This window comes from Cajanus cajan, chromosome 4 (genome assembly GCF_000230855.2).
Source record: "Cajanus cajan strain Asha chromosome 4, NIPB_CcT2T_4, whole genome shotgun sequence".
In the NCBI taxonomy this organism is placed as follows: Eukaryota; Viridiplantae; Streptophyta; class Magnoliopsida; order Fabales; family Fabaceae; genus Cajanus; species Cajanus cajan.
This window is the reverse complement of record NC_138520.1, coordinates 19,516,460-19,588,548: the sequence shown is the minus strand read 5'-3', so window position 1 is coordinate 19,588,548 and position 72,089 is coordinate 19,516,460. Positions and strand designations below refer to the sequence as shown.

General features: G+C 40.3%; 1 protein-coding gene across 1 annotated transcript; it reads left to right on the top strand.

Annotated features, from left to right (window-relative positions):
* The first annotated feature begins 38,420 nt into the window (after positions 1–38,420).
* Positions 38,421–54,914, top strand: LOC145957219 (uncharacterized). Its single transcript, XM_083073439.1, has 4 exons — positions 38,421–41,373; positions 54,077–54,279; positions 54,448–54,632; positions 54,696–54,914. Exons 1-4 carry the CDS (start codon positions 39,281–39,283, stop codon positions 54,912–54,914), a joined length of 2,700 nt encoding a protein of 899 aa, XP_082929565.1. The 5' UTR covers positions 38,421–39,280.
* Positions 54,915–72,089: the final 17,175 nt, after the last annotated feature.

Genomic DNA, 72,089 nt, shown 5'->3' with positions numbered 1-72,089 from the left:
ATAGGCAGTTTTAATAGTCTGGAACAGCCCGTTCCATCTTGAGAACGGTTTGTTCTAGGCTACTAACTCACATTCATTTTGGTAATTTGGAATGGCCCCGTTCCAATTCTGGAGCGGCCCATTCCAAGCTACTAAATCACCCCTATACATTTATAAAATTACCAAAATACCCTCAATAAAATAAAATAAAAATAAAATAAAAACTAGGGTGTTACGATAATTCTAAAAGAGTTAGGGTTGTATTGGATTGTGATTTCAAAAACCAATTATAACATGAATTTTTTTTTGTAGATTTTAATGGATTTTAGAAGACCTTGTAAGAATGTCATGACTTTTAGGATTTTTCTTAAAAGACTTTTAAAACATGGATTCTAATCAAGATTTTGTAATTCAAATTCTAATGGATTTTGACGGATTTATATTATAAGATTTTAAAAGATTTTATGGATTTCACAAGAAAATATGAACTTGTAATACTACAAAATTTAATAAAAGAAATAGAACATTAATAAGAAAAAAATAGTAAAATTAACAGATTTCTTTTAACTTTTGACAAATAATTGTCTCTATCTTTTGATAAATAATTAATTTTAATATCCTCCTAACTAACATTTTTTCACATATCTAAAATTATACTAGCTCTCAATGCATTGACATGTTCTCTTTCATGCACTTGACTTTTGAACAACGTCTAAAATTATGATCTTCATTAACTGGTAGAATTGAAGATGGAGATTCCATCTACTAATTTAATTGAAAATTCATTAGAATGACATTCTTTTTGAAAAAGTTATGTAATACTACATGCTAATACAAGTTCAGTTTGTGTCTTAAATAGAAATAGAAGCCTTTACTTAAAAATTATAAAGCGTGATTTAAAAGTACTAAATTTCCTTATAATTGTAAGACTTGCAATGCATAGTGCATTCTTCTTCTTTCCTTCTTCCTCACCATTTTCATTTTCTCCCCACATTCTATTCTCTTGTTCTAAATTGCTGAGCTCCCTTGTTGTGTTGTTGTTGCTGAAGGTGCTGAGTAGAGTTGTGCATTACTAGTTGGAAGCACGAATCTTCCTCTACTTCATCTTTCTCTTCCCCCAAAGCTCGGATTATTCTTATCCGAGGTAAGGGAAGCTAGAAATGTGGAGTAGAAGTTTATAGTGTTGCATTGTTGAGCTGATTGCAAGTAAAAACATGTAGAATTATCAAGCATGGTTGAGAAATCGAGTTGGAAAGTTAAGTTTTGGAGAAGAGTTGAAAATATGATGGATTTGTGTTGTTTAAGGTTTGCATGTGGTGTTTTGGATGATTACTCAGTTGCATGTTGCATGTTGTGTGGTGTGTTGAAAATTGATGATTTCTTGTGTTGGATCTTCTTGTATTGGTGTTTTTATATGGATTGGGTGCATTTGCATGTCTAGTTTTGGTTAAAATGGTGAAGAACCTAAGTGTTTCTGTCATTGACGGTTGAGCCCTTTGGCAGCCGCGTGCAAGGGGAGCATTCCAAAGAGGCAAAGGGCTGAGCCATTGGGAACGGTTGAGCGCTTGGTGAAATGGAAGAGCCCTTTGGGGGCCGCGTGCTAGGGGAGAATTCCTTGAGGCAAAGCGCTAAGCCCTTTGGAGGTGCTGAGCGCTTTTGTTCTTTCAAAATTGGACTTTGTCGTCTTCATGAACGTTGTATCCTTGGATCTTAGTTTTCCAATGGCATTGGAATCACCCAAAAAGGAGGTCTAGAACTCGATATATCACTGTTTTAGAAAATAGAGGTCAAGCTATCAGCATTGGTTATAGCTGTTGCCATTTTTATAATTTGTAAAAGAGTAAATGATGGAATTTGGACTTGATGGCTTTATAAGAGTTGTAGGAAATTTTCTTATCTTTCATTTGAGATAAGGATGAGAATGATAGGAGTAGTATAACTCCTAATACGCTATTTTATGTGAAGGTTTCCATTTCACAAGGAGTGATTTGGTTAAGTTGATAGTTGTTTTGGGTGTTTAAATTATTAATGTTGTTATATTGAGTAATTTGGCATGATTTATGAGTTTTAAATATGTAATAGGAGATGTATTATGTGAAAAAAATGTTGTGTATTGTTATATATGATAAAATGTTGAAAAATGAGGAATGTTGTAGTATGATGAGAAAACATAGTTGTGAATTGAGAGTTGCACGCTGAACCCTAGTTGTGTAGTTGTGTAGAGACGTTATATGTGTTGAATGAGTTGTTTAGTTGTCAAAATGTGTTGATAAATAGTGTTGATGAGTTGTTGTGTTGATAAACTATGTTGTTAAAGTTGTGAGTTGGTTGTGTTTGTTCAAGTTGAAAGTTGATTGAGATGATGAGTTGAAACTTGTGTTGATTGTGCTGTGATGATGAGTTGTTGATCACTAGGACTAAAGGAGAAGTTTTCGAAGTTGCTCATCCCATTGTGTGGATTGAGATAGTTGTGGTGCTTTAAGAGCCTAGTTTGTTGAAAACCCTCCTTGGGAAGTTGTCCCTTGGGGTGGATGATGTGTTGTTCTCCTCTAAGACTTAGTTGATCTCAAGTGTGGGAAAGATTGAGGCACACGTGTATAAATCAACCACGATATAGGGGCCAGGTCGAGTTATACCAATTATAAGCGACCAATTTGAGTAAAGTACAAAGTTGGGAACTTAGTTCCTAACCAAGTATTAGAGGGTTGTAGTATATGGAGGATAGTTAGTAGGCTAATCTCATAGGTGGCTTATTTAAGCTAGCTAATGTCGTGGTAGGCCTAAACCCAACTTTCCTATCTTGACATAGTACTATACTTCCTTATTTAAGTGGAAAAGTCTGAGAAACCATTATTGTGTTGTGGATTTTTATTCAAATTTGTTGTTTACCTAGAAAGTCTAAAAAGGTCCTGTGTTGTTGGTTCAGTAGGACCTAGCCACTTAAACTGCTCACCTATGTTGTAGGAGATCTCCAAGTTGTAAAGCGTGACAACACATAAGTTGTTGATGAGTTGATTTTGTGTTGATGTAAGTTGTATATATGTTGTTGTGTTGTGAAGCTGTGGTTGAGTTATGTGTTGTTATGTGTTATATGTTGAACCCGTTGAGGATGATGATAGTGTTGTTGTGTTGTAAGTTGCTTATATATATATGTTGATTCTTTTCACTAGCTTACCCTTGCATGTTTCCATGTGGTGTGGACTGCGATGATCATACTATGTATGAGAACATGGCAGAGATAGGCTGTCGTGAGCTGTTTGGAGGGCACTTGGTGGTAGGACCTGTAGTAGACGATCTTTTTGTGTAGGCTACCTTGGAGTAGCATTTTGTTGGGATTGTATATATTTATTTGGCCTGTTGATACTTTATGGTTGGATAGATGTATATATTTTCTTATATATATATATATATTCTCATGATATATTATTTGGTATATATTTAAAGTAGTTTTAGTTGTTGTTCCGTAGTGAGATGGTCCAGGTGGGTCATTACAATAATCATATTTCTTAAGGATGCATGACATAAATTAAAAACTTCATTTTCATTTTGAGGGTCATTACCATCATTTGCAAAATTTTCTTAATATATGATTCAAAATTTTATATTTCAATATTAAATTTTGTTCTCACCTGAGATTGAATCGGTGACGATCTCTCCGATGAGATTGGTGAGCCTCCACTGGTTCGTAGGTTGTCCTCTCCAAGATAGGGGTGGTACCTGCAAAAGAGATTCCGATGATAAATTTAGTACTTGATAGTGTAGATGTCTCGTATATATAGAAGACGTACCTTGATGATTTTAAGGTTTTTACTATCTACCGACACATTGTCAATTTTAGGGTTTTACCTCGTGATTGCGGTGTGGTGACAAGATTGTATTTTTATCTATATGATGACGTGGCCTTTTTGGGCCAATGTGATGTTCCGATGTCTACGTTTTGTGGCCGAGTTGAGGAGCTCAGCAACAATGAGTTTATTGCTTGGTCAGGTTGGTAAACCTTTAACTTAGTCTTGGTCAGGTTGGTAAACCTTTGACCGAGTTTTGCAACTTGGTAAGGGATGAGTTCACAACTTGGCTGGCCAGTAAACTTGCCCCCCAAGCACCAAGTGATGTAAGAGTGAAGGGGCTTTTGAGGAGCTCCCAAATTTGCTACTTAGTCATGTCGATAGACCTTTCGCCGAGTTTGGCAACTTGATAAGGGACGAGTTCACAACTTGGCTAGGCCAGTACACTTCCCCCCCATGCACCGAGTTATGTAAGAGCGAAGGGGCTTCTGAGTGGCTCTTGGATTCGACATGTCGTTTGAGTAGGGTGGTGTCCCTTCATTTTTCAAATGTCACCTTTTAGATGTGACTCTCGAGGAGGCACACATTTTGCTATTTGGGAAATGGCGACTCCTCATTAATGACGGGCTGTGCTCCTTTATGGCCAGCTGTACCTTTTCATTATGAATGCTATTTAATGCAGTGGGAGGGCCCACATTTTACTTTACTCCTTCTATTCATCCCACCGTCACTCTCTCTATTTTACCTTTTGTTTACTTTTGTTGGTGCGTTTTTTACTCCCTAACATTCCTCTTTTTCACCATTTTTGGCGCCTTTGTTAGTTCATCCTACCTTTCCTCCGACATCAAGGTACCAACTTTTTGTACCATTTCTGCTTCTTCTTTGCTTATTTGCTTAAGAGCGTGCGTCATGGAGGGTAGTCGTACTAGGAGAAAGGGAAAGATTAGTAGTGAGGATGAGGGTAACAAAAGGAAACGAGGTGGGAACAATAGGAAGGATTCCCACCCTCTAATATCCATCCCTGGGTATGAGTGGGTGAGGGGAGACGTCGGCAAGTTTGAGAGTAGGTTCTCATCCCCATCGTCAATTGATTCACTTCGTAAGGAGTTGTTCATTTGCCCCTCCTCAGTGGTTGATCTCATCAGGGTCGACCACTGCCAACCTGATGAATGCATGTTCTTGTTAGGCCCCTCCCCATTTTTTACATGTATCGATGCCTCTTCAAGGATCTTGGTGTTTCGGTTCCCTTTACTCCATTTGAGCGTGCCTTTCTCAGCCATATCAATGTTGCCCCAAGCCAACTTCATTCGAACAACTGGGGTTTTCTCCGAGCTTTCCAACTTTTGTGCTTGGTTTTAGGAATAGAGGCTTCACTAGCCAAGTTCATACATTTCTACCAGTTGAAGTTGGGAGACCCTCCTTTAGGTTGGGTGTCTTTGAGTGGCAGTAAGGAAGGAGGATTGTTCCAACTATTATGTCTTTCCTATAAAAACTTTAAGGAGGATTATTTTAAGATCTGCCCTGTCAATGTTGATATGGTGTTTAAGCATCTTTTCCATCTTGATGGGGAGCCGAAGTTCCCTCTTTTCTGGAAGTGAAACCGCATTAGGTTTGTTGGCTCTGTTGGCTTTGTTCTGTCCATCGTGGATGAGGAGGACATAGAGAAGTTGCAATCTCTTCCTCGGCCCTTGGATAGTAGGAGTTTTCTATCCCTTCCTAGTTCAAAGAATAGGGAGAAGAGTTTGGAAAGTGAGTATGACCGATGTGTTTACCTTTACCAAGATGGGTTTAGTGTGTATCTAATAGTGTTGTTTGGTTTGCAGGTATGATGGGTAAGAACAAGTAGCGCCAATTGAAGGCCAAGTTTAATACTACGGCACAGGAGATCCCTGATGCCGAGGAGGAACAAAGTAGCCTTCGACCGCGTCATAAGTAGAAAAAGAAGTCTCTTGAGGTTGAAAAGGAGATGATGGCCGAGGTTGCTACCGAGGTCGCCGTTGAGGATTTTGCCGCTCCTCAGGGGACGTCGGGGGGAACCATCGACCTCACCTCGAGTCCTTCGCTGAGTTCTGCCATGGAAGTGCCTGTGGAGGATAACCAGCAGGAGGCACCTCTCTCAATGCTGCCTGTCGCAACTCAAAAATGAGTTCATGGAGTCGCCACCAATGTTTTACTCAAAACATTGGAAAAAGAAAAGGTTTTTAAAAGTCCAATAAAGGTCTTGATAACCAGAATTGGGTTCGGGGGTCGGTTACGTGTAGGGAAGGTATTAAGCACCCCTACAACGTCCTAAATCGGTACCCTATGATGAAGATAACGTAATAAGAATTAATAATTAAAATATTTAATCCCCTTTATTAATAATTATTTACATGCTTGAAATTTAAATTATAGAATTAATCCTAAAATGTCTACATGATTATTTTTTATTGTAACAATATTTATTATAGAGAAGAAATAAATAAAAAAAGAAGAAAGAGATTAACAGAAATACCTCTTGAATGAGCTCTATTGAATCTTCAAAACAGGAAGATTTTAGGTGCTTTGTGGCAACCTTTCACACTACAATGCCTCACAAAATCCCAAGAAATACAAAAGAGAGGGAGAGAGAGAAAAAGAGAGAAATTTCGTGCTCTAAGGAGTCTGGATGAAATTTTGGAGTCCTTCAGAAATGTGCCCAAGCTGTCTATTTATAGGCTTCAGACAAGGTCCAGAACGGCGCGTTCCGAAATCAGAACGGCCCGTTCTGGATCTGGCCGTTACGTGTTAATACCGTTCCAGAGGCGCGTTTAACACATAAATGCCATTCTGGAACGGCCCATTCCAAATTAAGGATTTAAGCTTTTTTTTGTTATTTGGAACGGCCCGTTCCAATTTTGGAACGACCCGTTCCAAATGTATGTTTTAACCTTTTTAAAGAGCCTGGAACGGCCCATTCCAGTTTAGGGCTTTAGGCTCTTTTTGTAAATTGAAACGGCCCGTTCCAATTTTGGAACAGCCCGTTCTAGGCTACTAAAACTAGCTTTTTTGGGCTTTTAGCCTTCTGATGTCATGTCCTGTTATTTCCATGATTGGGAGCTCCTTTTCTTGATAATAGACGTCCATTTCTTCGTTTGTATGCCCCCCGGACGAAATCTGGTGTCTACACTGCCTATCCAGGAGGTATCGTGTCTTTGTCTTACAAGTTAGTTTTTATTTGTATTAGCCAATGTTGTGTTGTTGAGTTGCTTTTGCGTGGCATGAGATAACTCCAACTCCCGCTGATCTGGTCACTGTTGCCGAGGTTGGCCATGGGGGTTCTTCATCTACTGTTCTCCCAACAAGTTCAGCAATATGAACTCACTGCTAGGGATGGCAATGGGGCTCCATAGGAGCGGGTAATAGTAAACTCGTCCCCTTCCGCGGATGAAAATTGGCCCTATACCCACCCCATATCCATGCGGGTATCCATGAATTTCTTGAATACCCATAGATATCCATGGATATTTATAAATTTTTTAAGCAATTAAAAAAATTATATTAGAAATAATTTTAAGTTTATATTTAATGTCCTTGACATATTAAAAATAAAAAATTCAATGTTAATTTAGAACTTGTATTTAACGTTAATTTTGTTGAAATAATAATAAAAATGCAAGATAATCAATAACTTAATATACATCAATCTCACAAGTGAAAGTCTCATATCAGAAAGCTACAATAATTCAATCTCATTATTCTAAACGAAAGTAAACAACTTAAAATACATAAATCTTATTGTGATGACTAATGTGTGGACTGTGCAGCTATGGAAAGAAAATAAGATGGGAGAGTGTAGTTTTAGGGTTCTGTGGTACAAGGATAATTAGGATATTTAAGAAATATTATTAAACGAGTACCCGCGGGTATGGATATCATCATACATGCCCCCGCCCCGTTTATAAACGGGTAAAAAATTATCCGTCCCCATTATCCGCAGGTACCCAAGTAGCATATTCATTTATTATCCATAGCAGATTTTACCCACAGATACCCGCGGGTGCGAGTATTTTTGCCATCCCTACTCGTTGCATTTATCAGAGGTTTGGCACAAGTCGTCCTCTTGCCAGATTGGACTAGTGAGTATGTCTCCTGAAGTCCCCTCTCTTTGGAATCCGAATTTGACTGTGGAGAGCTTCTATTGGGAGGATCCAACCTTCATTGCAGATAAGGTTGTTATTGAGAAGGTTGGTTAAATTGAGGGGCTCGACTCTGTTGAGGTCTTCCTACAGAGATCCATTGCTATAGTAGATCATTGGAAAATGAAGTGGCAGAGGAATTTGGCTGATCTTGAGAGGGCCAAGAAAGAAAAAGGCGAGATGGATGAGGTGAGGAAGGACTTGGAGAAAACTAAGAAGTCTTTTTTTGCCACTGTCAAGGAAAATGAAGTTTATGCAGCCAAAGTTAGAGATCTGCTCGACAAAGTGAAGGCCACTAAACTGGAGGTTGAGGACTCTAGGGAACAATTTCATCTATACGAGGAGCAGATCAAGGTGCTGGAGGAGAAGCTGAAGGTGGCCTAGGAGAAGTGCCAAAGTGATGAAGAGCTTCTTGCTGCTAATGCCAAGGAAGGTGCTGAGTGTGGCCAAGGAAGGTGCAGAGAAAGAGCTCGTAGACACTCAGTGCCAAATTGTTGTTGAGCATAAGAGAGGTTTCTTCAAGGCAACTCGACAAATGAAGGTGATAGCCCTTGAGGTTGATATTTCCCTGCTCAACATTGACAAAGATGTTCGTGATGGGAAGCTAGTCGATGAGGATGGCCTTTTTGATGGTACAAGCGAGGGTAGCTTGTAGATATACCTCTCTTTATTTATTTTGTGTATTTTGCTGACATTTGTAGCCACTTTATGTTCCTGTTGTTTGTATGTCGGTTTGGACATCATTTATTTTGCGTGTTTTGCATTTGGCTAGTTTGTTGATGTGTTGCTTATACTTACGACTCTTAGTATTCAATATTCAACTAAGGTTTGAATTCAACCTTAGCTAGGAGAATATAATGTCAAGGTTCGGAGTCGACCTTGGCGCTTCAAGGTTTGAATTCAACCTTGGTAATGCAAATTTTATTAGAGGTTCAAACACGACCTTAGTTGTATCAATATAACATCAAGGTTCAGATTCGATCTTGGTACTTCAAGGTTCAGACTCTACCTTGGCAATGCAAATTTTATTCGAAGGTTCAGACTCGACCTTAGCTGAGTGAATCAAGGTTCGAATTCGACCATGGCTAGGAAAACGTAACCTCAAGGTTCAGACTAGACCTTGGTACATCAAGGTTCAGATTTGACCTTGGTAGTGCATATTTTATTTGAAGGTTCAAACTCGACCTCGGTGCATCAAGGTACGGACTAGACCTTGATGACGAAAATGTAACCTTAAGGTTCAGAGTCGACCTCGGTACATTAAGGTTCAAACTTGACCTTGGCGAAGAAAATGCAACCTTAAGGTTCAGACTCGACCTTGTGATGGAAGAAAGTTGAAGAAGATTGTTGTTCTTCAATTCTCCATCGTTCATGTCCTTTCTTCTTGAGGTTAAACTCTTTGAGGATGGCGGAAGCTCCTTGAAGAAATCTCCAATGGAGGAGAAACACCTTAAGAGGTTCGGTTACCTCTTGAAAAAGTGAAGAAGCTTGAGGAACCAAACTTCAAGGTGAATAACTTTTGAGAGAGAACTAAGAGAGAAGTTCTCACAGTTTTGGACTCTTGAAAATGAGAGAGAATTCTGAATTCTAAATCTCATAAATGTCAAAAGTGATTACAAGAGTAGAAATTACAAATATATAGAGGTAGGTAGCTTAAGGAGCAAGCTAACCTTAACCATGGTTCACTAGTAACCATGGTAAGGTTAGTTGACCTTCTAGGTGTGTTTAGAAACTTGTGGAGAAAGCTTCTGACTTAGCTTGCCTGGGAAGCAAGCTAAGGAGAAGCTTGTAGCATAAGCTTCTCAACTCCTTGAGAAGTAGAGAAGCAATTTCCGGCAAAGGAGGAGCTAGGCATGGTGGGCGGCCATATGTCATTTTTCTCACTTTGATTATTTCAAAAATGTTTGATTTGGTTTAGTTAGGTTCATCCAATGATGATGAAACCTAGCTAAATCAAATCTATGAAAAATTCGGAGCAAAAAGTGTCCAATATGTAAAATTTTGCCTAAGCCCAATTCTGCCCCAATTACTAGTCACACTCTCAAGCATTGCTAAATGCCACCCCTCTTTTCCTACTGAAAAAATAGAAAATGAGTGCATCAAAAAAGGAGGTTAAATGGAGTCAAACTCTCCAAGTATCCCACCCTAGAATCAATATACAATGACTAATAAAAGAAACTAAAGTGCCTCACAAATACAATGGCAAAAATAAGCCTATACAAGATGTCGCAACCCGAAAATTTCCGATCTTGCGACCTATGGTTTAGACATCCTTTTATAGATCTCATCAATTAAGGAATGCCCGGACACCAGACTAATCCTTAATTGATGGTTTTGAAAATAGGTTCTATGGAGTCGCCACCAATGTTTTACTCCAAACATTGGAAAAAGAAAAGAATTTTAAAAGGTCCAATGATGGCCTTGATATCCAAAATTGGGTTCGGGGATCGGTTATGTGTAGGGAAGGTATTAGGCACCCCTACAACGCCCTAAATCAGTACCCTATGATGAAGTTAACGTGATAAGAAATAATAAATTAAATATTAGATCCCCTTTTATTAATAACTATTTACATTCTTGAAATTTAAATTATACAATTGCTTTTATTATAAACAATATTTATCAAAGGTAAGAAATAAAAGAGAGAGAAGAAGATTGATTGAAATACCTCTTGAACGAGCTTTATTGAATCTTCAAATATGGAGATTTAGGTGCTTTGTGGCAACCTTTCACACTCCAATAAGCCTCACAAAACTCAAGAAATACAATAAGAGAGAGAGAGAGAGAGAAATTTCTAGCTCTAAGGAGTTTTGGTCAAAATTTTGGAGGTCCTGAGAACTGTGCCCAAGCTGTCTATTTATAGGCATCAGAAAGGGTCCAGAACGCCCCGTTCCAAAATCGGAACGACCCGTTCTAGATCTGGCCATTATGTGTTAATTTTGTAACTGGAACGGCCCGTTCCAATTTTGGAACGGCCCGTTCCAGCCTATTATTTTTAGGCCTTTTGCCTGGTTTGGAATGGCCTGTTCTGATTTTGGAACGGGCCGTTCCAGACTAGGTTTTTAGGCCTTTTTTTGTGGCTTGGAACGGCCCGTTCTGATTTTGGAACAACCTGTTCTGGGCCACTAAAACCAATTTATTTGGGCTTTAGGCCTTCTCATGTCCTATCTTATTGTTTGCATGCTTTGGGAGCTCCTTCCCTTCATAACAGAGGTCCATTTCCTTGTTTGTATGCCCCTGAGCGAAATTGGGTGTCTACAGCTGCCCCTCTTTACTTGTCCTTTGGAATAGTAATGAGTTGTTTTTCCAAAGGCAAGTAAAGACGTAGACATTTTGTCCGAGTCTACTCTTTACCTCTTTGGTGCTTCTGCGTTGTTTCCCTTGGATAGGTGTATGTGCTCGTATCCTCACCCTTTAGAGTAGTTGAGCATTGGTTGCATACTCTATTAGGTAACAAGGTTGACAAACTGTACACCTGATCTTCAGTCTTCGAGTAGAAGCTCCATTGTTTCTCTTGTGATAGTGAGGTGAAAACTCAGATCTTCACTCTTGTTTTGACAATAGATACCTTCACGTTGTTTCCTTCGGGTAGACGGTGTTCCCTATATCCTTGCCCCTTGGAGCAACTGAGTGTTGGCTTGTATGCTTTGTTGGGTGTCAAGGATGGTAAACCGAAACATCTAGGGTTCAAGATCCATGTGAATGCCCCATGTCGCTTGCTGTGTCTGAATCTTCTCCTTTACTTCAATAGTGTAGATGCCCCCCACACCATTTCCTTTGGGTAGACGGTGTTTACCTGTATCCTTGTCCCTAAGAGCAACTAAGTGTTGGCTTATATGCTCTATCGAGTGATAAGGATGGTAAACTTGTACCATCTAGGCTTCTGGCTTTGATGTCAATGCGTCCTACTACTTCTGCTTGCTTCATGGTAGTGTGTTCCTTTATTCGTAACTTGTTGAAGAGAGAGTATATTCTGAGCTCAACCTCTCCAGTCTGGACTGATATTTAGGGCTTCAGCCAGCCCATTCTAAAGGTGGGTAACCCTCTTTGTTGTTATAGTATTTTTGTAGCCTCTGCAGGCTGTATTATTTTCGTAGCCTCTTCAGGCCTTAGTATTTTCATAGCCTCTCTAGGCCGTAGTATTTTCGTAGCCTCTGCATGCCTTAGTATTTTCGTAGCCTCTACAGGCCGTAGTATTTTCATAGCCTCTCCAGGCCGTAGTATTTTCATAGCCTCTCCAGGCCGTAGTATTTTCATAGCCTCTCCAGGCCGTCTACAGGTGCTGATGATGTGATTGCCCCTTGACGAGGATTGTTGGTAAGTGGTGCGCTTGTGCTGGTGGCCAAAGGAGTAGATGGTTGACAGAGATTCTGGTGCTGCCCCTGCCATGTAAGTATTGTGATGCCTCTCCAAGCATAATGCTGAGTCCTTTTGATGATTGATTATTTGATTATTGGTGGATGGTTGTGGAATGAAAGACTACCCCTAGGTGGATGGGCAGGAGATGTTTGTTGTGCCCCTGTGTTGGTGGAAAGATAAGTGGATGGCTGCCATGGATTCCAATGTTGCCCCTGCCACGTGAGTATTGTGATGCCTCTCCAGGCGTCTTCTTGTGGTAGGGTTTTTTTTCTGAATTTTGTTTTTTAGCTTCGGCTTTTTTCATGTTTGAAGCTTGCCTTTTTTGCTATTTTTCTAAATGCTTTGACTTTTTCAACATTTACGAAGCTTGCCTTTTTCTCATGTTGTTTTTGCTTTTTATTGTCATCATTGATGGAGGGATCTATTCCCATGATGTTATTTGCTGAATCTTTATTGATGAGTATTATTTTGGAAGCCACTCCTAGCTTTGGTGAGGAAACCATTCCTGGTGGTCTTGGCATTCTCTTGGATTATTCTTCATTTGGTGAAGAAGTAAGGCGTGATGGCCTCTTCATGCTTATAGGCTTGATTATTCTTCCTCGTCCGGTTCTATCCCGTCTTGCTATTGGTGTGTCTTTCTTTTCTTGGTGGCTATATGAAACCACTTGTATGGAATGCCCTTGTTGGGGCTAGGTTTCTTTTTGACAAGATCTTGGCTCTTAAGGCACTGTCTAGCTGTTGATCTTTTTTACGAGTGTTTCAGCCTCTTGATTCCTCCAACAAGTGATGGATAGACACACACAAAGAATGCAAGAATGCAAAGCAGGAACGGATTAGATTTTCATTTTTTTTAAAATGAACTTATACCCTTTTGTGCACGTTTGTGCCATATGCATCTTATGCAATGATGCTTCTATGTTAATGCTTAAAATGAAAATTTATTTTTACTTTCAAGAAATTAATCTATGCACATTGATCAATGACATGGATTGTTAGCCTTTTAGCCGTGTCAAATTTAGTGTTGCTTTCTTGAACCTGAGGTTTGTGTAGTTCCGCCCTCTCGCTTGTACCGAATATGATATGTTAGCCCTTAGATCAGGTGTACCTAAACTCTGTTCTAGGAAACCTCCATCCTTTCCTTGTGAGTGTTCACTGTGCATATTTCGTGTATCTCTCAAATTTATCTTAATGCCACGTAGGTCAATAGGAATGAGAGGAAGGGGGTATATACATATTTTTTTTGTAAAAGTTTTGTTAGAAAGGATTTTTTTCAAAAATGGTTTATAGAAGAATGGTTGGCCGAGGTAGGCTAGTGGTTTAGGCTGATGAACAAGCACATTCAAAGTGAGGAAATCATTTTCTGCATTAGCTTATTATTTCCTTCACAGTTAAACGATGACTTGGAATTGCATATTAATTAAATGATCTTCTCGAGCCGTCTTTCGGTTTTCAGCTCGGGATGCTACTTTGTCTTAACTTTTGCCTAGGTTACTTGAGATGTGTTCCCTAGCGGACATTTTCTTTTTTCTTTGATCCTCACTTTTGCCTAGACTACCCTTTTTGTTTGTGGGTCTCCTGGCGACCCTTGCCCTAATTTTTGCGCAGCCCCCTTAGTGGGTTTCCTACCAGGCTTTTGTCTTTGCAGCATTTGTATTCCTTCATTAAAGGGGGATGCCCCTTGCATTGATTTCATTTGGAATTTTATCCACAAGTCATGCTGAATTTGATTGATCTTTATGTATTTTTTTATTGCATATTAAGCCATTGTTTCTAATGACGTCCTTATTTCAAATGTACTTGTTCATTTAAGGTTTGTTGACGAGGCTTAGAGTAGATAAAAGGGAGAAGAGAAATGAAGTAGAAAAGTGTATAGCATTAAAATAGAAATTTCAATTTACACGTGCCCATTAAATGTAGCTTGAGGGCCCAGGCATGCCCCAAGTTCGTGATTCGTACACAAAGAAAAAGAAGGAGGTTGCCCCTTAGAGAGGCCTAAGTCATCTAACCGTAGAGCTATTCCTCCACTTGCATGGATGTGGCGCTTTAGAAGATCTCGTGTAGAGGGAGGGCGCTTTAGAAGATCTCGTGTAGAGGGAGGTCCTCTAGCTTCTTCTCTCGTAAAGGTATTTTCAACCCATATCTTGAGCCTTTCCCAAGAAGTAGGAATGGGTAGAAGGGATGATAGAATTTTCCATGGAGTCTTGCTTCTCAAGAGGAACATTCAAGCGGTCTCTCGATTTTCAGCTCAAACAAACATTATCTTTCGATTTTTTTATTTTTTATTTATTTATTTATTTATTTTGCCTAAAATGCCCTTTGCGAGTTTTCATTCTAGTAGCTTCTTAACAAGCAATTCTTCTCTCTTGTTAAAATCATCTTTCAAGAAATGCTTCTCCTCAAGTTCTATTCCGCTTGGATTTCACGGTTGTACGACATAGCATTATCCTTTTAGGGCAAGAGTTAGCATCTTGATGATTGTGAATTTCTTTGTCCTAAACTTTTTATACATGGTCACTTTCCATTACTTCCGACTAACGCACATAGGTTGATTTCTCTTTTTATTCTCATTTATTCTTTTTTTTTTCAAGAAGGATATGTTCTAAATGAATGCAATGCAGAATGAAGAGAAAGTTAAGAATAATAAATATCAGTCTCATTGATTTGTTTATTTGTGAATGCTCAAATAGATTTTGATAGTATTAACATATCAAAGCAAAGGTTAAACCATAGTATTTTTTATTTATAAAATAGATTTGGACTTTGTCGTATATTAGAGCATTCACTTTTCTTAACTTTCTCTACATGTTGCTAATACCTAATCTTAACCTAGAATGCATGCCATTTTTGTTTTTGCCTTGTAGACCCCTAAAATTGTCCGGGTCGGAAATAAGACTCGAAGACTCTCAAAGATCAATGGAAAGTCAGCCAGAAGGACTCCCAGAAGACCATAGGATGACTATCTGTAGGTTTAGAGGTCTTAGAGTAGCTAAAAATAAGAAAGTGAGAGGAGTGGAGCTCAATACGGCCTCTTTGGAGCTCAGTACGGCCCGTATTGCATTTTTGAACTGCAATACGGCCGTACTGAAACCAATACGGCCGTATTGATGTTTTTGAACCTCAATACGGCCGTATTGAATTCAATACGGCCGTATTGAAGTTCAAAACTTCAATACGGCCGTATTGAAGTTCAAAACTTCAATACGGGCCGTATTGACACCAGGGGCCGTACTGCGCCTCACCCCTATAAATAAGACGTCATTTGAACGTCATTTGACACTTTTCCACACTTCTTGGACTCTCTTCTTGAGTATTCTGGGGTTTTTGAGCAGTGTTCTGCCCTAGAATTCTCTCCGAGAGCCGATCCGACGAATTTCTTGAGTTCTAAGCATTTAGCTTGAGAATTCGAACTAGTCGAAGGGAAATCTTTTTGATTTCCATAGTAAAGATTAATTTTTAGGGAAGGAGCGAGCGAGCGTGTAGTGGGAGGGAGCGCCAAAAAGCCTCCTAACATCTGTTTAGATATATAAAAGCACGCTTCAAGAGGTTTTTCTTAAAATCCCTTCTTTTATTGCTTTCTGATTGTCGCATATTTAATTTTGTCATCATGTAGATATTTAATTTATAATCGTTTATAATAAATAGGGGTAATTTAGTAATTTTACACTGTTATTTATGAAATAATCCGTCATAGGGAACCCGAAAGGGGCGTTGTGGGGTGCTAACACCTTCCTCACACGTAACCGACTCCCTTACCCAACTCTGGTTGTAATGGCCGAAGTTGATTTATAAAAATCAATTGCCTTATCCCTTTTTCCAATGTTTTGAGTAAAACATTGGTGGCGACTCCAAGAACCCTACTTTGCAAAAACCACTAATCCATGGAGGGTCCCGCTTGGGATTAACATGGATTGGTGAATCATTTAATAAAATTGGTAGCTCGACATGGTCTCAGTTTGAGAATAAGTCGTTCTATCAATCCATCATTTTCCAAAACATTAAAACGAGTCCGACCATCGTCGCGAATGCCAAGGTCCGTTTCGGCGGGTGGCGACAGATGGCGACTCCACTGGGGAAGCCTCGAGAGTCAGTCCCATTTAGTGATGGATTATTTCTAAAATAATAGTTTAAAATTACTTCATTACCCCTCACTTGTATGATAATATGTTTTATCTATGTGGCTTTTAATAACTGTTGTATGTTTAAATTTTCGCAATTGTTTGAAATAAAAACTGCACACAAACCTTTGCACACAACAGTTCCCTCTATACCCGGGGGCATGAGTGGAAAGCCATAGGGAGTGGATGTTAGTACGGCCGGTTGTCGAATGGGTCTATAGGTGCCCGTAGACCGTTGTCGGAAAGCATCACTCAAGGTGATAACCATGAACTCAAGTCCGACAGTGCGTTGGAACTTTCCATCGACTTACGACGAGAGGAATTGGGTCCCTATAATGGGGGCACCTTGGGGGCCTCAGACCAGTGAGAACAGTTAGAACCTCCTTGAATATGCACTTTTCTGTAGGATACCCCTACCTCGTGATTCGCTCGTGACTGTTCGTGGATGAGTGAATTGTTTGTGCATTGTTTATGTGACATTGTTTGAGCATACATTGCATTCTTTAAACATACAACATTCCTTTTTAAAATAAGAATAAATAGGAATAAGAATCTTCCGTTACATGGTGTTAACATCTACCTTCATCACATTCATATAGGTAGATTCCCTTTTCACCCAAAAAATAAATACAAAAAAAAAATACCCAAAAAAAAAGAAAAAAGGGTTATTTATCCAAACCAAGCAATATCATGCATCATCTTAGGGACATCCTAAAAACATGATAATGCTTAGTCGAATAAACACAATGCATGCATATTCATCGCCATCATCTCATATCATGCATTCTTATCAAAGATCATGGAGGGATCTAGGTTTGCATTTCATACATCCCTCCTAGTAATTCATTAATAAACATTAATAAAAAGAAAGAATTAATCGATGCGTATGTTCAAAGAATGGATCGCACGCCGTTCGTTATTAAATGCAAGCCAACAACCGCGCCAAGCGAACGCACATCAACTCCGTTGTTGGTAATCAAGACGAATAAAGGGGAAGGTCCGGCACCGTTAAGGATCACTGCTCCAAGACCTTTTCCCTACGAATCAAATAAGGCTGTGTCATGGATATACGACATCCATTCTTCTGCCGACGGCGATATCTCTAACATCGCTGGACTTGGGGGCATGACTAGGAGTGGCAGGATCTACACTCCCGAAGATTTTCACGATAAAGCTCCCAAGAATAAAGAAAAAGAAAAAACCGAGGAAAATAAAGAATCCGAGGAGGAGACAGACGAGCTGTTAAGATATATCTGACAGAGCGAGTACTCCATCGTGGATCAACTTCATAGGACACCAGCAAAGATCACTCTGTTGTCATTGATCCTAAGCTCCGAACCGCATCGACAAGCTCTGTTGAAAGTCTTGAACGAGGCATACGTGTCGCACATTATCTCCCAAGACAAATTTGAGGGGATTGTTAGTCACATCACGGCTAGTGATCACTTCTCTTTCACCGATGAAGAAATCCCCGCTGAGGGACCAAACCACAACAAGCCCTTGCACATCTCTGTCAAGTGCAAGGAATACCACATCGCTAAAGTCTTGGTGGATAATGGATCTTCCTTGAATGTGATGCCAAAAAGAACGTTCGATCAAATGGAAATCAAGGGAGTCCAAATGCGCCCGAGCAACATGATCGTCCGAGCTTTCGACGGTTCTAAAAAAGAAGTGGTGGGAAAAATCAATCTTCCAATCCAAATTGGACCCACCATCTTCAATGTCGAATTTCAAGTGATGGACATTACTCCCGCATACAGCTGTCTCCTCGGCCGACCTTGGATTCATGATGCAAGAGCTGTTCCTTCTACGCTCCACCAGAAAGTCAAGTTCATAGTGGGTGACAAGCTGGTGACTGTACAAGCTGAAGATGACATACTCATCAGCAAGCCATCCGCCATACCTTACGTGGATGTAGCAGAGGAAGCTCTAGAGACCGCCTTCCAAGCATTGGAAATCGCCAATGTCGAAACGTTTCCCCGAGAAATGAAGAAGGTAGCCTACATGCTTACCAAGAACGGATACTTGCCCGGACAAGGACTTGGCAAGGACTCCCAAGGGACTCCAGAGCTACCCATTATCAAAGATAATCCGGGAAAATAAGGGTTAGGATACAACCCTAATAAAGATCAAAGGACGAAGAGGAACCAAGATCCTTCTCGACGTTCTTTAAGCCAGATCTTTAGGAAGGCCGGTTCACAAGCGTCAAGGCCGGTCGTCGTCATCAAGTGTTCTTCTCCTTCTGATAGGGATGTATAGACCTGATGACTATTAAAGATTACTCCTCGGGGACAGCCCGACCCCCGAGCCTCGATAGGGCACATGTTTCCATTATGATTATAATAAAATCATTCTTTATTCTTTCTTATTGCTTCTTTTCTTGCTTGCAATAAATTTCTAAACCGCATTACTTTTAACCCTGTTTGAATAAACATGAATGAGGTTAAAATCATCTTAATAACAATAAACCCGCATCATTTTTATGTGGAAGTGTGTATGACAACTTGGAGCACCTTTCCTTGGCCTCGAGAAGTGCCATCATGGATAAAAAGAAATCCTTTAAAATAAAAGAAGCTCGGCAAGAAACCCAAAAAGGGGGCTGCGCAAAAATAAGAGCAAAAGACCCGCTAGGAATCCCACAAAAGGGTGACCTAGGCAAAAATTAGGGTTGCAAAAATAAATAAAAACAAAGGTCCGCTAAAACGCCACAAAAGGGTGTTTTAGGCAAAAATAAGGACAATCAAAAAACAAAAGAAATCCATGATGGTACCATGAGCCGAATTCAAAAAGAAAGGTTCAAGGGAAGCTATCTAAGTTGTCAAAATCACAACGTCAATAAACAAGATTTTATTAACTTCATAAGTGTTTAATCAAAAAAGCCTAAACACATAAGCCTACCTTGGCCAACCATTCTTACAAAAACCATTTTTGAAAAAATAAATCCCCTCTAAAACACAAACTTCAGAACAAAAATATCTTTCCTTTCTTTTCTCTCTTGTCCCAAACGATTTTAGGATAATCTAGTGGAAACATGGAGATATAGTGGTCAATAGGAGGGTTGACACGTCTTCTAAAGGAAGGGGAGGATCACTGGGTTGATGACGCCCATCTCAATATAACACGCATCATTCCTCGGTTACAGAAATCGGCATCGCACAGCCCGTCTGGAGGAATGGCAAAATTCAAACAGAGAAACGCATCGGTTAATTCTTTTGAAAAATGAATCAAATAGAATTAGGTGCATCATACCGCATACATGCATACAGATGATAGGTGTACTGGAAGATCACTTATTCTCTGTTTATTGAAAAAACAAACAAAAAAAAAAAAACAAAAAAACAAAAAAACAAAAAAACAAAAAAAACAAAAAAAACAAAAAATATAAACTTCAGAAAAAACAATGCGCCCGTACCATGTTCAGTACACCCGTACTAAAATCAGGGTTATGAACAAGTTTTCAACTCAATACGGGCGTACCGAAATGAATACGGCAGCATTGGCCATAACGTGCACACCAATACGGGCGTATTGAATTCAATACGGCCCGTATTGGTCCATTCTCATTCATCACAACATCTTCATTCCTCTGCATACTTCATCTGTGAGTGTGTTTGAGATCCCTCCAACAGAAAAAGCAGAAAAATCGACAAAAAAGGCAAAAATACAGAAAAAGCCAAAAATCAACAAAAAAAGGCAAAATACAGAAAACCCAACAAATTGTACAAAATAACTGAGCCTGGAGAGGCTTGTCGAAATAATACTCGTACAGAATAACTGAGCCTGGAGAGGCTTGCCGAAATAATACTCCCTCATTGTACAGAATAACTGAGCCTGGAGAGGCTTGCCGAAATAATACTCGTACAGAATAACTGAGCCTGAAGAGGCTTGCCGAAATAATACTCGTACAGAATAATTGAGCCTGGAGAGGCTTGCCGAAATAATACTCCCTCATCACACAGAATAATTGAGCCTGGAGAGGCTTGCCGAAATAATACTCCCCAGAGATATCTCAGCTTCCACGCTCGGACCAAATTCCCCAGTGAAAGCTATCAAAGCAAGATCAGCAAGATTCCCCAAGGGAGGCTTGATCATCCAAACAGAATATCTAAGTCGAAAGGACTTAAATTTCCTCAGTGGAAGAGAGCTTTCCAACTCAAGCGATGAGTGAAGCTAAGCCTGAAGAGGCTTTCTAAATAATACTCTGGGATACATAAGAACTTCAAATCCCCAGTCGCCTACTAAGAGGCATCCCTAAAAGCAAATAAATCAAAAGATCAATAATCATTCCCCAAGTGGAATCCGGCTCTCAGCCAAACATCAAGCGTCAAGATGATCTGCCTAACAGAAGAGGCTAATCACAATCAATGACAAAATCCCCCAGCGGATAATAGCCTACACAGAGGCAACAAAAATCAGAAAATCAAAAAGAGTCACCCGAATAAGGATAACCGGGATACTCCACCACCGTCGAAAGGACATCAGCCAACCATAAGGCACCGCTCACATCAGAAAGAGCATCTTTGTGTCTGCACCCCCAAGGAATCAGAAATTCCCCAGTGGGCACCAACTACGCAATGGAAAGTTGGGATACAAGAACCTATGAGTAACTGCACATCCCCTAGACGGATCCCTGCGTTATCCAGCCCTCAGCGGCACCAAAATCAAAAACAAATCATCGAAGCAGCATCGTGGACTGTGGAGACAAAACCATCACAGATCCCTGGAGAGGGCAAACTCACATTGCCAACGTCGTCAAGAACACGGAGGCAGACCCTGGGGAGGGTAAACCGCAGACCCTGGAGAGGGCAAACTCAACTGCCTAGGTTGTCAGAAACACCAAAGCAGAGCCTGGAGAGGCGGTACTCAGCTACCCCGAGGTTGTCAAGAACACGGAGGTATGCAACTGCCAGTGTCGTCAAGAACACGCTGGTATAGCCTGGAGAGGCGGGTACTCAGCTACCCCGAGGTTGTCAAGAAGACGGAGGTATGCAACTGCCAGTGTCGTCAAGAACACGCTGGTATAGCCTGGAGAGGCGGGTACTCAGCTACCCCGAGGTTGTCAAGAACACGGAGGTATGCAACTGCCAGTGTCTTCAAGAACATGCTGGTATAGCCTGGAGAGGCGGGTACTCAGCTACCCCGAGGTTGTCAAGAACACGGAGGTATGCAACTGCCAGTGTCGTCAAGAACACGCTGGTATAGCCTGGAGAGGCGGTACTCAGCTACCCCGAGGTTGTCAAGAACACGGAGGTATGCAGCTTCCGGCTCGGGCGGCGAGCGAAGCAAAGCCTGGAGAGGCGGTACTCACAACTTCCAGCTCGGGCGTCGAGTGAAGTTGAGCCTGGAGAGGCGGTACTCACAGCTTCCAGCTTGGGTGGCAAGCGAAGCTAAGCCTGGAGAGGCGGTACTCACGCTACCAAAGTGTTCAGAAGCACGGAGGTATGCAGCTTCCAGCTCGGGCGGCGAGCGAAGCAAGGCCTGGAGAGGCGGTACTCACATTGCCAAAGTGTTCGAAAACACGGAGGTATACAACTTCCAGCTCGGGCGTCGAGTGAAGTTGAGCCTGGAGAGGCGGTACTCACGCTACCGAAGTGACCAAAAGCACGGAGGTATGCAGCTTCCGGCTCGGGCGGCGAGCGAAGCAAAGCCTGGAGAGGCGGTACTCACAACTTCCAGCTCGGGCGTCGAGTGAAGTTGAGCCTGGAGAGGCGGTACTCACAGCTTCCAGCTTGGGCGGCAAGCGAAGCTAAGCCTGGAGAGGCGGTACTCACGCTACCAAAGTGTTCAGAAGCACGGAGGTATGCAGCTTCCAGCTCGGGCGGCGAGCGAAGCAAAGCCTGGAGAGGCGGTACTCACATTGCCAAAGTGTTCGAAAACACGGAGGTATACAACTTCCAGCTCGGGCGTCGAGTGAAGTTGAGCCTGGAGAGGCGGTACTCACGCTATCGAAGTGACCAAAAGCACGGAGGTATGCAGCTTCCGGCTCGGGCGACGAGCGAAGCAAAGCCTGGAGAGGCGGGTACTCAACCTGGAGAGGCTACTCAGCAATTTTCCACCGGAAGACACTACAAGTCGGAAGGATGGCCTTTTCCCCGGACAATTGGGTCAACTCCTTTACTTGTCAACCGGTACACTAAAAAGCCGCTTGACTAAGTAAAGGGGGGGCAGCTGTAGACCCCTAAAATTGTCCGGGTCGGAAATAAGACTCGAAGACTCTCAAAGATCAATGGAAAGTCAGCCAGAAGGAATCCCAGAAGACCATAGGATGACTATCTTTAGGTTTAGAGGTCTTAGAGTAGCTAAAAATAAGAAAGTCAGAGGAGTGGAGCTCAATACGGCCTCTTTGGAGCTCAGTACGGCCCGTATTGCATTTTTGAACTGCAATACGGCCGTACTGAAACCAATACGGCCGTATTGATGTTTTTGAACCTCAATACGGTCGTATTGAATTCAATACGGCCGTATTGAAGTTCAAAACTTCAATACGGGCCGTATTGACACCAGGGGCCGTACTGCGCCTCACCCCTATAAATAAGACGTCATTTGAACGTCATTTGACACTTTTCCACACTTCTTGGACTCTCTTCTTGAGTATTCTGGGGTTTTTGAGCAGTGTTCTGCCCTAGAATTCTCTCCGAGAGCCGATCCGACGAAGTTCTTGAGTTCTAAGCATTTAGCTTGAGAATTCGAACTAGTCGAAGGGAAATCTTTTTGATTTCCATAGTAAAGAATTTTTAGGGAAGGAGCGAGCGAGCGTGTAGTGGGAGGGAGCGCCAAAAAGCCTCCTAACATCAGTTTAGATATATAAAAGCACGCTTCAAGAGGTTTTTCTTAAAATCCCTTCTTTTATTGCTTTCTGATTGTCGCATATTTAATTTTGTCATCATGTAGATATTTAATTTATAATCGTTTATAATAAATAGGGGTAATTTAGTAATTTTACACTGTTATTTATGAAATAATCCATCATAGGGAACCCGAAAGGGGCGTTGTGGGGTGCTAACACCTTCCTCACACGTAACCGACTCCCTTACCCAACTCTGGTTGTAATGGCCGAAGTTGATTTATAAAAATCAATTGCCTTATCCCTTTTTCCAATGTTTTGAGTAAAACATTGGTGGCGACTCCAAGAACCCTACTTTGCGAAAACCACTAATCCATGGAGGGTCCCGCTTGGGATTAACATGGATTGGTGAATCATTTAATAAAATTGGTAGCTCGACAAGGTCTCAGTTTGAGAATAAGTCGTTCTATCAATCCATCATTTTCCAAAACATGAAAACGAGTCCGACCATCGTCGCGAATGCCAAGGTCCGTTTCGGCGGGTGGCGACATGCCTAAACTTTATCATGTTTTGATTAACTATGTTATATGATGCATGATACGAATATACAAATATTTTTTAAAGGTATTATACATATTTTTTTTTTTGGGAAAGGAAACTACTTATATGATGCTATGATATGATGACCTAAGAATGTACAAAAGAGGTATAAATTTCTCTATTTTTTTATGTTTTTATTATCAGTTTGCTTGTTTTAAAAAAATTAATCCACTCTTATTAGAACAAATAATGCAAACAAATGCACACACACATGCTCAATCAACATACACCCGCGAACAGTCATGTTTAAATCCTTGGTCTGTGGTCCCTGCAAGAAAAGTGCATTATATAGGACAGTTCTAATCTCACTGGTCTTAAGGCTCCCAAGGTGCCCCCATTATAGGGCCCAGTATCTCTGTCGCCGTCACCTGGAAAACTCTAAGGTCTATCGTAGTATTTTGGGCTAGAGTAACCAGTTATCACCTTGAGTGCGATTTCTGACAAGGCTCGCAGGCTCCAAGGCCAAACTTGGGCCGGTCGTACGTCAACCACTCCCTATGTTTAATACACTCATGCCCCCGGGTGTAAGGGGAACTATTGTGTGCAAAGGTTTGTATGCAATTTATTTCAAACATATGTAGAATTTAAATAGGAAAACAAATATTAAAGCCAAACAAATAAAGCAAACAAAGTAAAGGGGAAAATATTTAAATTAATATTTTTATTTTATTAAATTCATCAATTAAATGGGCCCGACCCTCCTTAAACGTCCCAGCAGAGTCGCCATCTGTCGCAACCCAAAAATTTCCGATCTTGCGACCTATGGTTGTAGACCCCTAAAATTGTCCGGGTCGGAAATAAAGCTTGAAGACTCTCGAAGACTGAAGGAAGATCAGCCAGAAGGACTCCTGGAAGGCCCTAGGAGGGTTCTCTGTAGGTCTAGAGGTCTTAGAATAGCTCAAAATAAGGAAGTGGAGGGAATGAAGCCCAATACGGCCGTACTGAACTTAATACGGCCGTATTGAAGCTTCAATACGGCCGCAGTGAACTCAATACGGCGTATTGAAGTTTCTGAAACTTCAATACGGCCGTACTGAAATCAATACGGCCGTATTGAAATTTCTGAATTTCAATACGGCCGTATTGAACTCAATACGGCCGTATTGAACTCAATACGGCCGTATTGAAGTTCAAAAATTTCAATACGGCCGTATTGCTTCTGTAGGCCGTATTGCGCCTATTCCCTATAAATATGACGTCAATTGGACGTCATTCCACACTTTTTCAGATAGTTTTAACCCTCTCCTTGAGTATTCTGGGGTTTTTGAGCAGTGTTCTGCCCTAGAAATCACTCGGAGAGTTGATCCGACAAAGTTCTTGAGCCCCGAGCCATTTTGCTTGAGGATCGAACCTAGTCGAAGGGAAATCCTCCGGATTTCCATAGTTAAAAGTTTTTAGGAAGGAGCGAGCGAGCTTGTAGAGCGAGGGAACGCCAAAAAGCTTCCCAGTTTCACTCAATATATAAAAGCACGCTTGTCGCCACCGGCCCGAAACGGGCTTTCGGCATTCGCGAAGGATGGTTGGACTCGTTTAATTGTTTAAAAATATGGATTGCTAGAATGACGTATTCTCAAACTGAGACCTTGTCAAACGAGCAATTTTATTAAATGATTCACCAATCCATATTAATCCCAAGCGGGACCCTCCATGGATTAGTGGTTTTCGCAAAAGGAGGGGTTCGTGGAGTCGCCACCAATGTTTTACTCAAAACATTGGAAAAAGGGATAAGGCAATTGATTTTATAAATCAACTTTGGCCATTACAACCAGAGTTGGGTAAGGGAGTCGGTTACGCGTGGGGAAGGTGTTAGCACCCCACAGCGCCCCTTTCGGGTTCCCTATGACAGATTATTTTCAAAAATAACAGCGTAAAATTACTAAATTACCCCTATTTATTCTAAGCAATTATAAATTAACTATCTACATGATGACAGTTTAAATATGCACACAAAAAGCAGTAACAGGAAGGATTTAAGAAGAAACCTTTTGAAGCGTGCTTTTATATATTGAGTAAAACTGGGAAGCTTTTTGGCGTTCCCTCGCTCTACAAGCTCGCTCGCTCTCTCCTATAAAATTTTGACTATGGAAATCCGGAGGATTTCCCTTCGACTAGGTTCGAATCTCCAAGCTAAGTGCTCGGAATTCCAGAACTTCGTCGGATCGACTCCCAGAGAGATTCCTAGGGCAGAACACTGCTCAAAAACCCCAGAATACTCAAGGAGGGAGTCAAAACTGAGTGTGAAAGTGTGGAATGACGTCCAATTGACGTCATATTTATAGGGAATAGGCGCAATACGGCCTACAGAAGCAATACGGCCGTATTGAAATTTTTGAACTTCAATACGGCCGTATTGAGTTCAATACGGCCGTATTGAAATTCAGAAATTTCAATACGGCCGTATTGAGTTCAATACGGCTGTATTGAAGCTTCAATACGGCCGTATTGATTTCAGTACGGCCGTATTGAAGTTTCAGAAACTTCAATACGCCGTATTGAGTTCACTGCGGCCGTATTGAATCTTTAATACGGCCGTATTAAGTTCAGTACGGCCGTATTGGGCTTCATTCCCTCCACTTCCTTATTTTGAGCTATTCTAAGACCTCTAGACCTACAGAGAACCCTCCTAGGGCCTTCCAGGAGTCCTTCTGGCTGATCTTCCTTCAGTCTTCGAGAGTCTTCAAGCTTTATTTCCGACCCGGACAATTTTAGGGGTCTACAGCTGCCCCCCCTTTACTTAGTCAAACGGTCTTTTTGGTGTATCGATTGACAAGTAAAGGAGTTGACCCAATTGTCCGGGTAATACGCCAACCTTCTGACTTGTAGTGTCTTCCGGTGGAAAATTGTTGAGTAGCCTCTCCAGGTGGGTGCATACCTCGGCGCTTCTGACATCCTCGGTAGCTGAGTTTACCCTTTCCAGGGTCAACTTCACTCGACGCCCGAGCCGGAAGTTGAACACCGACGTGCCTCTGGCGACGTTGGTGATTGAGTACCGTCTCTCCAGACCTAGCCTCACTCGACGCCCGAGCCGGAAGCTAGACACCAATGTGTTAACATCACACTGATGATTAAGTATTGCCTCTCCAGGCCCAACCTCACTCGCCGGCCGAGCCGGAAGTTGGACACCAACGCACCTCTGATGACGCTGATGGTTGAGTACCGTCTCTCCAGACCTAGCCTCACTCGACGCCCGAGCCGGAAGCTAGACACCAATGTGTTAACATCACACTGATGATTAAGTATTGCCTCTCCAGGCCCAACCTCACTCGCCGCCCGAGCCGGAAGTTGGACACCAACGCACCTCTGATGACGCTGATGGTTGAGTACCGTCTCTCCAGACCTAGCCTCACTCGATGCCCGAGCCGGAAGCTAGACACCAGTGTTTTAACATCACTGATGATTGAGTACCGCCTCTCCAGGCTCTGCCGCTTAACATTTGGCAGTTGAGTTTGCCCTCTCCAGGGTCTGCGTCCGTGTCTTCTGATCACTTCGGCAATGCGAGTTTAACCTCTCCAGGGATTTGAGATGATATTTGTCTCCACAGTCCACTATGCTGCTTCGACAGTTTTTTCTGATTTTGTGCCGCTGAGGGCTGGATAACGCAGGGATCCGTCTAGGGGATGTGCAGTCATTCATAGGTTCCTGTGCCCCAACTTGCATTGCATTGTTGGTACCCATGGGGAATTTCTGAATCCTTGGGGTGTGGACACAGATGCTCTCTCTTTGAGTTGAGCGATGCCTTATGTTTGGCTGACGTCCTTTGACGTTGGTGGAGTATCCCGGTTGTCCTTATTCGGGTAACTCTTTTTGATTTTCTGATTTTTTGCTGCCTCTGTGTAGGCTGTTATCCGCTGGGGATTCTGGATGTTGATTTTGATTAGCCTCTTCTGTTAGGCATATCACCTTGATGTTCAATGATTGGCTGAGAGCCAGATTCCACTTGGGGAATGATTATTGATCTTTTTATGATTTTTCCGTTTGAAGGAGTGCCTCTTATGTAGGCGATTGGGGAATGGGGTTCAGTGTTCGGCTGAGTGCCGGATTCCGCTTGGGGAATGGTTATTGATGTTTTTTGATTTTTCTCCTTTTGCAGGGATGCCTCTGAGTAGGCGATTGGGGAATGAGGGATCTTATGTATCCCAGAGTATTATTTAGGAAGCCTCTACAGGCTTAGCCTCACTCGACACTTGAGTTGGAGAGCTATCTTCACTGAGGAAGTTTAAGTCCTTTGACTTGGATATTCTGCTTGGGAGATCGTACTTCCATTGGGGATTTTGACGATCTTGCTTGATAGTTCTTGCTGGGGATTTTGAATCCAAGAGCATGAGTTGAGGTTCCCTCTCGGGAGTATTATTTCTGCGAGCCTCTCCAGGCTCATTTATTCTGCATACTGTGGAGGATGTGGAGTATTATTTTGGTAAGCCTCTCCAGGCTTAGTTATTCGGTTCAAACTGTTTGTTGGATTTTCTATATCCTTGCCTTTTTTCATTTTCGGCTTTTTCTGTATTTTGCCTTTTCTTCTGATTTGGCTTTTTCTGTATTTTGCCTTTTTTATGTTTTTGGCTTTTGCTGTACAGAAATTAAAAGTGCCAAAGAAATTAAATTCAGTTATTATGAGAGAGTATTATTTCGGCAAGCCTCTCCAGGCTCAGTTATTTTGTAGGAGTATTATTTCGGCAAGCCTCTCCAGGCTCAGTTATTCTGAGAGTATTCTTTCGGCAAGCCTCTCCAGGCTCAGTTATTCTGTGAGTATTCTTTCGGCAAGCCTCTCCAGGCTCAGTTATTCTGTATGATGCTGTTGATTTTCTGAATCTTTGTATTTTGCTTGCTGCTGTCATACACAAGCAATTTTCTATTTTTCTATTTTATGTAATTGCCTCATGATAAGGTCTTTGAATGTACAACTAATGTGTGTGTGATGCACAAATGCAATACAATTTTTTATTTTTGTTCATTTATTTAGAAAAGTGAGTGGCTCTCCCTATCCTTTTCTTCTTGGAGGACTTTCTGTCATTGACGCGAGGGAGTATTTTTGTGAGCCTTTATGCAGGAGATTATGGATTTTACAGGAACCCCTCCAATTTTCTTTTATTGACCGATTATTAATGGAATTTCGTACAATTTTATGAAAAACCAATTCAGAGGCATAATCACATGGTCAAGAAAGAAAAGAAACAAATGGATATTTTTATTGATATTCACAAGTGTTTTTACAGAAAGGTTTACAAAGGGATTTTCTGAAGAATGGCTGGCCGAGGTGGGCTATACATTTTTGGCTTAAACAATTATATCTGTGATTGCTGCTCTTCCCGTTTCCCTAGTTGTTTCGGGTGAGATGCCTGAGCCAGGAGTGTAGATACTGCAAGACGCTTGCTTCTAGAAGATTATCACTTGGACCGCCTTTCGGTTTTCGGTTCAAGTGATCGTTGCTTGCTTTACTTTTTGCATCTTATTCTTTTGCCCCTAATTTTTGCCTAGGACATGTCCTAGCGGGGATAATTTTGCCTTTGTTTTGCCTAGTACCCTTGTACTGGCGGGCTTTTTGTTTTGCCCTAACTTTTGCCTAGGATGCCCTTTTTGGGTTTTCATCCTAACGGGCTGATGCAAGCAACGTCTTCAAGCATAATACTTCTTTACCACGTCAGCGTTGACTGGGTATCGAAGTTCTTCTCCGTCCATGTCTGTGAGAATCAATGCTCCTCCGGAGAAGGCTCGCTTCACCACGTATGGTCCTTCGTAATTTGGGGCCCACTTTCCGATTTTGTCCTTTTGAGCTGGTAGCAATTTCTTCATCACCAGCTCTCCCTCATGGTAGATTCGAGGATGGACTTTCTTGTCAAAAGCCTTTTTGATCTTCCTTTGGTAGGCTTGACCATGGCATATGGCGTTCAGTCGTTTTTCTTCGATAAGGTTCAATTGGTCGTGTCGACTTTGAACCCATTCTGCCTCGGAAAGTTTTGCTTCCATGATTACTCTCAGAGACGGTATCTTCTTGATATTCTTATTGGCTGCCTCGACCGCCCCATTCATCTTTGGTCGATATGGGGAAGAGTTATGGTGCTGAATTTTGAACTCTTTGCACAGTTCTTCCACCATCTTATTGTTCAAATTGGATCCATTATCAGTGATGATTTTGTCGGGAATACCGTATCTGCATATGATATTCTTTCTGATGAAGGATGTTACCACCTTTCGGGTCACATGAGCATACGATGCCGCTTCTACCCATTTGGTGAAATAGTCAATGGCCACAAGGATGAACCTATGTCCATTGGATGCCTTTGGCTCGATGGGTCCAATAACATCCATGCCCCATATTGCGAATGGCCATGGTGAAGCCAACACATTGAGTGGCGTTGGTGGGACATGAATGTTGTCGGCGTATGCTTGACACTTGTGGCATTTCCGGACGTATTGGTAACAATCCCTTTCAATGGTCGACCAATAATATCCTGCTCTGAGGATTTTCTTAGCCATTGCAGGCCCGGGAATATGGGTACCGAAAACCCCCTCATGTATTTCTTTGATTACGTTTTGAGCTTCGACTTGGTCTATGCACCTCAACAAGACCGAGTCATAATTCTTTTTGTAGAGGGTTTCTCCAATCAACAGAAATCCCATGGCCCTTCTTCGGATATGCTTTTTATCATTATCGCTGGCCACATCAGGATATTCCCCTTTTGACAGATATTGTTTGATGTCATGGAACCATGGATGATCGTCAACAGCTTCATCTATCAGTAGGCAGAACGCTTGCTTATCGTGCCGCCGGATATTGATGATGGGCATTTCATGCTCCTTATCCAAGGCGAACATCGATGATAGTGTGGCAAGGGCGTCAGCGAACTGATTTTCCTCCCTTGGGATATATTCAAAGACGACATTTTGAAAGAATTGTATCAGGTCTTTGATATGCTCAACATATGGTATCAGCTTAGGATTTCGGACTTCCCATTCACCTCGCAGTTGGTGAATGACTAAAGCCGAATCTCCAAATACTTTGAGCTTTAGGATACCATTGTTGATTGCTGCTTGGATTCCTAACGCGCAAGCCTCGTATTCGGCCATGTTATTTGTACAGTCAAAGTTGAGTCTTGCCGTTAAGGGGATATGCTTTCCTTGTGGGGAGATTAATACTGTTCCAATCCCCTGTCCAAGCATGTTGGAGGCTCCATCGAAATACATGGTCCACGTATCATCCTTAGGATCTTCATGTTGTAAATGCATTATATCCTCATCGGGGAAATCATCCTGAAGGGATTGATAGTCATTGGTCGGCCCGTGTGCTAGGTAATCAGCTAGGGTACTACCCTTGATGGCCTTTTGTGTGACATGTATGATGTCAAATTCTGATAATTGCACTTGCCATCGGGCAATCTTCCCAGTGATTATCGGTTTGTCGAACACGTACTTAATTGGGTCCATTTTGGAAACCAACCAAGTAGTATGCCTAATCATATACTGCCTGAGCCGTTGTGTTGCCCATGCTAACGCACAGCACGTCTTTTCTAGTGGCGTGTAGCGGGTTTCATAATCAAGGAACTTTTTGCTCAGGTAGTAGATGGCTTGTTCTTTCTTCTTTGTTTCATCTTGTTGTCCTAGCACAGCTCCCATGGACTCATCAAGCACCGTTAGATAGAGGATTAATGGTCTTCCCTCGACAGGTGGCACCAACACTGGTGGATTGGCCAAACACTGTTTGATCTTATCGAAAGCTTGTTGACAATTCTCATCCCAAACTTCGGAATGATTCTTGCGCAACAGCTTGAATATTGGTTTGCACGTGTCAGTCAACTGTGCGATGAACCTTGCGACGTAGTTCACCCTGCCGAGGAATCCTCTAATTTCTTTCTCAGTTTTAGGAGGAGGCATTTCCATTATTGCCTTTACTTTATCGGGGTCCACCTCTATGCCTTTTTCACTGACGATGAACCCGAGAAGCTTACCTGACCGAACTCCGAAAGTACACTTAGCCGGGTTTAGCTTAAGCTGATACTTACGAAGCCGATTGAATAATTTTCTCAAATATTGGATGTGGTCCATCTCGTCTTTTGACTTTGCGATCATGTCATCCACGTATACTTCAATTTCTTTGTGGATCATATCGTGGAATAGCGTCACCATCGCTCGTTGGTAGGTGGCACCCGCATTTTTAAGTCCAAAAGGCATCACCCTGTAGCAGAAAGTTCCCCAGGGTGTAATGAAAGAAGTTTTCTCGCGGTCTTCTATATTCATCTTGATTTGATTATACCCCGAGTATCCATCCATAAAGGAATAGAGTGTGTTTGTGGCGGTGTGATCCACAAGTGTATCGATGTGGGGCAAGGGAAAATCGTCCTTTGGACTGGCACGATTCAAATCCCTATAATCAACACACACTCTAACCTTCCCATTCTTTTTGACGACTGGCACAATGTTAGCCAGCCATTCGGGATACTGGGATACAACCAAGAATCCCGCGTCCAATTGTTTTTCTACCTCCTCCTTAATCTTTAAGGACCATTCGGGCTTGATTCGTCGAAGCTTTTGCTTAATGGGTCGAAACCCCTCTTTTAAGGGCAACTTGTGTTCGACAATGTTGGAGTCCAACCCGGGCATATCATGGTACGACCATGCAAATACGTCCTTGTATTCCCTCAATAATTGAATCAATTGTGTTTTTATTCCATCACTGATACGGGTCCCAATGTTGACCTCTTTCAATTCTTGATCCTGCCCCAAATTCACGGTCTCCAATTCTTCTTGATTCGGTTGGAGTAGACGAGCTTCTTGATCTAGCAGTCTTTGCAGATCCGGAGAGATGGTCTCCTCATCACTGTCCAACTCAACCCATTCACCCTCGGCTTTCGGATCCCGGTCAGAGCGAGCAATCACAGACATAATTATTTATTGGTTCTGTTTAGGTTTAGAGTTTATTAATATTAATGAGAGAGAGAGAATAGAACAAAATGAGAGAATAATGTGTGAAAAAATGCCTCTTTATTGATATATGAGTGTAAAACTGTACAAAACCCTTTATTTACATGAAAAGGTCCTCATGATCTCGGGTACTGATCATGAGTCCCTAAAAGAAAAAATGTGGAGGGGCCCTATCATGGCTTGCCCTTCTCTCTACTCCTGCTGCGGTAGAGGATTCTTGCTCACGTCGGGCGCCGTCGAATCGAAAGTGACCCACCCAGCATCGATAAGGTCTTGGACCTTATACTTGAGAGCTCTGCAGTTCTCCGTTGAATGTCCCGGTGCCCCCGAATGGTATAGACATTTGTCTTGTGGATTGTACCAATCGGGGTAAGGTGGATTCACTTTCTTTGGTGGAATGTAAGCTATAAGACGCGCCTCCACTAGCTTCGGCAGGAGATCGCTATAAGTGGTTGGAAGTTTGTCAAACTTCTTCACAGAGTTGTATTGCGATTTGCCTGACTTCGAAGTGGAAGAAGATGGAGAAATGGTTACAGCGTTGACTCCTCCTTCTTTCTTCTTCCCGAAGGCCTTCTTAGCTTCATATGGTTGGGAAGGCTTAGCCAGCTTCCCACTTTTAAGTCCTTGTTCCACCCTTTCTCCAATGGTGATGATGTCCGAGAAGAGTGTCGTTGTGTTCCCTATCATTTTATCGTAATAGGGACCAGTCAACGAGTTGATGAATAAGGACACCGTCTCCTTATCCGACAGCGGGGGCTCTATCTGTGCCGCCAACTCCCTCCAACGTTGGGCGTACGCCTTGAAGGATTCATCATTCTTTTTACTCAAGGCTTGAAGATCTGACCTATCGGGTGTTAGGTCGATGTTATACTTATAGCGCTTGAGAAAGGCGTCGGCCAACTGTCTCCACGTGCACACTTGATTTCCATCCAGCTGCATATACCAATTGAGTGCAGTTTCGGCTAAGCTCTCTTGAAAGCAGTGGATCAAGAGCTTTTCATTTGTGGCATATGCAGCCATCTTGCGACAGTACATGGTGAGATGACTTTTGGGGCAAGTCGATCCCACGTACTTTGGGAAATCCGGCACTTTAAATTTAGGAGGGAATTGAATGTCCCTCACTAAACACATGTCAGCGGCATCTTTGATGTCAAAATCATGCCCCTCCATAGCCCTCAACCGATCCTCTAGGGCGTGGAATTGTTCTTTTGAAACCTCGGGCTCTTTAATCATAATTCCAGCCCCAAGGGGTACAGTGTGTGGAGGATCTTTTTCATGCTCTTCCTCCTCTCCCTCATGATGGGACCCATGTTCACTGTGATGAGATCCATGGACGTTGTGGTGACGCATGAGTTCCATCATTTGCGCCATTTGCTCTTTAAGCTGTGAAAGCTCGGTTGTGAGCTTCTTGTTTTGCTCCTCCAATGCTTCCATTTTCTTGATTCTCTGTGCGCGCGTAAGGACAGAGAGATGACCAGCCACTTTCTAAAATGAATGTTTAGTTAGTTTATTTTATGGAATGAATACACTCTTTAACATGAGCTTGATAAACCTCCATCTTTAAGGCGCTGCCTTTTTAAGACGGAAGTTTACCACCCTTCTTTATCTATGATCTCTCCCCAACGGAGAATCTCTATAGTCATGGGTCTCTTTCACTCATGTCAAGAGGTATTGGTGACCCTAAAATGTATGTTTTTATGAGGATGCATGGTCTCTTATTGGTAATGATGCACATGCCCCTTACTTTTATATTTTCACACATTGGTTTTTCCTCTCATGTCATGACATTTTCATGCATGGGGATTTATTCTTAGACCTTATTACGAGGTTATTTATTAATGCACAAACAATTGCACATAAGCATTTACACAAACAATTCACTCATCCACGAACAGTCACGAACGAATCACGAGGTAGGGGTCTCCTGCAGAAAAGTGCATATTCAAGGAGGATCTAACTGTTCTCACTTGGTCAAAGGCCCCCAAGGTGCCCCCATTATAGGGACCCAATTCCTCTCGTCGTAAGTCGATGGAAAGTTCCAATGCACTGTCGGACTCGAGTTCATGGTTATCACCTTGAGTGATGTTTTTCCGACAACGGTCTCGTAGGCTCCTATAGACCCATTCAACCGGCCGTACTAACATCCACTCCCTATGGATTACCACTCATGCCCCCGGGTATAGAGGGAACTGTTGTGTGCAAAGGTTTGTGTGCAATTTATTTCAAACAATTGCGGAAATTTAAACAAACAACAGTTATTTAAAGCCAAATATATAAAGCATGTTATCATACAAGCAAGGGGTAATGAAGTAATTTTAACTATTATTTGTTAAAAATAATCTGTCACTAAATGGGACTGACTCTCGAAGCTTCCCCAGTGGAGTCGCCATCTGTCGCCACCGGCCCGAAACGGGCTTTCGGCATTCGCGAAGGATGGTTGGACTCGTTTAATTGTTTAAAAATATGGATTGCTAGAATGACGTATTCTCAAACTGAGACCTTGTCAAACGAGCAATTTTATTAAATGATTCACCAATCCATATTAATCCCAAGCGGGACCCTCCATGGATTAGTGGTTTTCGCAAAAGGAGGGGTTCGTGGAGTCGCCACCAATGTTTTACTCAAAACATTGGAAAAAGGGATAAGGCAATTGATTTTATAAATCAACTTTGGCCATTACAACCAGAGTTGGGTAAGGGAGTCGGTTACGCGTGGGGAAGGTGTTAGCACCCCACAGCGCCCCTTTCGGGTTCCCTATGACAGATTATTTTCAAAAATAACAGCGTAAAATTACTAAATTACCCCTATTTATTCTAAGCAATTATAAATTAACTATCTACATGATGACAGTTTAAATATGCACACAAAAAGCAGTAACAGGAAGGATTTAAGAAGAAACCTTTTGAAGCGTGCTTTTATATATTGAGTAAAACTGGGAAGCTTTTTGGCGTTCCCTCGCTCTACAAGCTCGCTCGCTCTCTCCTATAAAATTTTGACTATGGAAATCCGGAGGATTTCCCTTCGACTAGGTTCGAATCTCCAAGCTAAGTGCTCGGAATTCCAGAACTTCGTCGGATCGACTCCCAGAGAGATTCCTAGGGCAGAACACTGCTCAAAAACCCCAGAATACTCAAGGAGGGAGTCAAAACTGAGTGTGAAAGTGTGGAATGACGTCCAATTGACGTCATATTTATAGGGAATAGGCGCAATACGGCCTACAGAAGCAATACGGCCGTATTGAAATTTTTGAACTTCAATACGGCCGTATTGAGTTCAATACGGCCGTATTGAAATTCAGAAATTTCAATACGGCCATATTGAGTTCAATACGGCTGTATTGAAGCTTCAATACGGCCGTATTGATTTCAGTACGGCCGTATTGAAGTTTCTGAAACTTCAATACGCCGTATTGAGTTCACTGCGGCCGTATTGAATCTTTAATACGGCCGTATTAAGTTCAGTACGGCCGTATTGGGCTTCATTCCCTCCACTTCCTTATTTTGAGCTATTCTAAGACCTCTAGACCTACAGAGAACCCTCCTAGGGCCTTCCAGGAGTCCTTCTGGCTGATCTTCCTTCAGTCTTCGAGAGTCTTCAAGCTTTATTTCCGACCCGGACAATTTTAGGGGTCTACAACGCTTCAAGAGGTTTCTTCTTAAATCCTTCCTTTTACTGCTTTCTGTGTGCATATTTAAACTGTCATCATGTAGATAGTTAATTTATAATTGCTTAGAATAAATAGGGGTAATTTAGTAATTTTACGCTGTTATTTTAGAAAATAATCTGTCATAGGGAACCCGAAAGGGGCGCTGTGGGGTGCTAACACCTTCCCCACGCGTAACCGACTCCCTTACCCAACTCTGGTTGTAATGGCCAAAGTTGATTTGTAAAATCAATTGCCTTATCCCTTTTTCCAATGTTTTGAGAAAAACATTGGTGGCGACTCCACGAACCCCTCCTTTTTGCGAAAACCACTAATCCATGGAGGGTCCCGCTTGGGATTAATATGGATTGGTGAATCATTTAATAAAATTGCTCGTTTGACAAGGTCTCAGTTTGAGAATACGTCATTCTAGCAATCCATATTTTTAAACAAATAAACGAGTCCAACCATCCTTCGCGAATGCCGAAAGCCCGTTTCGGGCCGGTGGCGACAGATGGCGACTCCGCTGGGGAAGCTTCGAGAGTCAGTCCCATTTAGTGACAGATTATTTTTAACAAATAATAGTTAAAATTACTTCATTACCCTTTGCTTGTATGATAACATGCTTTATATATTTGGCTTTAAATAACTGTTGTTTGTTTAAATTTCCGCAATTGTTTGAAATAAATTGCACACAAACCTTTGCACACAACAGTTCCCTCTATACCCGGGGGCATGAGTGGTAATCCATAGGGAGTGGATGTTAGTACGGCCGGTTGAATGGGTCTATAGGAGCCTACGAGACCGTTGTCGGAAAAACATCACTCAAGGTGATAACCATGAACTTGAGTCCGACAGTGCGTTGGAGCTTTCCATCGACTTACGACGAGAGGAATTGGGTCCCTATAATGGGGGCACCTTGGGGGCCTTTGACCAAGTGAGAACAGTTAGATCCTCCTTGAATATGCACTTTTCTGCAGGAGACCCCTACCTCGTGATTCGCTCGTGACTGTTCGTGGATGAGTGAATTGTTTGTGTAAATGCTTATGTGCAATTGTTTGTGCATTAATAAATAACCTCGTAATAAGGTCTAAGAATAAATCCCCATGCATGAAAATATCATGACATGAGAGGAAAAACCAATGTGTGAAAATATAAAAGTAAGGAGCATAGGCATCATTATCAATAATACCTCATGCATCCTCATCATTATTTATAGGTTCACTAATACCCTCTCGATGTGAGTGAAAGAGACCCGTGACTATTGAGTTTCTCCGTTGTGGAGAAATCATAGGCTAGGGAGGGTGATAAACTTTCATCTTAAAAAGGCAGCGCCTTAAAGATGAAAGATTATCAAGCTCACATCGAGAGTGTATTCATATCATAAATAAGCTAATTAGAATAAACATTCATTTTAGAAAGTGGCTGGTCATCTCTCTGTCCTCACACGCGCAAAGAAGATCAAGAAAATGGAAGCATTGGAGGAGCAAAACAAAAAGCTCACAACCGAGCTTTCACAACTTAAAGACCAAATGGCGCAAATGATGGAACTCATGCGTCATCACAACATCCATGGATCTCATCACAGTGATCATGGGTCCCATCATGAGGGAGAGGAGGAAGAGCATGAAAAAGATCCTCCACACACTGTACCCCTTGGGGCTGGAATTATGATTAAAGAGCCCGAAGTATCAAAGGAACAATTCCACGCCCTCGAGGATCGGCTAAGGGCTATGGAGGGGCATGATTTTGACATCAAGGATGCCGCCGACATGTGTTTAGTGAGGGACATCCAATTCCCTCCTAAATTTAAAGTGCCGGATTTCCCAAAGTACGTGGGATCGACTTGTCCCAAAAGTCATCTCACCATGTACTGTCGCAATATGGCCGCATATGCCACAAATGAAAAGCTCTTGATCCACTGCTTTCAAGAGAGCTTAGCTGAAACTGCACTCAACTGGTATATGCAGCTAGATGGAAATCTAGTACATACATGGAGGCAGTTGGCCGACGCCTTTCTCAAGCGCTATAAATACAACATCGACCTAACACCCGATAGGTCTGATCTTCAAGCCTTGAGTAAAAAGAACGATGAATCCTTCAAGGCGTACGCCCAACGTTGGAGGGAGTTGGCGGCACAGATAGAGCCCCCGCTGTCGGATAAGGAGACGGTGTGCTTATTCATCAACTCGTTGACTGGTCCCTATTACGATAAAATGATAGGGAACACAACGACACTCTTCTCGGACATCATCACCATTGGAGAAAGGGTGGAACAAGGACTTAAAAGTGGGAAGCTGGCTAAGCCTTCCCAACCATATGAAGCTAAGAAGGCCTTCGGGAAGAAGAAAGAAGGAGGAGTCAACGCTGTAACCATTTCTCCATCTTCTTCCACTTCGAAGTCAGGCAAATCGCAATACAACTCTGTGAAGAAGTTTGACAAACTTCCGACCACTTATAGCGATCTCCTGCCGAAGCTAGTAGAAGCCCAACTTCTAGCCTATATTCCACCAAGAAAGATCGACCCACCTTACCCCGATTGGTACAAGCCTCAAGACAAATGTCTATACCATTCGGGAGCACCAGGGCATTCAACAGAGAACTGTCTAGCTCTCAAACACAAGGTCCAAGGCCTTATTGATGCTGGGTGGGTCACTTTCGATTCGACAGCGCCCGACGTGAGCAAGAACCCTCTGCCAAAGCAGGAGTAGAGAGAAGGGCAAGCCATAATAGGGCCTCTCCTTAATTTTCTTAATTTTCTTTTAGGGACTCATGATCAGTACCCGAGATCATGAGGACCTTTCATGTAAATAAGGGTTTTGTACATCATACATATATCAATAAAAAGGCATTTTTCACACATTATTCTCTCATTTTGTTCTATTCTCTCTCTCTCATTAATATTAATAAACTCTAAACCTAAACAGAACCAATAAATAATTATGTCTGTGATTGCTCGCTCTGACCGGGATCCAAAAGCCGAGGATGAATGGGTTGAGTCGGACAGTGATGAGGAGACCATCTCTCCGGATCTGCAAAGACTGCTAGATCAAGAAGCTCGTCTACTCCAACCGTATCAAGAAGAATTGGAGACCGTAAATTTGGGGCAGGGTCAAGAAATACAAGAGGTCAACATTGGGACCCATATCAGTGATGAAATAAAATCACAATTGATCCAATTATTAAGGGAATACAAGGATGTATTTGCATGGTCGTACCGTGATATGCCCGGTTTGGACTCTAAAATCGTCGAGCACAAGTTGCCATTGAAAGAAGGGTTTCGACCCGTTAAACAAAAGCTTCGACGAATCAAGCCCGAATGGTCTTTAAAGATCAAGGAGGAGGTGGAAAAACAATTAGACGCGGGATTCTTGGTTGTATCCCAATATCCCGAATGGCTGGCTAACATTGTGCCAGTTATCAAAAAGAATGGAAAGGTTAGAGTGTGTGTTGACTATAGGGATCTGAATCGTGCCAGTCCAAAGGACGATTTTCCCTTGCCACATATTGATACACTCGTGGATCACACAGCCACGAACACGCTCTATTCCTTTATGGATGGATACTCGGGATATAACCAAATCAAAATGAATATGGAAGACCGCGAGAAAACTTCTTTCATCACACCCTGGGGCACTTTTTGCTATAGGGTAATGCCTTTTGGACTTAAAAATGCGGGCGCCACCTACCAACGAGCGATGGTGACACTATTCCACGACATGATCCACAAGGAAATTGAAGTATACGTGGATGACATGATCGCAAAGTCGAAAGACGAGATGAACCATATTCAATATTTGAGAAAATTATTCAATCGGCTTCGCAAGTATCAGCTTAAGCTAAATCCGGCTAAGTGTACTTTCGGAGTCCGGTCGGGTAAGCTTCTCGGGTTCATCGTTAGTGAAAAAGGCATAGAGGTGGACCCCGATAAAGTAAAGGCAATAATGGAAATGCCTCCTCCTAAAACCGAGAAGGAGATAAGAGGATTCCTTGGCAGGGTGAACTACGTTGCAAGGTTCATCGCACAGTTGACTGACACGTGCAAGCCAATATTCAAGCTGTTGCGCAAGAATCATTCCGAAACTTGGGATGAGAATTGTCAACGAGCTTTTGACAAGGTCAAACAGTGCTTGGCCAATCCACCAGTATTGGTGCCACCTGTCGAGGGAAGGCCATTAATCCTCTATCTAACAGTGCTTGATGAGTCCATGGGAGCCGTGCTAGGGCAACAGGACGAAACTGGAAAGAAAGAACGAGCCATCTACTACTTGAGCAAGAAATTTCTAGATTATGAAACCCGCTACACGCCATTAGAAAAGACTTGCTGTGCGTTAGCGTGGGCAACACAAAGGCTCAGGCAGTATATGATAAGGCATACTACTTGGTTGGTTTCCAAAATGGATCCAATTAAGTATGTGTTCGACAAGCCAATAATCACTGGGAAGATCGCCCGATGGCAAGTACAATTATCAGAATTTGACATCATACATGTCACACAAAAAGCCATCAAAGGCAGTACCCTAGCTGATTACCTAGCACATGGGCCGACCAATGATTATCAATCCCTTCAGGATGATTTCCCCGATGAGCATATAATGAGTATACAACATGAAGATCCTAAGGACGATACGTGGACCATGTATTTTGATGGAGCCTCCAACATGCTTGGACAAGGGATTGGAACAGTATTAATCTCCCCACAAGGAAAGCATATCCCCTTAACGGCAAGACTCAACTTCGACTGTACAAATAACATGGCCGAATACGAGGCTTGCGCGTTAGGAATCCAAGCAGCAATCAACAATGGTATCCTAAAGCTCAAAGTATTTGGAGATTCGGCTTTAGTCATCCACCAACTGCGAGGTGAATGGGAAGTCCGAAATCCTAAGCTGATACCATATGTTGAGCATATCAAAGACCTGATACAATTCTTTCAAAATGTCGTCTTTGAATATATCCCAAGGGAGGAAAATCAGTTCGCTGACGCCCTTGCTACACTATCATCGATGTTCGCCTTGGATAAGGAGCATGAAATGTCCATCATCAATATCCGGCGGCACGATAAGCAAGCGTTCTGCCTACTGATAGATGAAGATATCGACGATGGTCCATGGTTCCACGATATCAAACAATATCTGAAAAAAGGGGAATATCCTGACATGGTCAACGATAATGACAAAAAGCATATCCGAAGAAGGGCCATGGGATTTCTGCTAATAGGAGAAACCCTCTACAAAAAGAATTATGACTCGGTCTTGTTGAGATGTATAGACCAGGTCGAAGCTCAAAATGTGATCAGAGAAATACATGAGGGGGTTTTCGGTACCCATATCCCCGAGCCTGCAATGACAAAGAAAATCCTTAGGGCGGGATATTATTGGTCGACCATGGAAAAGGATTGTTACCAATACGTTCGGAAATGCCACAAATGTCAAGCATACGCCGACAATATTCATGTTCCACCAACTCCACTAAACGTGTTGGCTTCGCCTTGGCCATTCGCAATGTGGGGCATGGATGTTATTGGACCCATTGAGCCAAAGGCATCTAATGGACATAGGTTCATTCTTGTGGCCATTGACTATTTCACCAAATGGGTAGAAGCGGCATCGTATGCTCATGTGACCCGAAAGGTGGTAACATCCTTCATCAGAAAGAATATCATATGCAGATACGGTATTCCCGACAAAATCATCACTGATAATGGATCCAATCTAAATAACAAGATGGTGGAAGAACTGTGCCAAGAGTTCAAGATCCAACACCACAACTCTTCCCCATACCGACCAAAAATGAATGGGGCAGTCGAGGCAGCCAATAAGAATATCAAGAAGATAGTACAAAAGATGGTTGTCTCATTCAAAGACTGGCATGAGATGCTACCCTTCGCTCTCCATGGTTATAGGACTTCAGCACGTACATCCACAGGAGCTACTCCATTTTCCCTTGTTTATGGAATGGAGGCAGTTCTGCCTGTTGAAGTCAAAATACCTTCTCTGAGAGTAATCATGGAAGCAAAACTTTCCGAGGCAGAATGGGTTCAAAGCCGGTATGACCAGTTGAACCTCATTGAAGAGAAACGGCTGAACGCCATATGCCATGGTCAAGCCTATCAGAGGAAGATCAAAAAGGCTTTTGACAAGAAAGTCCACCCTCGAGTCTACCATGAGGGAGAGTTGGTGATGAAGAAATTGCTACCAGCTCAAAAGGACAAAATCGGAAAGTGGGCCCCGAATTACGAAGGACCGTACGTGGTAAAGCGAGCCTTCTCCGGAGGAGCACTGATCCTCACAAACATGGACGGAGAAGAACTTCAATACCCAGTCAACGCTGACGTGGTAAAGAAGTATTATGCTTGAAGACGTTGCTTGCACAAGCCCGCTAGGATGAAAACCCAAAAAGGGGCATCCTAGGCAAAAATTAGGGCAAAACAAAAAGCCCGCCAGTACAAGGGTACTAGGCAAAACAAAGGCAAAATTATCCCCGCTAGGATACGTCCTAGGCAAAAATTAGGGGCAAAAGAATAAGGTGTAAAAACAAAGCAAGCAACGATCACTTGAATCGAAAACCGAAAGGCGGTACAAGTGATAATCTTCTAGAAGCAAGCGTCTTGCAATATCTACACTCCTGGCTCAGGCATCTCACCCGAAGCAATTAGGGGAACGGGAAGGGCGACAATTACAGATATAATTGTTTAAAGCTAAAATGTATATAGCCTACCCTGGCCAGCCATTCTTCGGAAATTCCTTCTGTACATCTTTCTGTAAAAACATTTGTGAATATTAATAAAATATCCATTCATTTCTTTTCTCTCTTGACCATGTGATTATGCCTTTAAATTGGTATTTCTAAAAATTGTATGAGATTCCTTAATAATCGGTCAATAAAGAAAATTGGAGGGGTTCCTGTAAAATCCATAATCTCCTGCATAAAAGGCTCACAAAAATCCTCCCTCGCGTCTATGACAGAAACTCCTCCAAAAAAGAAGAGGATAGGGAGAGTCATTCACTTTTCTAAATAAAAGAACAAAAATAAAAACTTGCATCGCGTGCATCACACACATTAGTTGCACATTCAAAGACCTTATCATGAGGCAATTACATAAAATAGAAAAATAGAAAATTGCTTGTGTATGACAGCAGCAAGCAAAATACAAAGATTCAGAAAATCAACAGCATCATACAGAATAACTGAGCCTGGAGAGGCTTGCCGAAAGAATACTCTCAAAATAACTGAGCCTGGAGAGGCTTGCCGAAACAATACTCCCACAGAATAATTGAGCCTGGAGAGGCTTGTCGAAATAATACTCCTTCAGAATAATTGAGCTTGGAGAGGCTTGCCGAAATAATACTCCTACAAAATAATTGAGCCTGGAGAGGCTCGCCGAAATAATACTCTTTCAGAATAATTGAGCCTGGAGAGGCTTGCCTAAATAATACTCTCAGAATAATTGAGCCTGGAGAGGCTCGCCGAAATAATACTCCCCAGAGGGAACCTCAGCTCAAGCTCACGGGAAAATCCCCAGCGAGAGCTATTAAAGCAAGATCGACGCAATCCCCAATGGAAGTGCGATCATCCAAACAGTATATACGAGTCAAAGGACTTAAACTTCCTCAATGAAGATAGCTCTCCAGCTCAAGCGTTGAGTGAGGCTAAGCCTGCAGAGGCTTCCTAAATAATACTCTGGGATACATAAGATCCCCAAATCCCCAGTCGCCTACTCAAGAGGCACCCCTACAAAAGGAGAAAAATAAAAAAAATATATATATCAATAAATATTCCCCAAGCGAAATGTGGCATCCAGCCAAGCACCAAACATCAAGATCATTTGCCTAACAGAAGAGGCCAGTCAAGAAATGAATGACAAAATCCCCAGCGGATAAACAGCCTACACAGAGGCTACAAAAATCAGAAAATCCAAAAGAGATACCCGAATAAGGACAACCGGGATACTCCACCCACGTCAAAAGGACGTCAGCCAAACATAAGGCATCGCTCAACTCAGAGAGAGAGCATCTGTGTCTACACCCCAAGGAGTCAAAAATTCCCCATGGGTACCAACAATGCAATGCAAGTTGGGGCACAAGAACCTATGAATGACTGCACATCCCCTAGACGGATCCCTGCGTTATCCAGCCCTCAGCGGCACAAAATCAGAAAAACCGTCGAAGCAGCATCATGGACTGTGGAGACAAAAATCATATCAAATCATTGCCGAAGTGATCAGAAGACACGGAGGCAGGACCTGGAGAGGGTAAACTCAACTGCTGAATGTTAAGAGGCAGGACCTGGAGAGGGTAAACTCACACTGCTGAATGTTAAGAGGCAGGACCTGGAGAGGGTAAACTCACACTGCTGAATGTTAAGAGGCAGGACCTGGAGAGGGTAAACTCACACTGCTGAATGTTAAGAGGCAGGACCTGGAGAGGGTAAACTCACACTGCTGAATGTTAAGAGGCAGGACCTGGAGAGGGTAAACTCACACTGCTGAATGTTAAGAGGCAGGACCTGGAGAGGGTAAACTCACACTGCTGAATGTTAAGAGGCAGGACCTGGAGAGGGTAAACTCACACTGCTGAATGTTAAGAGGCAGGACCTGAAGAGGGTAAACTTAGCTACCGAGGTTGTCAGGAGCGCCGAGGTATGCAACAACCTGGAGAGGTTACTCAACAATTTTCCACCGGAAGACGCTACAAGTCAGAAGGTCGGTGCATCACCCGGACAATTGGGTCAACTCCTTTACTTGTCAGCCGGTACACCAAAAGACCGTTTGACTAAGTAAAGGGGGGGCAGCTGTAGACCCCTAAAATTGTCCGGGTCAGAAATAAAGCTTGAAGACTCTCGAAGACTGAAGGAAGATCAGCCAGAAGGACTCCTGGAAGGCCCTAGGAGGGTTCTCTGTAGGTCTAGAGGTCTTAGAATAGCTCAAAATAAGGAAGTGGAGGGAATGAAGCCCAATACGGCCGTACTGAACTTAATACGGCCGTATTGAAGCTTCAATACGGCCGCAGTGAACTCAATACGGCGTATTGAAGTTTCTGAAACTTCAATACGGCCGTACTGAAATCAATACGGCCGTATTGAAGCTTCAATACAGCCGTATTGAACTCAATACGGCCGTATTGAAATTTCTGAATTTCAATACGGCCGTATTGAACTCAATACGGCCGTATTGAAGTTCAAAAATTTCAATACGGCCGTATTGCTTCTGTAGGCCGTATTGCGCCTATTCCCTATAAATATGACGTCAATTGGACGTCATTCCACACTTTTTCAGATAGTTTTAACCCTCTCCTTGAGTATTCTGGGGTTTTTGAGCAGTGTTCTGCCCTAGAAATCACTCGGAGAGTTGATCCGACAAAGTTCTTGAGCCCCGAGCCATTTTGCTTGAGGATCGAACCTAGTCGAAGGGAAATCCTCCGGATTTCCATAGTTAAAAGTTTTTAGGAAGGAGCGAGCGAGCTTGTAGAGCGAGGGAACGCCAAAAAGCTTCCCAGTTTCACTCAATATATAAAAGCACGCTTCAAGAGGTTTCTTCTTAAATCCTTCCTTTTACTGCTTTCTGTGTGCATATTTAAACTGTCATCATGTAGATAGTTAATTTATAATTGCTTAGAATAAATAGGGGTAATTTAGTAATTTTACGCTGTTATTTTAGAAAATAATCTGTCATAGGGAACCCGAAAGGGGCGCTGTGGGGTGCTAACACCTTCCCCACGCGTAACCGACTCCCTTACCCAACTCTGGTTGTAATGGCCAAAGTTGATTTGTAAAATCAATTGCCTTATCCCTTTTTCCAATGTTTTGAGAAAAACATTGGTGGCGACTCCACGAACCCCTCCTTTTTGCGAAAACCACTAATCCATGGAGGGTCCCGCTTGGGATTAATATGGATTGGTGAATCATTTAATAAAATTGCTCGTTTGACAAGGTCTCAGTTTGAGAATACGTCATTCTAGCAATCCATATTTTTAAACAAATAAACGAGTCCAACCATCCTTCGTGAATGCCGAAAGCCCGTTTCGGGCCGGTGGCGACAATGGTTTAGACATCCTTTTAAAGATCTCATCAATTAAGGAATGTCCGGTCACCAGACTAATCCTTAATTGATAGTTTTGAAAATAGGTTCTATGGAGTCGCCACCAATGTTTTACTCAAAACATTAGAAAAAGAAAAGATTTTTAAAAGGTCCAATGATGGCCTTGATAACCAGAATTGGGTTCGGGGGTCGGTTACGTGTAGGGAAGGTATTAAGCACCCCTACAATGCCCTAAATCGGTACCCTATGATGAGGTTAATGTGATAAGAAATAATAAATTAAATATTAGATCCCCTTTTATTAATAACTATTTACATTCTTAAAATTTAAATTATACAATTGACCCTAAAATGTCTACATGATTGCTTTTATTATAAACAATATTTATCAAAGATAAGAAATAAAAGAGAGAGAAGAAGATTGATTGAAATACCTTTTGAATGAGCTTTATTGAATCTTCAAATATGGAGATTTAGGTGCTTTATGGCAACCTTTTTTTGAGCTTAGGGGAGCCTGAACTTGATGAGATTAAGATTATCTTTGAAGCTTAAGAGAGTTTTGATGATCACAAAATATGTGTCAAAGACAACAACAAACAACAACAACTTAGAAGACAAAAACAAAGTCAAAGAAAGTGATATGTAATAGGAGTTAGAGTATAAATTGTTTTGAATGATTTTATGTGTTGTGTGTGCTGTGTGCATAAGAAAAATCTATATCTAAACTAATTAGAGAGTGTATGATGATGAGTTAAAAGGACTAAAAGGTTATTCTGAGACTTAAAACGAAGTTTTGAGAACTAACTCAAAATAATCGATTATCATTAAATATAATCGATTATCCCATAAACAGGAAAAATGGGATGCCTTACTGCAATAATCGATTATTTGAGAAATAATCGATTATCCCAGAAATGACTCTCTGGAATAATCAATTATCCAGCAAAATAATTGATTATATTGTTCTTGGTTGGTTTCCAGAAAACCTGAAGAACAAAATAATCGATTATTCTTTAAAATAATCGATTATCTGGGTCTGAAACTTTTATAAATAGTTTGAAGTTTTTGAAACTTCAGACATGAGTTAGAACTGAGAATCAAATTTAGAAAAGCGTTTTTGTGGAGTCTTTGTGACCATCTTGGAGAGATTTCTTTGTGAATCCAAGAAGAAAAACGTTTGAAACTTTGAAAGAAGATCATCATCATCATCACATTCTTGAAAGGGGAAGATTAAGATTTGCTTCTGAATTCCAGGTGAATTCGTTCCTTTATTCTTTGAGAATACGTGTAAAATCTTGAGAAGGGTTTCTCAAGTGGTAACGATTCTTGTAGTGGGTTTCTACAAGGGGTGCTTTCTTGGGGTCAAGAAAGTGGTTATCTTTAGTGTTGAAGTATATGCATGTGTGGTATGCTTGTAAACCTTCTTCATTGAGATAGTGGAACAAATCTTGATCAGGTGCTAATTGAGGACTGGATGTAGGTCACATGTGGAGTGGTTGAACCAGTATAAAAGACTTGTGCAATCTTCTTCTACCTTTATCTTTTACTTTTAGTAATATCTTGGTTGAACATTAAAGAAGATAATTCTTGATTAACATGTGTGTGTGAATATTGGTGGTTTAATCTGAATTAAAACATTACATTTGAACCTCATTATTTTGTAATCAAGAAAGCATATAACATTCATTTTTCTATAACAAGTCTTTGAAGAAACTTCATTGAAAATTCAGTCTTAGTAAAGTTTAAGTGAAATAAAGATCCTAAATACTCTGAAATTTTTAAAGGGTCATAGAATCCAATTCACCCCCCCCCCCCTCTTGGATTGTGCCATTCTTTTCTAACAATTGGTATCTAGAGCAAGGTTCTTGAGAGTTATTCAAGATTTCAAAAATGGCCAATAACAACCTACCCTATGGTGAGGGTGTGTCTATTCATAGACCTCCTGTTTTCAATGGTGAAAGCTATGTCTACTGGAAAATTAGGATGAGAATTTTCATTGAAGCTATTGATATTGCTATATGGGATGCAATAGAAAATGGACCCTATATCCCTATGAAAAAAGATGGTGATGAGATCAAAGAAAAAAAATTGGAGTGAGTGGAGTGATGAGGAAAAGAAAAGAGCCCACATGACAAGAGAGCCAAAAACATCATAACATCTGCATTGTCAATTGATGAATTTTTTAGAATTTCACAATGCATATCTGCTAAAGAAATGTGGGATACTTTACAAGTCACTCATGAAGGAACAAGTGATGTAAAGAGATCAAGAAAACATACTCTCATTAGAGAATATGATTTGTTTAGAATGCAAAATGGTGAATCTATTTATGATTTTCAAAAAAGATTTACACACTTGATAAATCACCTTGTTGACCTTGGCAAGAAATTTGAAAAAGAAGAGCTAAATTTAAAAGTGCTGCAATGCTTGGACAGATCATGGCAAGCAAAGGTGACAGCCATAGAAGAATCAAAGGATTTGACCTCCTTGACACTTGCTACTCTCTTTGGGAAGCTAAGAGAGCATGAGCAAAAGCTGCATATATTTGAAGAAAATGAACAGCAGGACAAGAAAGGTAAAGGAGTGTCATTGAAAGCCTTGAAATTTGCCAAAGGAAAAGAGGTGTTTGAAGAATCAAGCTCTGATGATTCCGAAACTGAGAACTTCAATTTGCTGGTGAAGAAGTTCAGAAAATTCATAAAGAGAAAGAAAAATTCCCCCTACAAATTCAATAGAAAGACAAACAAGAAAGAGGAAGCAAGTACATCCTCCTTCAATTGCTTTGAATGTGGAAAACCGGGGCACATGAAAGCTAAGTGTCCAAACCTCTTGAAGAAGCAACAAGAGGAGAAGAAAAGCAAGAGAAATGGAAAAGGGAAGAGAGCCTACATTGCTTGGGAAGATAATGACTCAAGCACAACAAGTGATGATCCGAATGTGAGGAGAACAACTTGTGTTTGATGGATGGAGCTGACCAAGACACAATTGTAAGTGATTCTGACCTTGAATCTAATCCGGACTATGATCAACTCCAAGAAGCTTTTATACAAATTCATGAAGAGGCTGTGAAATTAGATGCCTTGAATTCAAAGCTCAAAAACAAGATGAAATGGTATGAAAATGCTTTAATTAAAGCTGAACAAGAGCTTGAGGATTTGAAACATGAGCATGAAAACCTTCAAACTATTTTCAATTTTAGTGAAGCTCATTGTGAAAACTCCACCTCGTCAAAAGATGTTTGTGAAAATTGCAAGACTTTTGAAAAAGAAAATGCTGATTTAAAATCTACTCTTGCAAAGTTCACTAATGGAAATGAAAATTTAAATATTCTTTTGGGAAAACAAAGAAACACTTTTGATAAGAGTGGACTTGGTTTTAATCAAAGCATGAGCATGCCATTTAAGTCAAAGAAAGAAGATTTTAAGAAAAACCAAAATTTTAGAAAATTTAAAAGCAATTTCTCTAGACAAACAACTTGTTTTTATTTCTGTAAAAGAGGTCATACAATAAGGAACTACTATTCTAGGAAATATGGAGTTCCAAATGGAGAGATGGTTTGGATTGAAAAGAGCCAAAGGCTGAGAACTAACCTACAAGGACCCTTCACATGGGTACCTAAATTTTTTCTCTGAATCTTTGTTGTAGGAATGCTTGAGGGCCAAGAACTTACTATGGTATCTTGATAGTGGCTGCTCAAGGCATATGACTGGGGATCCTTAAAAATTCTCAAGTCTGAAATTGAAGAATGAAGGGTATGTTACCTATGGTGACAACAACAAAGGGAGAATTCTTGGTCATGGCAATGTTCGTAACTCCTCCTCTCAAACATTGATTGAGAATGTATTGCTTGTTGACGGATTGAAACATAATTTGTTGAGTATAAGTCAACTAAGTGACAAAGGCTTTAAAATTGAATTTGATAATACATGTTGCTTGATATGTGATAAAAAGACTAAAGAAATCAAATTCATAGGAAAAAGGATTGACAATATATACATGCTTGACTTAGAACACTCAATAGCAATTTCAAACACTAAGTGCTTAATAACTCAAGAAGAAAACATATGGCTTTGGCATAGGAGAGCTACACATATTCATTTGGATCATTTGAATAAACTGAGTAGGAAAGAATTAGTGGTTGGTTTACCTAAACTCAAGTTTAGTAAGGACAAACTATGTGATGCTTGTCAAAAGGGCAAGCAAGTGAAGGCCAGCTTTAAAAGCAAAAAATCAGATTTCCACAACTAGACCTTTGCAATTAATTCACATGGATTTGTTTGGTCCTTCAAGAACCATGAGCTTAGGTGGAAACTACTATGGTTTAGTGATTGTTGATGACTAGTCAAGATACACATGGGTCATGTTTGTTGCAAACAAAAATGATTCTTTTAATGCTTGTAGAAAATTTGCCAAGCTTGTTCAAAATGAAAAGTGTTCAAACATTACCTCTATAAGAAGTGACCATGGAGGTGAATTTCAAAACATAATATTTCAAAAATTCTGTGAGGAACATGGTATAAACCATAAATTCTCAGCACCTAGGACACCTCAACAAAATGGGGTTGTTGAGAGGAAAAATAGGTCCTTAGAAGAACTAGCTAGGACAATGTTGAATGAAACAAAATTGCCAAAATATTTTTGGGCTGATGCTATTAACACAGCTTGTCATGTGTTAAACAAAGTTCTGATCCGGCCTATATTAAAGAAAACACCCTATAAAATTTACAATGGAAGGAAGCCTAACATTATATTTTAGAGTGTTTGGGTGTAAGTGCTTTGTGCTGAACAATGGGAAAGAGCAACTTGGAAAATTTGATGCAAAGGCTGATGAAGCAATCTTTCTAGGATACTCAACAAATAGCAAAGCTTATAGAATTTATAATAAGAGAACTCTAGTTGTTGAAGAATCTGTCCATGTGGTATTTGATGAGACCAATAAACAAGAGACAAGGCAAACTGAAATTGAAGACTTAAACTGATTTGCTTGATCAACCTCTATTCGAGAGTGAAACTAGTAATAAGCCTAAAGAGAGTGAGTCACATGAAAACACAAAGGAAAAAAGTGAACAATTTCCTAAGGAATGGAAAACTTCTAGGGACTTATCAATGGATAACATAATTGGAAATATTGGTAAGGGAGTCTCAACTAGAAGTGCCATCAAGAATATTTGCAACACTATGGCTTTTGTGTCACAAGTGGAACCTAAGAGCATTGATGAAGCACTAAAAGATGAACATTGGTTAATGGCCATGCAAGAGGAACTAAATCAGTTTGAAAGAAATGAAGTATGGGATTTAGTGCCATTACCAAAAGATTATCCAATTATAGGAACCAAGTAGGTTTTTAGAAATAAGCTTGATGAATTTGGGATAATCCTAAGAAATAAGGCAAGACTAGTGGCTAAGGGGTATAATCAAGAAGAGGGAATTGATTATGATGAGACTTTCGCCCCTGTAGCAAGGATAAAGGCCATTAGATTACTTTTTACTTATTCCTCTATAATGAATTTCAAGCTTTATCAAATGGATGTGAAAAGTGCTTTCCTCAATGGGTTGATACACGAGGAAGTGTATGTTGAGCAACCACCAGGCTTTGTGGATTTTAAAAATCCTAATCATGTGTACAAGCTTAAAAAGGCACTCTATGGCTTGAAGCAAGCTCCAAGATCATGGTATGACAGGTTGAGCAAATTTTTGATTGAGAATGACTATGAAAGAGGGAAGGTGGATAATACATTGTTTGTCAAGAAGTTTAAAAATGATACAATGTATGTACAAATCTATGTGGATGATATTGTATTTGGATCTACAAATACCTCTCTATGCAAAGAATTTGCTAAAACCATGCATGGAGAATTTGAAATGTCAATGATGGGGGAGCTTACATTCTTTTTGGGGTTGCAAATCAAACAAATGAATGATGGAATTTTCATAAGTCAAAGCAAGTATTGTAATGAACTTCTGAAAAAGTTTGGTATGGAAGGGTGTAAGGAGGCTACCACACCAATATCAAACAATTGCAATCTTGACTTAGATGAGAAAGGAATAGTTGTTGATAGTTCAAAGTATAGAGGTATCATTGGATCACTCTTGTACTTGACAGCTAGTAGGCCTGATATAATGTTTGTTGTGTGTCTTTGCGCAAGATTTCAGGCTAATCCTAAAGAATCTCACATGAAGAGTGTAAAGAGAATTCTAAAATATCTTAAAGGTACAACCAATGTAGGTTTGTGGTATCCAAAGGGAGTCTCACTAAGTCTGATAGGTTACTCAGATTCAGACTATGTTGGGTGTAGACTAGATAGAAAAAGCACAAGTGGAACTTGTCACCTACTAGGTAGTGCACTTGTCTCATGGCGTAGCAAAAAGCAAGCTTGTGTTGCTTTAAGTACAGTTGAGGCTGAGTATATAGCTGCTGGAAGTTGTTGTGCTCAAATTCTTTGGATGAAGCAACAATTAAGAGTTTATGGAGTTGAACTAATTAAAATACCTTTGAGATGTGACAACACAAGTGCAATAAATCTGACCAAAAATCCAATTTTGCACTCTAGGACAAAACATATTGAGATAAGACACAACTTTTTGAGAGATCATGTTCAAAGGAATGATTGTGTTGTAGAGTTTGTAGAGACTAGCAAACAATTAGCTGATTTATTTACAAAACCTCTACCAAGGGAAAGATTCAACCAATTAAGAATTGAGTTAGGGATAATCAATGAATCATGTTTGAATTGAGTATGATTTGAGAGTGATAGTTAGAGATGTAGGATACAATGATGTATAGAAGAGAGTATTCAAGTGACAAATTAGACTTGGTGTAATTTGAAAGGTTAAAATTTCTGAGAAGCAAAACTTCTCTGGAATAATCGATTATCTTAAAGTATAATCGATTATTGTAAATAAACCCATGATAATAATCGATTATTTGGGTAATAATCGATTATCTGGTAAGAAGAATCTAAAGAGTCACTGTAATAATCGATTATCTAGGGAAATAATCGATTATCTGAGAAGAGGAATCTGAAAGGCCACTGGAATAATCGATTATCTTGCAAATAATCGATTATCTGGGCAAAGTTAGGAGAAACTACTCTCTGTAATAATCGATTATCTTGAAAATAATCGATTATCCATATCAGATTATGTTTTCCAAGGGATTTTGCTGATGCAAATAATCGATTATTTGCATAAATAATCGATTATCTGGGCGACGTTTAAACTTTCTGAAGCATTTGAACGGTTAAATACGCGCCAAACCCTTAAAACCTCCTATAACTCCCCTACTCAGAAGTTGTCAGGGCAAAACTTCTCAAAAACCTCTCCTTCTCTCATTTTCTCTCTAACCCACAAACCCTAACTCTTTCATTTTCTCTCATTCTTCTTCTTCTTCTTCAATACCCACTCATGGCATCTTCATCAAAGAGACCCAAGAAGCTTGAAGTGAGGGGGAGCAAATGCCCTCTACCCTCAGGGCAACTGATTTCAAAATGGTTCCCGGATGAGAAGACTTAAGAGTATTATTTTGAGTGGTATGCGGGGCGGAGAATTGTTCCTCCTAAGATCCTCAAGCTAGAATTGTTCAAGAATGAAGGCTTTAGTTTTCCAACTCTTCTAGAACACCAAGAACTGGGGAAGTTTTTGGAAATGGAGGGACCATATTACCCTGAGTTGATTAGGTTATTTCTCTATTTTTCCACAAGCAATGAGGGTATCATGCAATCTGTGGTAAAGGGGAAAATAATTAAGCTGGACGGACCGATATTAAAGGCTGTTGCGGGGCTGAGCAGCACGGGATGTGAAAAACCCCAACCCTTCAATTTTGGGGATTTTGAAGAACTGACGACCTTTCGGGACTGTCAGAGAAATCCAGTGAATACCAACTATGAAAAGTTTCTGGCGGGAGGTATGAAAAAGAATTCCCGCTTAATTTCTTTTATCATTGCTTGGATGTTGAAACCTCATTTACATAACCATGCCCAAATGTCAAGAGATGACATTTTACTTATGCATGTGATTAAAAAGAAAATCAAGATTGATTGGGTATCAGTCGTAAATAATTGTATGTGGAAAGCAAGACAGAAGGAAGATGGACCAATTCTGTATGCTCTGTTGTTGTCAAAGATTTTTGAGAATGCGGGTGTGGACTTGACAGGGGAAAGAAAAATAATTTTACCTGCTTCAAACAAGATTGAGAAATCTTCCTTGCACCATATGGGGATGCTTAAACAGGAAGATAAATGGGTGTTTAAAGGAGATGTACCCCCAACCCCTGAGCCAGCAACCGATGAAGACGGTGTTCCATCACATGATGAGGATCAGCCACCACAGGTGGAAGCTGAACCTGGTAGAGAACCAGAAGCTGAGCCAAAACCATTTTCACCCTTTGAGCAAATCATGATAAATAAACTTGATGTGGTGATGGAAATGTCTCGAAGGCATGAATCTTTATTTTCTGGTATTCTTGATAGGTTTGATGATCTTGATCATGTGGTGAAGCTACTCAAGACTCACCTTGGCATACCTGAAGATGAAGATTGATTTATGTTCTATTCTGATGCTTAGTTTTAATCGGGTTTTTAAATTTTGTTTTTGAATTGTCATTTTCAATTTGGTTGTAATAGTTTAAGTCTGGAACAATTTACCTGTTGTGTGCTGTTAAACAATTAAATTCTGGTAAAATTTGAAGTTTATATTGCTGATATGATGGTTTGATTGTGGTACCAAATTGTGATTTGGATGGTTGGTGCATTGATGCTCTGGTTTTGAGCATATGTGTTAATGCTCTGTTTTTAACTTTGATATTGTGATGTGTTTAGTGAGCCAAGTCATGGTTGATTGCTGATTATAATGCTCTGTTTTGAGTATGAATGATTGCTGGTATATTGTTGATATTTTTGGGTTGAAAAATTCTGAGTTGTGATTTGTATCTTGTAATTTTTTATTGATCAAATAATTCTGACTGATATATTATTCACAAACTTTGAATACCTATGATGTGTTATACTTGTTTTGGTATGATTCTGAGTACTTAAGGAATGTGCATATGGCTTGTATTGTGTGAAACATAGCTTGGTTAGTTTTTGATAATGCCAAAGGGGGAGAAAGGGTGTTGTGTGTATATGGTTGTTGTTTTGCAGGTATTGTGCTTGTGTGTGTATGATTTTGCAGGTTTTGTATGTTGAAAGTGAAAGCACAATGGTTGAAGCCTAGCTTGGTTTGTCATCATCAAAAAGAGGGAGATTGTTGAGCTTAGGGGAGCCTGAACTTGATGAAATCAAGATTATCTTTGAAGCTTAAGAGAGTTTTGATGATCACAAAATATGTGTCAAAGAAAACAACAAACAACAACAACTTAGAAGACAAAAACAAAAGTCAAAGAAAGTGCTATGTAATAGGAGTTAGAGTATAAATTGTTTTGAATGATTTTATATGTTGTGTGTGCTGTGTGCATAAGCAAAATCTATATCTAAACTAATTAGAGAGTGTATGATGATGAGTTAAAAGGACTAAAAAGTTATTCTGAGACTTAAAAACGAAGTTTTGAGAACTAACTCAAAATAATCGATTGTCATTAAATATAATCGATTATTCCAGCAACAGGCAAAATGGGATGCCTTGCTGCAATAATCGATTATTTGTGAAATAATCGACTATCCCAGAAATGACTCTCTATAATAATCGATTATCCAGCAAAATAATCGATTATATTGTTCTTGGTTGGTTTCCAGAAAACCTGAAGAACAAAATAATCGATTATTCTTTAAAATAATCGATTATCTGGGTCTGAAACTCTTATAAATAGTTTGAACTTTTTGAAACTTCAGACATGAGTTAGAACTGAGAATCAAATTTAGAAAAGCATTTTTGTGGAGTCTTTGTGACCATCTTGGAGAGATTTCTTTGTGAATCCAAGAAGAAAAACGTTTGAAACTTTGAAAGAAGATCATCATCATCATCACATTCTTGAAAGGGGAAGATTAAGATTTGCTTCTGAATTCCAGGTGAATTCATTCCTTTATTCTTTGTGAATACGTGTAAAATCTTGAGAAGGGTTTCTCAAGTGGTAAGGATTCTTGTAGTGGGTTTCTACAGTGGGTGCTTTCTTGGGGTCAAGAAAGTGGTTATCTTTAGTGTTGAAGTATATGCATGTGTGGTATGCTTGTAAACCTTCTTCATTGAGATAGTGGAACAAATCTTGATCAGGTGCTGATTGAGGACTGGATGTAGGTCACACGTGGAGAGGCTGAACCAGTATAAAAGACTTGTGTAATCTTCTTCTACCTTTATCTTTTACTTTTAGTAATATCTTGGTTGAACATTAAAGAAGATAATTCTTGATTAACATGTGTGTGTGAATATTGGTGGTTTAATCTGAATTAAAGCATTACATTTGAACCTCATTATTTTGTAATCAAGAAAGCATATAGCATTCATTTTTCTATAAGCAAGTCTTTGAAGAAACTTCATTGAAAATTCAGTCTTAGAAAAGTTTAAGTGAAATAAAGATCCTAAATACTCTGAAATTTTTAAAGGGTCATAGAATCCAATTCACCCCCCCCCCTCTTGGATTGTGCCATTCTTTTCTAACAATTGGTATCTAGAGCAAGGTTCTTGAGAGTTATTCAAGATTTCAAAAATGGCCAATAACAACCTACCCTATGGTGAGGGTGTGTCTATTCATAGACCTCCTGTTTTCAATGGTGAAAACGATGTCTACTGAAAAATTAGGATGAGAATTTTCATTGAAGCTATTGATATTGCTGTATGGGATGCAATAGAAAATGGACCCTATATCCCTATGAAAAAAAATGGTGATGAGATAAAAAAAAAACATTGGAGTGAGTGGAGTGATGAGGAAAAGAAAAGAGCCCAACATGACAAGAGAGCCAAAAATCGGAATGGCCTGTTCTAGATCTGGCCATTATGTGTTAATTTCATAACTGGAACGGCCCGTTCTGAAACTGGAACGGCCCGTTCCAGAGATAACATTAACACACAATTTGGTAGACTGGAACGGGTGTTCCAAACAAGAGATTTTAGGCCGTTTTAATATCTCGAAACGGCCCGTTCCAGTTTAGGAATGGCCCGTTCCGGTTAAGGTTTTTTAACCTTTTTTTATGTTTGGAATGGCCCGTTCTGGCTTAGGAACGGCCCGTTCCAGCCTATTATTTTTAGGCCTTTTGCCTGGTTTGGAACGACCCGTTCTGATTTTGGAACGGCCCGTTCCAGACTAGGTTTTTAGGCCTTTTTTTGTGGCTTGGAATGACCCATTTCGATTTTGGAACAACCCGTTCCGGGCCACTAAAACCAATTTATTTGGGCTTTAGGCCTTCTAATGTCGTATCTAGTTATTTGCATGCTTCAGGAGCTCCTTCCCTTCATGCAGAGGTCTATTTCCTTGTTTGTATGGCCCCAGACGAAATTGGGTGTCTACACAAGAGAACTATGCACAAGATTTTTACAACTAGAACTATACCTTCTTTTCATGATAGAGTGGTCCAAATTGAAGAGTACCTTGGGCTTGGAAAGCCCACTAGTCTTCAAGGTGTCCATTGGTCTTCAAGGTGGCCATAGCTCTAGTGATTGGGCCCTTGGCCCATGATCCATCATCTCATTCCTCTTGGTTCATTCAATGTATCACCTCTTGGATTCCTTGGCCATGGCCATAGTCTATCATCCCCTCCCTCTTCAAAAGGATTTGACCTCAAATCTCGAGGGTCTTCTTGATGATCGGCCACACCTACAAATATATAATACAATTCCTTATAGGTGATATTCTCAACAAATAAATGTGAAAGGTATATCCTAGAAGGAACCCTTTCATGGAACCTAAAGAAATCAATGATATTAAACCTTGTAATATAATGAATAGGATCCTCTCCTAAACATAGACTAGATATATTACTAAATCCTAAAAATGTGATAAGACTAAAACTATAGCACACTAAAGACTCAATCCTAAAAACTAGAACATCTTGCCTAAAGTACCTTATGTGGTAACCTAGGCATTTCCTAGAAAACAAAGAAAATACAACTAGAAAATTTCCTAATCAATTTTGGATTATATTATTTGTTGGATAGTTATGAAAATAATTTGTCACAAGGAACCTTGAAGGTTCATATATTATATCCAACAAATAATATATTCCATAAATTGGATGCATTATTGAAACAACTAAGGTAGGAAAAGTCCTACACAAAGGAAAGCTATCTACCTTGGGCACCACCAAGGAAGTAGCATGAGAAGTGGAACTAAGTGAAGTCCACTTCTCCTTCACCAAATCTTGAAGATGAGATTCTTTTTCTTTAAAAATAATGAATTTGTGAATCTCTTCTTCAAGACTAGTGGCAGTGTGAGGGTAAGAGTTGAGGTCTTTATGAATAAAGAGAATATTTTTCATAGGATTTCTAGTGATAAAGCAATTCTCTTTAGTCATAATTCCCTTAGAGGATATTTCTTCCTCTTTACTCTTCCCTACTTTCTGTCTTTTTCTTTTGATTTTCATTTGTGCTTGATCCTCAGCCACTTGTTGAGGTGAGAGCTGATAAAGCACAAATTTTTTTTCCTTATGAATGAAGGTGAATTCATTAGTAAGACCATTATGTATAGTTTTCTTTTCAAATTGCCATGGTCTTCCTAAAAAAATATGACAAGCTTCCATTGGTACTATATCACATAAAGCTTGGTCCTTATACTTCCCAATGGAAAACTTAACCTTCACTTGTTGGTCAACTACTATGTCGTCATCCTTATTAAGCCATTGCAAATGATAAGGTTGAGGATGTGGCATAGTAATTAAACTCAACTTGTTAACCAACCTAGTGCTACAACAATTGCACCATGAAACATTGATGGAAATCTAATCCCCAAGGATCCCTTTGGAAGAGGTAAGACCAAGAAGGGTGAAGGGTGATCCAAGGATGCTCACACTTGAAGACCATTGGGCCTTTAACTAGGTCCATGGTTAGGAGGCTAGAGGAGGCTTCTAGAGAGGAGGTGCTTCTTAGACCTATGCTCAATATGAGTATTGAGTATGATTCCTCTTGTTAGTCTCATAGTCTCTATTGTAAATACATTGTATAGTTTGATTTCTTGTACCTTGTATATAGTAGATACTTGTATAAGTGTAATTTTGCCTTTGTATTTGTGAGGCACTTTATTTCCTTTTTAGTAGCTATTGTATATTGTTTCTAGGGTAGGTTACTTGGGCACTTTGACTCCATTTAACCTAACCTAGAAATACATTCTTTTCTTATTTTTCTAGTAGTAGGATTGGGAGTGGCATTAGCAAGTTAGAGAGTGCCATTAGCAAGCTAGAGAGTGTTACTAGCAATTTAGCCAAAAGGTGGTCCTAGGCTAAAATTTACATATTGGACTCATTTTACTCCTAATTTTTCATAGATTTGATTTAGCTAGGTTCCATTCACATTGGATGAACCTAACTAAACCAAATTATCAATTTCAAAACCGGTTGGAGTAAATTAAGTCCAAAGAGCCGCCCACCTAAATGTGTTCGCACTTGTGTTCACACTTGGCCAAATAGCTTGGTTCTTCTCAAGCTTGGAAGCTTGAAGCACAAGCTTCTCCTTAGCTAGCTTACCAAGCAAGCTAAGTGAGGAGCTTGCTCTCCAAGCCTCTAGACCATGGGTGGTTAGCTAGACCTTACCATGGTTCCTAGTGAACCATGGTTAAGACTAGCTTACTCTCCAAGCTTCCTACTCCTATATTTTCGTTTTTCCCTCTTTGTAAAACACTTTTGGATGTATTGAGATTTCATTTCTGAAATTGAGTTCAGATTTCTCTCTTCTAAAAGTCCCTAAACCTCTTTGATAGCATCCAATTCTCTTATCCCTTCGTAGAAGAGTGTGGTGAGAATTGAAGGGGCTTATCTCTTCATCAAGGAGTGGCGCCTCTTGGGAGAGTTTCTCCACCAAACCGTGGTGGTTCTAAGGTCTCCTCCTCCCTTGGAGACCTTAGCCAAGCTTAGGAAGGATCAAGGAGCCGAAGATCTAGGGAGGAACTTGAAGAGGATTCAAATCAATCCGGATTCTCCAAACAAGTTTCCATCAAACATTATCAACAATGAGAGAACAAACCTTATTTAAAACATTACATCTTGTATGAAAGATTTTCTCTCTTTGTGATAGGGTACCACTAGGTTGATTATGAAGGATTCTCCTAAGCATTAGGAGCTCTCCTTCTAAAGGGTAAACTGGCGTTGGACTTTTGAAGCTTTGTTTCAACCTCACTCTCACTTGAAGAGGAGGTAGTAGTATCTTCTTGACTACTATAAGTGTCATTCCCCCTTAAGATCATGACTTTCTTTGTAGGGCATTGAGAAACAATATGGCCTCTCCCTAGACACTTGAAACATTTTATATCACTAGTATTTGTGCTAGTGAGTGGAGTGATGAGACATTTACCCTTGTCTCTATTTTTCTCTTTATTTTTAGCTAATTCTTTGGAGGGTTCTAAAATAATTTTCTTTTCAAAAGATTTTTCCTCCTCCATGTAGTCTTTCGTATGAGATCTAGAGTGGGAGCTTTCTCTTTTAGAAGATTTTCTTAACATTTGTTGTTCTACCCTTACACAAACTTGGACTAAGTCATTTAAGTCCCTGTAGGGTAGTAGCTCCACTTGGTCTCTAATCTTTAAGTCAAGACCACTTAGGAATCTAGCTACAGTGGTGGCTTCCTCTTCTCTAATACATGAGCTCATCATGTATAGCTCCATTTGTTGCCTATATTGTTCAACAATCATATCTTTTTATTGGAGCCTTTGGAGCTTGTTCATAAGCTCCCTACCATAGTAAAAGGGAATGTGTCTCCTCCTCAATGCACTCCTAAGATCATTCCAATATTGGATAAGAGGATCATTGTGGAGGTGCCTTTCTCTTTCCAAAGAGGTCCACCAATAAATTGCATGCCCTTGAAAGCTAAGGGTTGCAAGTGGTACTTTTCTCTCTTCACTCACCTTGTGGCAAACAAAGAGTTGCTCCACTTTCATCTCCCAATCTAAATACAACTCCACATCATCCTTCCCAAAGAATTGTGGGAGGTCAACTTTGACTTTCCTAGGTTTAATGGTTCTCTTAGGGGTGGGTTGATAGTGATCCCCATTGTTCAAACTCTCATTTGGGGATGTGTATTAGGAGTGTGAGCTCCTACTCCTTCTTTTATGTTTTTTCATGCTTTCTTTGAGTTTTTCCTCTTCTTGTTTAAGAATTCTCAATTCTTCCTCTAGATAAGCAAGTTGGCCTTCTCTTTCAATTTTCTCCTTTTCTTTTTGAATGGCCTCTTGCTTTCTCCATAGTTTAAGTAATTTAAGCTCTTTGGTTATATAAGAAAGACTTTTTGGAGAGCCTTCGCTTTCACTAGGAGAGGATTCTTGAGACATTTTTAGAAAAAAAGGATTTTCACACAAAAATACTTTTTAAAGAAAATAATATTTTTGGAAGTGCTTAGACTTGGCACTTAGAGGTCTAAGAGTACAAATTGAACTTTGGAGAGAGGTGAACTATTAAAGAGCCACTTAATAACCAAGTCTCTTCAAGTAAAAATCTCTATACCCCCTTGTACTTTTGTCTTGCAAAAATCAATTTTCACAAAAGTTCTTTTCAAAAAGAAAAAATAACATTCAAGTGCCTAATGTGTACAATTATCAAGACTTGAAATCATAACTTGCTTGACAACATAAATGGCATGAAAACATAAATTTCTTGAAAACTTAAATGACTGAAAACATAAATTGTTTAAAACATAAATTTCATGAAAACCTAAATTGCAAGAAAACTTAAATGACTGAAAACATAAACTAGACGTTTAAAGCAAGTAAACCTAGGTGAGAGCGTGGAAAGTACCAAAGACTTCCAAGGACCACTCTCACAAGCACTAAACGGTTTTACCTACTTGAAAACACTAAGGAGAGATGGAGATACACCAAAGGCACTCCAAGACACTCCTAATAAAGGCCTTGTACAAAAATGAGAAGTTGAAAATTTTACAAGAAATGAAATGCAAGTTTACACCAAATGAAATGCAAATTTAGACTCAAATGAAATGCAAATTCACACCAAATGAAATGTAAGTTCACACTAAATGAAATTAGTGTCTGCACCTAATTTTAAGAAAAACAAAATTAGCCACTAAATTAGTGACAAATTTAGAGATGGATTTTTCAAGGAAAATTTTGGTAACCAAAATTTCCGTCTCTAAACTAGTCACAAATTTCACAAAATTTTCACAACAATTTTGCTCCTTCTTCCTCCAATTAAGCCACGAAGTTGCAGCCCTCACAATGTGTATCACTCATATTTTAGAAGTAACCTTGATGGTGGTTACTCCTAGGTGTTTAAATTTCCAAGGATCCACTCCAATGAAGAAGCAAACCTCCTAGGTCACCACCAAAAGCCTTCAATGTTGGCTTCCCTTGAGCTTGGCCTTCAACACCTTCCAAGAGGCACTCAACACACCTTAAGATGATGGAATATTAATGCAAAAACTGAAAAGGAACAATTAGGAACAGCTACACCAATTGGTGGAAAGAAATGAGACAAGACTAGAAAGAAGTCCAAAGAGAGACAAGCAACAAATAAGGCACAATTTGAAAAGCTAGCACACAAAGGAAAACCTAATAATGGAACTAGAGTATATTACAAAATAAAATCTAAGATTATAAAGTAAAACAATACTCAAAGTAATTTATATGTGGCTGGACAGAAAAATTGAGAACAAAGCACACACAAAACACCAAAACCGAGAGCTATTTCCTAAAAACTTTTCACTCCTTGGCTTTTTCTTGTACTCTTTTTTAATGAATCTTTTTGTAACTTATTTTACTCTTTTTATTTTCTTTTTGTAAAGGAGTTTAATGCCTCTTTAACATATATGAGTCTCAGTTTTAAGATAATAAAACTGCTGCCAAGAAATTACACAAAACAAAAGATGTTCACATGCAATATTCAACTAGTGCTTCACAATTTTGTACTATTTTTTGGGGTCAAATTTTAAGCACTCTTTCTTTTTTTTTTTTTTTTTGTATTCATTTTGGAACACACACACCTCTGTTTTGCCTCTATTTTTAATGTCTAAAAAGTGTTAAAAGTTTCAGCCACAAACAAGACTCAAAGAAACCTAATAGGAATTAGTGTTTAACAAATTTTGTTGACAAACTTTTTAACAAGACATTTAAGAAACCTAACTCTAGGAAATTTTCTAGAACTAATAGCAAATCATGAACTCAAATATGTAAATCAAAAGCACATATAGGTAGGCACAACAATAATAAGCAAAAACCGAATCAATGTAGACTCTAAAAACAACACAAAAAATTAGGTCAAACAAGCTAGTCTAGGAGTTCAACAACATGTAAGGACTACACATGACTTCTTAGACAAAACAAGTGATTCAAAAACAAAAATAATGCTATATGAAAGTAGTCCAATCACGAAAACATGTTAAGGAATGGAGAGACTCAAGCAAAAATACAAAATGCACAAGTTCAATGCAGACCTAGGCGCACCAACAAAATTGATTAAAGAAGAATTAGGAACAAGCAAACATGAATCAATTAACTCATATAAGACATATAGGATCCGTCAAAATGTATATTATGCTTAGATCCATACAGAAAACACAAATTTAGACATAGAAGAAGGAAGGAACAACACGGATTCAAGAAGAAAAGTTAGAAACACATAACCTCAAGAGCACCAAGGCTCTGATACCAAAAATGATGGAAGAAAGATGAAGAAGAATGTTGTTCTTCAATTCTCCACCGTTCATGACCTTGCTTCTTGAGGTTAAACTCTTTGAGGATGGCGGAAGCTCCTCGAAGAAATCTCCAATGGAGGAGAAACACCTTAAGAGGTTCGGTTACCTCTTGAAGAAGTGAACAAGCTTGAGGAACCAAGCTTCAAGGTGAAGAACTTTTAAGAGAAAACTAAGAGAGAAGTTCTCACCGTTTTGGACTCTTGAAAATGAGAGAGAATTCTGAATTCTAAATCTCATAAATGTCAAAAGTGATTACAAGAGTAGAAATTACAAATATATAGAGGTAGGTAGCTTAAGGAGCAAACTAACCTTAACCATGGTTCACTAGTAACCATGGTAAGGTTAGTTGACCTTCTAGGTGAGTTTAGAAACTTGTGGAGCAAGCTTCTGACTTGGCTTGCTTGGGAAGCAAGCTAAGGAGAAACTTGTAGCACAAGCTTCTCAACTTCTTGAGAAGTAAAGAAGCAATTTCGGCCAAAGGAGGAGCTAGACAAGGTGGGCGGCCATGTGTCATTTTCCTCATTTTGATTATTTCAAAAATGTTTGATTTGCTTTAGTTAGGTTCATCCAATGATGATGAAACCTAGATAAATCAAATCTAGGAAAAATTAGGAGCAAAATGAGTCCAATATGTAAAATTTTTCCTAGGCCCAATTCTAGCCCAAATACTAGTCACGCCCTCAAGCATTGCTAAATGTCACCCCTCTTTTCCTATTGAAAAAATAGAAAATGAGTGTATCAACAAAGGAGGTTAAATGGAGTCAAACTCTCCAAGTAACCCACCCTAGAATCAATATACAATGACTAATAAAAAAAACTAAAGTGTCTCACAAATACAAAGGAAAAAATAAGCCTATACAAGAAAACTATATACAAGATTTTTACAACTAGAACTATGCCTTCTCTTCATGATAGAGTGGTCCAAATTGAAGAGTACCTTGGGCTTGGAAAACCCACTGGTCTTCAATGTGTCCACTGGTCTTCAAGGTGGCCATAGCTCTAGTGATTAGGCCCTTGGCCCATGGTCCATCATCCCATTCCTCTTGGTTCTTTCAATGTATCACCTCTTGGATTCCTTAGCCTTGGCCATAGTCTATCATCTACTCGTTGCATTTATCAGAGGATTGACACAAGTCGTCCTCTTGCCAGATTGGACCACGTGAGTATGTCTCTTGACATCCCCTCTCTTTGGAATCTGAATTTGACTGTGGATAGCTTCTATCGGGAGGATCTAGCCATCATTGTAGATAAGGTTGTTATTGAGAAGGTTGGTTCAATTGAGGGGCTTGACTCTGCTGAGGTCTTCCTACAGAGATCCATTGTTATAGTGGATCATTGGAAAAGGAAGTGGCAAAGGAATTTGGCTGATCCTGAGAGAGCCAAGAAAGAAAAAGCTGAGATGGACGAGGTGAGGAAGGACTTGGAGAAAACCAAGAAGTCTTTTTTTGCCACTGTCAAGGCAAATGAAGTTTATGCAGCCAAAGTCAAAGATCTGCTCGACAAAGTGAAGGCCACTAAACTGGAGGTTGAGGACTATAGGGCCCAAGTTTGTCTGTATGATGAGCAGATCAAGGTGTTGGAGGAGAAGCTAAAGGCGGCCGAGGAGAGGCGCCAAAGTGATGAAGAGCTTCTTGCTGTTAATGCCAAGCAGATTGTTAACTTGAAGATGGATTTGGAGGTGCTGAGTACGACCAAGGAAGGTGTAGAGAAAGAGCTCGTAGACACTCAGTGCCAAATTTTTGTTGAGAATAAGAGAGGTTTCTTTAAGGCATCTGGACAAATGAAGGTGGTAGCCCTTGAGGTTGATATTTCCCTGCTCAACATTGACAAAGATGCTCGTGATGGGAAGCTATTCGATGAGGATGGCCTTTTTGATGGTACAAGCGAGGGGAACTTGTAGATATCCATGTCTTTGTTTATTTTGTGTATTTTGCTGACATTTGTAGCCGCTTTATGTTCTTATTGTTTGTATGTCGGTTTGGACATCATTTACTTTTGGCAAAGTATTTATATTTACGTGTTTTGCATTTAGCTAGTTTGTTGATGTGTTGCTTATACTTAGCCCTTTCTCGACTCTTAGTATTCAGTATTCGACTAAGGTTCGAATTTGACCTTAGCTAGGAGAATATAATGTCAAGGTTCAGACTCGACCTTAGCGCTTCAAGGTTTTAATTCAACCTTGGTAACGCAAATTTTATTAGAGGTTCAAACTCGACCTTAGTTGTATCAATATAACATCAAGGTTCGGATTCGAACTTTGTACTTCAAGGTTCGGACTTGACCTTGGCAACGCAAATTTTATACGAAGGTTCAGACTCGACGTTAGCTGAGTGAATCAAGGTTTGAATTCGACCTTGGCTAGGAAAACGTAACCTCAATGTTCGGACTAGACCTTGGTACATCAAGGTTCAGATTCGACCTTGGTAGTGCATATTTTATTTGAAGGTTTGGACTCGACCTCGATGCATCTAGGTTCAGACTCGACCTTGGTGAAGAAAATGTAACCATAAGGTTCGGACTTGACCTCGATACATCAAGGTTCAAATTCGACCTTGGTGAAGAAAATGTAACCTTAAGGTTCAGACTCGACCTTGTGATGGAAGAAAGATGAAGAAGATTGTTGTTCTTCAATTCTCCACCGTTCATGACCTTGCTTCTTGAGGTTAAACTCTTTGAGGATGGCGGAAGCTCCTTGAAGAAATCTCCAACTGAGGAGAAACACCTTAAGAGGTTCGATTACCTCTTGAAGAAGTGAAGAAGCTTAAGGAACCAAGCTTCAAGGTGAAGAACTTTTAAGAGAAAACTATGAAAGAAGTTCTCACGATTTTGGACTCTTGAAAATGAGAGAGAATTATGAATTCTAAATCTCATAAATGTCAAGAGTGATTACAAGAGTATAAATTACAAATATATAGAGGTAGGTAGCTTCAGGAGCAAGCTAACCTTAACCATGGTTCACTAGTAACCATGGTAAGGTTAGTTGACCTTCTAGGTGAGTTTAGAAACTTGTGGAGCAAGCTTCTGACTTAGCTTGCTTGGGAAGAAAGCTAAGGAGAAGCTTGTAGCACAAGCTTCTCAACTCCTTGAGAAGTAGAGAAGCACTAATTCGGCCAAAGGAGGAGCTAGGCAAGGTGGGTGACCATGTGTCATTTTTCTCACTTTGATTATTTCAAAAATGTTTGATTTGCTTTAGTTAGGTTCATCCAATGATGATGAAACCTACCTAAATCAAATCTATGAAAAATTAGGAGCAAAATGAGCCCAATATGTAAAGTTTTTCCTAGGCCCAATTCTGGCCCAATTACTAGTCACACCCTCAAGCATTGCTAAATTCCACCCCTCTTTTCCTACTGAAAAAATAGAAAATGAGTGTATCAACAAACGAGGTTAAATGGAGTCAATCTCTCCAAGTAACCCACCCTAGAGTCAATATACAATGACTAATAAAAAAAACTAAAGTGTCTCACAAATACAAAGGAAAAAATAAGCCTATACAAGATAACTATGTACAAGATTTTTACAACTAGAATTATGCCTTCTCTTCATGATAGAGTGGTCCAAATTGAAGAGTACCTTGGTCTTGGAAAACCCACTGGTCTTTAAGGTGTCCACTGGTCTTCAATGTGGCCATAGCTCTGGTGATTAGGCCCTTGGCCCATGGTCCATCATCCCATTCCTCTTGGTTCCTTCAATGTATCACCTTTTGGATTCCTTGGCCTTGTCCATAGTGTATCATCTACTCGTTGCATTTATCAGAGGTTTGACCCGAGTCATCCTCTTGCCAAATTGGACCATGTGAGTATGTCTCCTGACGTCCCCTCTCTTTGGAATTCGAATTTGACTGTGGATAGCTTCTATCGGGAGGATCTAGCCTTCATTACAGATAAGGTTGTTATTAAGAAGGTTGGCTTGATTGAGGGGCTTGACTCTCCTAAGGTCTTCCTGCAGAGATCTATTGCTATAGTGGATCATTGGAAAAGGAAGTGGCAGAGGAATTTGGCTGATCTAGAGAGGGCCAAGAAAGAAAAAGCGAAGATGGACGAGGTGAGGAAGGACTTGGAGAAAACCAAGAAGTCTTTTTTTGCCACTGTCAAGGCAAATGAAGTTTATGCAGCCAAAGTCAGAGATCTGCTCAGCAAAGTGAAGGCCACTAAACTGGAGGTTGAGGACTATAGGGCCCAAGTTTGTCTGTACGAGGAGCAAATCAAGGTGTTGGAAGAGAAGCTAAAGGCGGCCGAGGAGAGGCACCAAAGTGATGAAGAGCTTCTTACTGCTAATGCCAAGCAGATTGCTGACTTGAAGATGGATTCCGATGTGCTGAGTGCGGCCAAGGAAGGTGCAGAGAAAGAGCTCGTAGACACTCAGTGCCAAATTGTTGTTGAGCATAAGAGAGGTTTCTTCAAGGAAGCTCGACAAATGAAGGTGATAGCCCCTGAGGTTGATATTTCCCTGCTCAACATTAACAAAGATGCTCGTGATGGGAAGCTAGTCGATGAGGATGGCCTTTTTGATGGTACAAGGAAGGGCGCTTGTAGATATGCCTGTCTTTATTTTTTTGTGTATTTTGATGACATTTGTAGTCGCTTTATGTTCTTGTTGTTTGTATGTCGGTTTGGACATCATTTACTTTTGGCAAAGTATTTATATTTGTGTGTTTTGCATTTGGCTAGTTTGTTGATGTGTTGCTTATACTTAGCCCTTTCTCGACTCTTAGTATTCAGTATTCGACTAAGGTTCGAATTCTACCTTAGCTAGGAGAATATAATGTCAAGGTTCAGACTCGACCTTGGGGCTTCAAGGTTTGATATCGACCTTGGTAACGCAAATTTTGTTAGAGGTTCAAACTCGACCTTAGTTGTATTAATATAACATCAAGGTTCGGATTCGACCTTGGTACTTCAAGGTTCGGACTCAACCTTGGCAACGCAAATTTTAATCGAAGGTTCATACTCGACCTTAGCTGAGTGAATCAAGGTTTGAATTTGACCTTGGCTAGGAAAGCGTAACCTCAATGTTCGGATTCGACCTTGGAAGTTCATATTTTATTTGAAGGTTCAGACTCGACCTCGGTGCATCAAGGTTCGGACTCAACCTTGGCGAAGAAAATGTAACCTTAAGGTTCAGACTCGACCTTGGTACATCAAGGTTCAGACTCGACCTTGGCAACGAAAATGTAACCTTAAGGTTCAGACTCGACCTTGTCAATGCAATTTTTATTTAAAGGTTCTAACTCGACCTTTGTTAGGAAAATAGGATATCAAGGTTCGGACTCGACCTTGGTACATCAAGGCTCGAATTTGGCCTTGGAAGTGCAAATTTTATATGAATATTCGGATTCGACCTTGGCTAAGAGAATGCATCATCAAGGTTCAGACTCGAACATTGGTACATCAAGGTTCGAATTCGACCTTGGTAAGTTGTTGTGCTTTTAAATACCAGTGCGCCAATACTGAAAGTATATGGGAATGAAGTTGCTTTGTTGATGTTTCTTGGGTGTGCCTTATTAAAACATCATTGGTCAAAAACCCTTTTTGTAACAGCCAGATTTTCACAAATTGTTTGAGGGCCCAAAGGCCCAATAGGGGTGATTAGTAGCCGAGAATGGGTCGTTTCCCAAATTGGAACGGGTCGTTCCAAACTACTAAAATGAGAGTGATTTTGTATTCCAGAACGGGCCGTTCCCAAACTAGAACGGGCCGTTCCAAAATACAAAAATTGTCTACAAATTTTAGATGGGAACGGGGCATTCCCAAATTGGAACAGGGCGTTCCAAATCACCAAAAATGCCTAAAACCCTAATTGAGAATGGGTTGTTCCAGATATGGCCGTTGTGGGTTAAGTGCAACCCTAGAACGGGTCGTTCTGGTTTGAAAACAGGTCGTTCTGTATGTGAATTTTACACATGCTGTCAGAGTCCAGAACGGGCCATTCTGGATTTGAAACGGGCCATTCCAGCGATGCCTGATGCCTATAATTAGAGCGCTTCTGCACTCCCAAAATCATACTTTTCAGTTCTGACTTCTTTTAGTTCTGACCTCTTTCTTCTACATTCTCTTCTTTTCCTTCTACACTCTCTGAAGATCGAGGGGCACTCAGAGGAGGGGACCAAGGAGATCTCTGTTTTAGTTTCAACTACTTTTATCCAAGTACGGGGGAAAATGGTATTATTTTTATGTAGAGTTACATGAGGGAATTGGGTAGAGGAAGAGTCTCTTAAGATTATGAGTAATTTTATAATTATTTCTGTTTAAGGAATTGTTGATCCCATTAGATTCTGTATGTGTTGAGGATTAGAGACATATATTTAATTTGTAAGAATGATGATCTGGGAGAGACAACGAAATTGTAGAAAAGTGTCTGTGAGTTAGGTTTTGGAATAATTGGGGGTTTTACCGTTTATGTTAAGATTATATTAAATTGGTAATTCTATTGATTATTATATTAATTTATGAATGTTATTGTTATATTACTTGATAAGAATTGATGATCTAGATGTGAATTGCTTGAGGGGTGTGTAAACCCTTATTTTGTTGGACTTATCTGTTGTGTATGAGATATAGAATTGTGTATGTGATATGGAATTGAGCTACGAGATGAGATGTTGTATGGATATATTATGATTGTGATTGTGGTTCCTCACACATATGACCGGAGATGAGACGTCCCTGGGTTGGTGATGCTTCAGGGATGGCATGCCCCTAGCATAGTGTGGGATGAGTGAGGCAATTAACATGCATCACTTATGTCAGATGTGGCAGCCTTGGCATAGGTTTAATTGTAAGAGATTGTGTGGATTGTAATGTGATTGTGGTTCCACACACTAATGATCAGGGATGAGACAAATCTTGAGTAAGTGATTCTACAAGGACGACCGTGCCCCTAGCACAGTGTGGGATGAGTGAGGCAATTAACTCGTATCACTTGTGTCAAATGTGGCGTGGCCTTGGCATAGTGTTAAATTTAAGATTTGTGTGGATTGTGATGGATTGATGTAATTGAGATGTGAAGATGATGAATGATTGATAAATTATGATATATATAAATGCTTGTGAATATTTCATTAAGGAGTTATGATGAGATTATGATAGACTATGGCGAAGGCCAAGGAATCCAAGAGGTGATATCTTAAAAGAACCAAGAGGAATGGGATGATATTAAAGACCTTTCATATGTTTGTACATATAGTAGTCTCTTTGTATAGGCTTATTTTTGCCTTTGTATTTGTAAGGCACTTTACTTGCTTTTAACTAGTGATTGTATATTGATTTTAGGGTGGGTTACTTGGAGAGTTTAACTCCATTTAACCTCCTTTGTTGATACATTCATTTTATATTTTTTCAGTAGGGAAAAAGGGGTGGCATTTAGCAATGCTTGAGGGTGTGACTAGTAATTGGGCCAGAACTGGGCCTAGGCAAAATTTTGCATATTAGACTCATTTTGCTCCTAATTTTTCATAGATTTGATTTAGCTAGGTCTCATCATCATATGATGAGCCTAAATCATGGAGCATTTTTTAGCCTTGCCCGCCTAGCTCATTCCTTTTATTCTTGGCCAAAATTTCTAGCTTCTCTTACAAGCTTTGAAGCTTTCCTTCCAAGCTTCTAAACCTTAGTAGGTTTGGCTGACCTTACCATGGTTCTTAAGTGAACTATGGTCAAGGTTAGCTTCTCCTATAAGTTTTAGAAACCATGGATGGTTAGCTACACCTTACCATGGTTCCTAGTGAACCATGGTTAAGGTTAGCTTCTCCTATAAGCTACCTCTCCCTATATATTTGTTATTCCTTCACTTGTACTCACTTTTGGACATTTATGAGAATTAGAAATCAGATTTCTCTCTCATTTTCAAGAGTCAAATTCGTGAGAAACCTTCTCCTAGGTTCTCTCTCAAAGTTCCTTCTCCTAGAAGCTTGGTTCCTCAAGTTTCTTCACCTCTCTAAGA

Bases quoted from the DNA above. Each gene is read 5' to 3' on its own strand.
- LOC145957219 (XM_083073439.1), top strand. From the start codon at position 39,281: ATGTCTGTGATTGCTCGCTCTGACCGGGATCCAAAAGCCGAGGATGAA. The intron at 54,280-54,447 runs GTATGAAAAAGA...GTATGTGGAAAG, and splicing joins TGAAAAGTTTCTGGCGGGAG to CAAGACAGAAGGAAGATGGA. The intron at 54,633-54,695 runs GTACCCCCAACC...GATGAGGATCAG, and splicing joins AATGGGTGTTTAAAGGAGAT to CCACCACAGGTGGAAGCTGA.